Below are 71,034 nucleotides of genomic sequence, written 5' to 3' on the forward strand. Positions count from 1 at the left end.
ATTTCTTCCTTTTTCTTTTATTCCTAAGCTTTATTTCTTCCAAAATTACATAATAATTATCTAGGCTTCATAAAAATTTACTTTCTTTTTACCAATATTCCTTAAATAATATTCTTAGTATTCTGGAATTTTTCTTGTAATTTTCTAACTTTCATTCCTATTTTCCCTTATTTCATAATAGCTAAATATGTAATTATTACATAATAATTACCTAATCTTTCAATTTATTAGATTTCTCTTCACTAATATTTCTTACATAATACTTCTAATATCCTGAAATTTTCTTAGAATTTTCGGAATTAAAAATCTTATTTTTCTCTATTTCCATAATAGAAAATTCTATTTAATAATTAATAAATTTAGCATTTCCAGAAATATTTTTCACAAAATATGACATACATAAAATTTCTGATTTAATAAAACTTTTTACAACATTTTCTTTCTTCTACTTCTATTTTTTCTTTATTTCTTTCATTTTTTTTCTTTTTTTTTCTATTTTTCTAATGGGCACGTGGGCTGCACGCGCCATCTTCCTACTCACGGGCGCGTGCAGCCACACGCCAGTGCTGGGTCGTCTTCTCTGACGGCCCCTTGGCCGCCGGCGGCCCCTCCGAGCTTTCGAGCTTCAATACGAAGCTCTCTCCCCCCTATTTTTGACCTCCAGAACCCAAATACAACATCAAAATTGAAGAAAAATAACTCGAAATACCTCGATTTAAGGCTTGAACTCTCGGCTTTGGCGAAGTCGCGATTTTTCGGCGACGCTCGGATCTCCCTCTTCGCTGCTTCGTTGGCCTCCAAACTCTCCAGAAACGATGCCTGCGACTTGAAGATCAAAACCCTACTCTCAAATCTCTCAAACCCTCTCCCAATCGACCGACCTAAGCTTCGCAATTTTTGAATGGATTGGCTTGTGCGAACTGGGCTATTTATAGCCGAAAAAGCACGCTGCTCATGTCAAATCGAAGCCCACGTGGCCGGGAAGGCCATACCACCGATCAATTGCCATTAAAAACCCCCCCTAGCCTTATTAATTCCCGGTCGCAGGCGGCCATGCGCGCTGCCTGTAACTTCCGAATTTTTCGGATTTTTCTTGATTTTTTTTTTATACATACATACATACGAATTTATTACATATTTCTATTTATATAGCTATACATACTTATATACATATTTATATTTATATTTTGCATACTCAATTACATGCTTTATATAAATATACTTAAACTAAATAAACTAATCATTTAAACCGAATTAATAAACTTAATTTTATAAAATGCAACTTAGGGTATTACAACTTAATCAAAAATAAGAATACAAATTTAAACATGTTCTCAAAACATACCATAACTATTAAAGTCCAAACACCAAGCATAATCAATTTATTATTAATTATTAAAGTCCAAACACCTAACATAACTAATTAATTATTAATTATTTTTTTAATTTTCATAATATTAAATTAGCCGGGCAATTCGATTAAAAGTCAAAAATATTTTTATCAAATTACAAATAGTACGATTCATGATTTTTTTTAAAACATCTCAAACCATTTTCCTAAAAAAATAACGAGGTGTGGTGCAGTTGATTCACATTTTAGCAAATTTTTTTAACACCCCTAGTCAAAAGAACCGACATATCTCATATTTTGGCTGTGCAATGGATGGCAGATTCATCCCATGGGCAACTACGATGAATAGTAGTAGCGTACACAGAATCCCATTTGACATGCAAAGGGGCATTCATCTTCAGCAGCCACCACAATTCGCAGCCAAAATTATAATCAAAATAAAGCACAGAACAATCACAGGCAACAAACAAACGACGTGGCAAGGCAAACCAAAGGCAGCACAGGTATCCCGCTTCCCATACCATTCAAGACATCCCAAAGCACCACAATCTTCACGTAGATATTGAATCATTATTTCACATCACTTTTCTTGAACAAATACATGAAATAGCCAGATCATATGAAATTCACTCGGAGCCTTAACTTGTAACTGTTGAGAATCAAGATCCTACATAATCTGATTCTCTGTATATTTTTGACTTATTTCTTTTGATTTATTGCTTAAGTTGTTTCCCCTAAGTCAAGCTATTAGATAGGCAAGTTGCTATCATTTAGGCATATTTTTATCTTTTCTTTGTGTATAAATTTACTATTGTACATTCAAATCAATACACACAAAATTACTCATTCAGAATAAATTTTACATGGTATTAGAGCAGATCATCCTTATAATATCCTAACTCTCTACCACACACCCTTCATTGGGTCTTCTCTCCAGATGCTTATCGTTCGCCTTCATCGCGCATTCAAAACCAGAGCTCGTCCAGTCTCTCTTGTCCGGCCACTGCTACACAAATTCGTCCAGTCTCTCTTGATCGTTCTCTACCATGCTGTTGCCACTCATGGCCTCTGATCGTTGCTCAACTGTCGCGACCTCTTATATCTTGTCGACAACTCCATCACCTTGCTTCACACCGACCATATCTACGTGGCTGCAACTACCGATCACCGAATTTGACTCACCCATGACTGTCGATCATCTTCACCGAATCTTCTTCTTCTTCTTGGTCGACAGCCTCAAATCAACTTTTCATTTACATCAGCCATCGTGCTTTGAGCATCTTCATGGTCCAGCCGCCTCTACCTTCTCGATTGACGACCCTAACTCACCTAGATCTGGGGACCCCCAGCCTCAGATTTGTTACTGCCTACAATTCGTAGCCCCCTTTCTTAGATCTGCTTCCAACTTGTTGCGTCACTCAGTTGTGCCAACTAAAACAACTCCAACCAGATCCACCTTCAAATTTGTCGCATGCTTACCTAGAACCAATCGCCATCGCTCAGATCTGCACCGTTGCCTATTACTCTACCCATATACACCGTCATTAATAGCCACCACAGCTCATATCTGCACCTAGCCTGCCTAGATTCAACCGCCAGCCACTAGATCTTGCCGAATCTGCCTCGTCTGTGATCGTTAGCCACTCGATCTTATTGTGGCCGCCACCATCCTCAGATATGACTCGCTCACATCATTTTAGATCTCGTTGCTTTAGATCTGAATCATCACAACCATTTCCACTTCAGAGCTATAAAATCTTCATAACCCACTCAACTCCAAGCATCCATTCCATTTAGCTACCATGGCAAAAAAATGATTGAACTTTAAAGGCAATCACGTCCTCTTCCAACATGTACGATGATCCAAGTGACCCCTTTTATCTTCATCACTCTAACCAACCAAGTTTAGTTCTTGTGTCTCAACAATTGACAAATAACAACTATCCCTTTTGAAGCCATGCCATGCTTATGACTCTTACCACCAAGAACAATGATGGTTTTGTAGGTGGATCCATCATGGAGCCATCAGTAACATCCACCAAAGAACACAAACAAGGGACTCGCTGCAATCTCCTCATTAAATATTGGATCCTCAATACTATTTCACCCAACGTTGCTCAAAGTGTTATGTATAATGACAATGCATGCCTCTTTGGTTGGAATTGAAAGAACGTTTCTCTCATGCAAATAGTGTGCATCTTTTTCATGTTGACCAAAAGATTCATGAGTGCATTCAAGGAAACATGAGCATTAGTGACTACTACACCAAATTAAAAGGCCTATGGGATGCACAAGATGCTCTAAGCCCTTTTTCATCTACTAATAGCGACATGGCAAAACACTTGCAGGAGTACCGATAAACACAACGCATTATTCAATTTCTCATGAAACTCAATCATGTTTATGTCAGAGTTCGAGGGCAAATCTTACTTATGGATCCCTTACTGCTCGTGAATAAGATATTTTCCCTCATCATTCAAGATAAAAAAACAACGAAATGTCTCTTCACAGGACTAAAACTACCCCTTCCTCCTATAGTCTTTATTGCTAAACAATATCGTGATTTCCTTAAACTTATTACTTGAACCAAAACAATTAGTGTTGCCGATCAAGTGTCAACTGTGAGTAACCTTTCAAGTATCCCTCATAACTTTTACATATATGGTAAGGGAATTTGATGAATCTTTGACACATGAGCCACTGATCAATGGTTTGTTCCCTTTATTTTTTTTTACCAATAGTATGCCTATCACCAATTGTTATGTCTATTTACCAAACCATGCTCTTACTCAAGTCACATATATAGGGACAATTCAATTTTCTAATAAACTAATTATTTATAATGTGTTTTGTGTTCTTTCTTTTAAACTCAATTTGATATCTGTGGCTAAATTGACTCAAATCTCTTCGTGTTATGCAACCTTTATCAACAACATTTGTCTTATGCAGAACCAAGCTGGACTCTAGTATTTGGATGGAATCGAAGTATGCTGAGTGTTTTGTCTTTGTTGCCACCACCATTTCCATCAATTATTGTTTTTGGCACCAACGTCTTGGTTATTGGTCCAATAAAAGCTTGTAAGCCACTTCTTTATGTTTAGACTCTGTCAAAGTTGATTTTGTCAATAATTGTTTTATTTGTCCACTTGCCAAACAAACCAAACAACATTTTCCTTCTAGTTCCATTGACACATAATCTTATTTTGAGTTAATTTATATTGGCATTTGGGGTGGTTACCATACCCCATCTTTACAAGGGACAAAATACTTTATTACTATCGTAGATGATTTTTCTTGATGTACATGAATTTATCTCTTGCTTACCAAATCTAAAACTATAAATTGTTTACTTTTATAAACCTTGTTCAAACCTAATTTAATTCTCGCATCAAAATTATTCGTAGTGACAATGGCCTTGAATTTACCATTCCAAACACATATCATGCTAAAGGGATTATTCACCAAACTATCTGTGTCTCAACCTCTCAACAAAATGGTATTGTTGAATGAAAACATCGACATCTCCTCAATTTAACCTGTGCCTTACTTTTTCAAGTCAACATTCCCAAAAGTTTTTGAGGAGATGCTATCCTAACCGCCACTTATCTAGTCAATCATACCTCAACCCCTATTTTTCATGGCAAAACACCATTTTAGGTAGTCTCTCACAAAACACTCACTTGTAATCATTTACGTGTTTTTGGTTGTCTATGTTTTGCCTCTACCCATCATCACAAACCAAACAAATTTGATACTCGTTCTCTCTGTTGCATCTTTCTTAGCTACCCTTATGGTACCAAAGGTCATCGAGTATATGATTTAACCACCATAAAAATCTTCCTTTCCCGATATGTCTTTTTTCATGAACATGTTTTCCCTTATGCTTCTGCTACTATCTTACTTCACCAACACACTCGATCCTTCCCATCGTGGGCCTGCACATCTGATTCTTCCCACCATGGTGCCTGCCAATCCCAACCCATGTGCCATAGCACCGCCTTCACCAGCCACAATGCCTTCAGCCCAATTCGATCCTCACCCAACCTCACTTGGTGTGATGCTAGCTTTGCCCACTACCACGCCTTCAAATCTGATCCTCCTTCTCGCATCGCCAATTCAAGATGTTGCAGTTTTTTAACTTGCCACTAAGACACTACTTGATGCACCACATGACTCTCCTACACCCAACACTCGACTCTACCGACCCACATGAGCACCCAACTACTTTCAACAGTACCATGTAAAAGCTTCTTTACCTACTCTCTACCGTCATCTCACTTGGTGTTGACTGCAGTGCAACCTCAAGTATTCCTCACCCCTTGTCTCATGTTTTTATTTGTGATAGAGTTTCTCCCATCCATTGTGCTTTCATCACTTCTATTTTAGCTATCAAAGAATCTACCTCATTTACCAACCTATCAATGGCATCTTGCAATAGATGAAGAACTTCGTGCTTTCCATAATAATGACACTCGGTCTCTCCAACCTTTGCCTTCAAACAAGATACCCATAGATTGCAAATGGATCCAAGATCAGATTTAATGCTGATGACATTGTCCAACACTATAAAGCACGCTTGGTAGCAAAATGTTACAATTAGATTGAATGCTTTGATTATCGTGAAACTTTTACCCCCGTTACCAAGCTTGTTACAATTCGCTTACTCCTTGCTATTGCACCTTCCATGAATTGACACATTCAGTAACTAGACATCAACAATGCTTTCCTCCATGGTAATTTGAAAAAAGATATCTACATGTCATTACATCTTGGTTTTGGACGAAAGAGGGAGACACATGTATGCAAGCTTCACAAATCTTTGTATGGGCTTAAACAAGCTTCTCGTCAATGATTCATAAAACTATTGAAAGTCCTCATCCTTGTGGACTTCATACAATCCATATCAAATCACTTCTTAATCGTACAACACCATGGTACTTCCTTTATTGCCCCCCGTATTCATGTGGATAACATCATTTTGGCAGGTAGTAATCTATAAGAAATTGAATAAATTAAAGCTCATCTCATGCAGCAATTTAAGTTTAAGGATCTTGGTAACTTGAAATATTTTCTAGGCAGAGAGATATCTCGATTAAAACAAGGAATTGTTATTTTTACAAAAGAAATATGCCCTTAAAATATTAGAAGACATGAGAAACTTGACAACGAAGCCTACCAATTCTCCAATGGAGTAGAATTTATCTCTTAGTTGTATTGAAGATCCCTCCTATTATCGAAAACTTGTTGGGTAATTGATTTAGTTAACCATCACAAGACCATACTTGGTTTATGCTGTTCACATTCTCAGTCAGTTTATGGACAAGTCCTGAGTTCCACACTTAGAAACGACGCAATGAGTTCCACGCTACATTAAGAAAATACCTAGACAATGTATCTTTCTCTCATCCACAAGTTTAGTATAGTTGAATATCTTTTGTGACGCGGAATGAACATGATGTCGAGACACACGAAAGTCAATCACAAGCTGATGTGTTTTTATTGGGAATTCCGTCATTTTTTGAAAAACCAAGAAACAAGCTACCATCATCCGCTCAAGTGCAGAGACATAATATCGTTCCATGGCATCTATTTGTTATGAGGTCACTTGACTCCTAAACATTTTACATAATCTTGAAATAAAACATTCACAATCGGTTAAGCTCTTTTGTGATAGTCAAACCGTTCTACACATAGCTTCCAATTCGATATTTCATGAACGAACAAAACACATAGAAATTGATTGTCATCTTATTCAAGAAAATGTTCAAGCTAGGGTAATCAAGATTCCCATTTCCCACATATCAATATCAAATCAACCAACCAAAATCTTTACTAAATCATTGAGTATGTCACAATTTTCAAATCTTATTAACAAATTAGGAATGATTAACTTCTATTCAAATTTGAGAGGGGGCGTTGAGAATCAAGATCCTATCTAATTTGATTCTCTGTATATTTTTTACTTATTGCTTTTGATTTATTACTTAGGATGTTTTTCCTAAGTCAGGTTACTAGATAGGTAGGTTGCTATTATTTAGGCATATTTTTATCTTTTCTTTGTGTATAATTTTGCTATTGTACATTCAAATCAATACACACGAAATTACTCCTTCAGAGAAAATTTTGCAGTAACCAAGCGGTATTAGCGATAATTCGAAATTCATTCATGCCAAATCAGAGAATCCGCCACAAATCCAAATATCAACTGTATCAGAAACACTAAACAACGAGCGAAACCTAACAACGTAATACTAAAACCGAGAAAAGAAAAGTTGACGACACCGAAAGAAGAAGAAATTGCCGTTGCCAAGGCCCGAGATTGTTATTTGGACCGCTGCCTCATCTTTCGGCGTTTCCTCTTCAACCTCCTCATGCGCTTCTTCTTCCACTGTAATCAAAAACAGTTATTAGACCAAAACGAAGAGTTGATGTTGAAGAGACTGAAAATAGAAAAGACTATACTATCAGAGCCGTGTACTTTAGCTCTCATGGTGGCGTTTCACCGTAACAGCCGCTTTCGGGTTATCTCTAAACTCGTTCCAATGCAAAGTTTCGTAGGGCCGCGGAGACTGGGAAAGGAAAGAAGAGGATTCAGTGCTATTTATAAGCAAACCCTAGTGTGATATATGGACGAATGGGCCTGCCAGATATGGCTCATGGTTGGATTTTAGCCCATGGGATGGCAAATGGGCGGAGAGTGTTCGGTTCGGACCCGCCCCGCCCCGGCCCGTTAATCCCCACCGATTTAGAGCTTTTAAATGGGTACAGACGAATGTGGATGGGTTCGGGGGTAAAACTCCAATAATTTGCCGGTTTTAGTAGCCTCTAACTCGTTCTGCCCGATTAACACCCGCTTAGTTCTACCTTTAGGAATAACCTTGGGTTTCAAGCAAGTTACAATACTGCCACCGTAAATAATCTCATTTTGCCTTTTTCTCTCCATCCACCCCCGCAATCTCAAGTCTGTCTCTCTCCAGTAACCACACCGCAGGCCGCTGTCATCATCGTCGACGGTCGTCGTCATCATTGCGCGTTCAGGTATATACTTTCTTCTCAGATCTAAGTATGACTCATCTCGTTTTTGGGTTAGGGTTAGTACGCTGTAATCTGTATGCTAAACATCTCTCTCTCTCTCTCTCTCTTCAGCAACGCGGCAACTCCTCTGTAGCCACAAACTCCGTTCGACGGCCATCCTCATCATCGTTGACGGTGATTTTTAATTTAGATCTGGGTATAGCATATTTTGTTTTTAACTTGCTTTTATCTCTGCTATGGAAAGCTGCTTGGCTAGTTCTCTGGTTACTTGTTTAATTTTTAGTTTTGATTTTGATTTTTTTAACTTAATGAACAGTTCTCTGATTTTCCTATGTGCTGTCGTTTACTTCATCATTTATAGTTCAATAAATGGTAAAGGGAGTTTATGAATAATTTTTTTTTTTTTTTTTTTTTTTTTTTTATGAATTCTAGCAGAACGTATCCTTTTTTCTTGAACATTAGCCTACCCAAAGTATCAAAGCATCCGTTTTCAAATTGAAGCCTGGTGAAGAGTCGAGCCTGGTTATGTCATTGGAACTGGCCTATATATTTATTCCTGAATGCAAACATTCTTACTATTTGATATTTTCTTGCATTTAACATATTATTGGGAGAGAAAGAAGACTTATATTTTCTCCTCAAAAAAAGAAAAAAAAAAAAGGAAAACTCTTATGTTCAGTGGTCTAACATGTATTTTGATATCACATTCTGTTGCCTTTGAAGTTTTGAATTCCATGAAAGCTTGAGTAATCACATAATTTTCAACATCTTATTAAAAAATTATCATATTATCTACCAATTTGATATTAACTGAGTAGATTTCAGCACTATCTATAAGTTCCTTCTTATCAGGAAATTAATAACCAGCTTGCAGAACATAAGCGCAAACCATTCAGCCGCTGGGCATGATTTTTCAGCACTATATAGATCTGCGAAGCCCACAATTTTTTAAGTTATAAAATGTTTTTTTGTTTGTGGTAGGCTTTTGTTGGATCAACAACACACTAACGACATTGAGGATAAAACCCTACTTCTTCTTTTACTAACGACATTGAAGCTTTTCTATATATTTTTTTTTATATTTCATAATCTGATTTCATGTGAGATTGGTTAATGGGTATTTTATGCAGGTTACTCATTTCTTACTGCTGCAGTTTCAGTATATTGCTGATAAGCCAAAACATTGTGATGGGAAAGAAAAAATCCGATGATAGTGGAGTGGCAGCCAAAGGTAAGGCCAACAGCAAAGATTCTGCCAAAGATGGGAAGAAAGAAAAGCTCTCTGTGTCAGCCATGCTTGCGAGCATGGACCAGAAACCTGATAAAGCCAGGAAAGGATCAACTTCCTTGAGCTCTGGTTCTAGTAAGCCCAAAGCAAAAGCACCTGTTAAACCATCTTATATGGATGGCGTTGATCTCCCTCCTTCAGATGAGGATGGTGATTATGACTCCGAAGAAGAGCAACAACAGAATGATGTCCATAAATCTGGCAGGCAGCAAAGAGGTGAGGCCAAGTCTCTTGACATTTCTATAACTGATAAAGAATTGAAGAAACGGGAAAAGAAGGAAATGCTAGTTACCCAATTTGCCGAGCAGGCCAAGCAGGAAGCCCTAAAGGATGATCATGATGCCTTTACAGTTGTTATTGGTAGTCGTGCATCTATTCTGGATGGTGAAAATGAAGCTGATGCTAATGTGAAAGATATAACTGTAGATAATTTCTCTGTGTCAGCTCGTGGGAAAGAACTTCTAAAGAATGCATCAGTGAAAATATCTCATGGGAAGAGGTATGGATTGGTTGGACCCAATGGAAAGGGCAAATCTACCCTATTAAAGCTCCTAGCTTGGAGAAAGATTCCAGTTCCTAAAAATATAGATGTGCTTTTGGTTGAACAAGAGGTTGTTGGTGATGATAAAACTGCCCTTGAAGCAGTTGTTTCGGCTAATGAGGAGCTCATCAATCTCCGACGCGAGGCTGCATCTTTGCAAGATGCACCCTCTGCTGCGGAGTTTGAGGATGAAAATGATGATGGCCATGGGGATGATGCAGGAGAGAAACTTGCTGAATTGTATGAAAAATTGCAGCTGATGGGGTCTGATGCTGCCGAGTCTCGGGCATCAAAAATTCTTGCTGGTTTGGGTTTCACCAAAGAAATGCAGGGCCGCCCTACCCAGTCATTTAGTGGTGGCTGGAGGATGAGAATTTCATTAGCTAGGGCACTTTTTGTGCAGCCAACACTATTGTTGTTGGATGAACCAACCAATCATCTTGACCTGCGGGCTGTTCTCTGGTTGGAGGAGTACTTGTGCCGCTGGAAGAAAACTCTTGTTGTTGTCTCGCATGACCGTGATTTCCTTAATACAGTCTGCAACGAGATTATTCACCTCCATGACCTGAAACTTCACGTGTACCGTGGGAATTTTGATGATTTTGAAAGTGGTTATGAGCAGCGCAGAAAAGAGATGAACAAGAAATTTGAGATTTATGAAAAGCAGGTCAAAGCTGCCAAGAGGTCTGGGAATCGGGTAGAGCAAGAGAAGGTCAAGAGTCGAGCTAAATTTGCTGCTGCCAAAGAAGCATCAAAGAGTAAGGCAAAGGGCAAGGTTGATGACGATGAACCCTTGCAGGAGGCCCCCCATAAATGGAGAGATTACACTGTGGAGTTCCATTTCCCTGAACCCACTGAGCTCACCCCCCCACTTTTGCAGCTAATTGAAGTCAGCTTCAGTTATCCAAACAGGGAGGATTTCAGGCTCTCTAATGTTGATGTTGGTATTGATATGGGTACTCGTGTCGCTATAGTTGGACCAAATGGAGCTGGGAAATCTACATTGCTAAATCTTCTAGCTGGGGACTTGTTCCCAAGTGAGGGCGAAGTGAGGAGGAGCCAAAAATTGAGGATTGGGCGATATTCACAACACTTTGTTGATCTTCTAACAATGGGTGAAACACCAGTCCAGTATCTTCTTCGGCTTCATCCTGATCAAGAGGGATTGAGTAAGCAAGAGGCTGTCCGTGCAAAGCTTGGAAAATTTGGACTCCCTAGTCATAACCACCTCACGCCCATTGCAAAATTATCTGGTGGTCAGAAAGCTCGTGTTGTTTTCACTTCAATCTCGATGTCAAAGCCGCACATTTTGCTATTGGATGAGCCCACAAATCACTTGGATATGCAGAGTATTGATGCACTGGCTGATGCACTTGATGAGTTCACAGGTGGAGTTGTCTTGGTTAGCCATGATTCGAGATTAATATCACGGGTTTGTGAAGATGAAGAAAGAAGCCAGATTTGGGTGGTGGAGGATGGAACTGTGAGGACCTTCCCTGGCACTTTCGACGAATACAAGGAAGAGCTACTAAAGGAAATTAGAGCAGAGGTTGAGGATTAAAATGGCCTACATGCAATAGGTATTAATTTATTTAAGTTACAAATACATCATACATGTTCATACATGCATCAATTTTGAACCTCTTTCCCTGTGATCTCATTAGTCCTGTATTGTGGATGATAAACTGTGTCATTGACTTTATATCTTCTTGTTCATGAATTTTTCCCTTCATTTTTGTACTTGACCATGTTCATTTTTAGTGGTGTCCTGAACAACTCGTTGTGGTTTGTGCATAAACTTGATACAAGTTATTTGTGTTCCACATGCTTTTTGTAAATAACGAAGTCCTGAGGTCAATGGTAAAAATTACAATTATTCATTTTTTTACTTAATTTTTCTTTAATGTTTAACAAATTTCCCCACATAGTGGGATAAAGGTTAGATATGTTGTTGTTGTTTAACAAATTTATTTGTTTTTTTAATTCTTTTTCTGTGTATGTATTTTAATAACGTGGTTGTTTCCTCAAAGTGCAACCAGCTAATCAATCAGTAATATTAACTGTCAGTGGCAACAAGACGGGTGCAACTGGTAGATGACTAGGTGTACACAGAAAGAGGCCTCAAATGATTTCCCTTATTCTCTAATTCTGTTTCCCCTTATTCTGTCATCTCCTTGTGCTATTCTTTCTATTTCATTATAATTATTATTTGCTTCAAGTGTAGCCACTTAGGGCAATGGTTAGAATTACCCTCTCTCTTATTCTCTAATTCTGTTTCCCCTTATTATACCATCTCCTTGTGCTATTCTTTCTATTTCCTTATAATTATTCACTTCAAATGTAGGCACTGCCTTGATGATATGTTAAGCAGCATGTCTCCCCTTTCATGGTATTGTCATATACTGTTCCAATTTGATGCTGTTTTGCAGCTGATTTAATATGCCACTATCTCATCAGCAATTCTTATACATATGTTGTACCAAAATGATTAGTACTAGGTATTTGCCACTATCTCATCAGCAATTCTTATACATATGTTGTACCAAAATGATTAGTACTAGGTATTTGCCGACTACTTTCATGCAATTAGCAGCTTCATTCAGAATTTAATCTCTCTCTCTCTCTCTCTCATACGTTGTGGGCAAAATTTCTGATATTCAGTCCATTCTGTATCCAGGACTAGGTCCGACAGCTGAGCAGTAGCCATGGTCAGGAAGATAGCGGTTGAGAAAATCAAGCCATCAAGAGGAAGAAAAACCTCCCCTACCTTGTATGATTTTGGCGAATCATGCAACCTTCCATGGAGAAATTTTTGGCGTGAGTTCTTTTTCGTTATTTTTATTTGTTACTCCATATATATGCCCTGTTGTAAAAGCATACAACCCAACAAATAATTGGTTTTAGTTTTTATTCTTCCATCATCTTACTGAAGATGAAGATATGATTTATACATAAGATAAAAGCTAAATGATAAGACAAAAGTCTAATGTACTCGAGATTAAGATTTGCTACTGCCATTGTTGTTGTTATCAGATGATGTGATCTTGTAACCCTTCAAAGAAATTTGTTCTTTTTCTACGTCCACAACTCTTTATCTCTTTTCTTCTCGGTTGGGACTGGATATGAAGCATATGGTCTTTTCGGGTACGAAATTATGTTGGTCTATATTTAACCAACCAGGGCATTCCAACGCATTCATTGTCCGTGCATGATCATCATTACAAGTTCTATTAATCTTACCAAGATCGGATTGTTTACATGAATTTAGCTTTTAATTATTTCTATTTAATTGTCAGCACATGATATGATATATAACCCATGCAGGGGTCTGCCCTTTCTTAGGGTTGAGCATTCGATTATAATCGAATTAAATTGTTCAATTTTAGTTAATCGAATCAAATCGAATTTAAGGATATAATCGAATCAAATTGACTTGATACACTAACTGAATAATTGAAACTGAACTAACCAATTTAGATTTTGAACTAATTGAATTGAAAACGTAGCCCAAAAATTGAACAGAACCTAAACAAAAATTGATTTAATCGGCACATCTTCCAAATTGATTTAACCAAATTGCACCTAGAGTAATGAATATGTATTTCTACTGAAGCTAATCACACATCTTTCAAACCGATTTAACTAAATTGCACCTAGAGTAATGAGTATATACTTATGTTGAAGTTAATTACACATCTACGAAAGAGAAACAATTAATCCAAATTAAAGTATCAAAGATTAAATAAACAAGAGAATTCAACCAAATTGGACATGACAAAACCACATGACAATTAAGTTGTCGAAAGACCTGAAATTGTATTACCTTCTCAAATTGTTGATGGCGAAACCAACTAGATCGTTCATGACAAGGTAAGGGTAATAGGGGTTAGGGTTTGCTATTGCCTTCAACGGGTAAATGATGACTACTCTTGGGCTATTGGTGTAAGGAGGGTGGGTGTTGGGTAAGGAAAAAGCTAACAATGAAGGCATTTAGTTTCGATGGAGACAACGAGGTGAGGGTTAGCTGGTGACTTAGGGTTCGATGCTTCAACAAATGGGGGTAATTGTTGGGCTATCGTGTGCAGGGGGCTGGGTGGGAAAGAAGTCAACGGTGAAGGCGTTCGACTCCGACGACGAGGTGAAGGCGTTCGACCAATGACCTAGGGTTCAATGCTTCCATGACATGTGGAGGGTGAGGCGATCTTGGGTGGGCTATTCGGTGTGCAATAAGAAGAAATAACTAGACTTGGACTTGGGTTTGGGTAACAAAGGGGGTTGGGGGGGTGACATGGTCTTGGCATCTCAAGTCGATCATTTCAATTTTGTGGTTATTTTTGTCCAAATACTAGAATCGAACCGACTACCCAAAATATTTGGTAATCGAAATCGAACCGTTCATAATGGATAACCAAACTGAATTGCAGTTCAGTTAAATTAGTTAACCTGATTTTATGCACACCCTTATCCTTTTGGATGATGATAAGTTTTACTCGCATAAAATATTTTGCGTCAAGATATCTATACTAAGTTACAGTAAATTTGATTTTTCAAAATGTTTTAATATGAAATGTCATTTTGAAGTTTTGTTTATACATTTTTTTTTGTATAAATTTACGGGACAGAATATAGTAGAAGATCTATTTTTAATTTAATACAATGTAGCAAATACTCAAATTTAAAAAAATACTAGTCTCTCCCATGGTTGTTTTTAATTTCAAACTAAAATTTATATTTTATTAATTCGATCACCTACCTTTTTATTTAGTTTTAAATTTAGATTATTATTTTATTCTATTAAGATTGGACATTTGTCCGTTGTGGACCTTTACTACATTTGTTGTCTTTTCTTCCACCTTCCCCTCCTTTTTTAATCGCCATGTTCTCAAATTTTTTTTTTTCATCATTTTTGTTATTTCTTATCTTATCTATTTCCTCAACCACCAACAATTTTAATTCTAAATTCCTTCTTCTCATCTCCATCATACAATTTAATATTTAAAATTTTTATAATTTATTTATCTTTTTTTTTTAGATAGCTTATTCAATTAAGTTAGAAATTAATTTAAATAACACAGTCTCCATAAAATTAAACTTAAATCACAGTAATTTTGGATGAAATTTGTTACACTTTTCTTTAGCGTCATAATTTTACTTAACAAAATAGATTGTTTGAGAATGAAACTAAAAAGGAAAAAAAAAAAAGAGAAAAAGAGGCCTAGTGAAATTTACCTAAATACGTAAGTCAGAATTTTGTATTAAAACAAAGGTGCTATAAGTAGTTATGAGAAAAGGAAGGGGCGTAACGTCCATATTTGGAAATTAGAAACGAAGGGGGCTAGGTGAAAGTCGGTGTTTGTTCAGGCGCATAAATGTAATTTAAACTCAGCGAAGCGTGTTCTCCAAGCAGAGTGCGGTTGGCAAATGATATGAAACCCCATGGCTCAGGTGGCCCCCGCGTTATCCAAAACTCTTCCAAACTGAACATCAAAATCACCAACGGTCGTCCCTCTCCCCAATTCTTCCCATTCCATTCGATTCGATTCTATTCTTATCGGAACTGCTCTCGAACACCTCCTCTCCAGTCCTCAATCTCCATCCCTCAACAACAAATGAAAGAAGAAATCTCAAGGTTCAACAGACAGCTCTGAGAGAGTGAGAGGATGGGGAGTGGATCGTCGAGAAACGCAGGGAGCAGCGGCCATGGAGGCGAAGAGAGAGATGAACTGCACGGCGGCGGGCAGCAGCTGTACGTCTCTCTCAAAATGGAGAACAATTGCAACCTCAAAGCCGACCTCATCCCTCACGTCTACGGCTCTGTCCCTCTCGTCGGCTCTTGGGACTCTTCGAAAGCTGTATTAACAACTCTCTCTATCTGTTCACAAATCCCAGTTTTCATTTCTTTGCTGAAAACGTTGTAATTTGGTAATAATAATGTTTTCTTTAGCTTTCGATGGAACGGGAATCAGCTTCAATGTGGGAACTGAGCTTCGTCGTGCCGCCTAATCACGGTACTCAAATTCTGAGTTGCTTGACCTGCTTCATATGTTCGTTACGGATTATGAAAATTAATTGTGGGGTTAATTGCACGGAAACCTGTCCAATTATGGATCCATTACCTTTATAAGACTCGTCAACTGGAAACTGTGTGGGTTGACATAAAATTGAATCAGTTAACTGTTGGAGATTAAAGATGTTATCGAAGAGGAAGCACACACGCAATATGTGCAAGATAAACTCTCTTTCTCTTCACTCTATCTATATGTAAGGTATTAATTAAGATGTGAGAGAAGAAGTGGCTGTAGCCTGTTATAAATGGGAGGGGGTAGTTATTTTCTTTACGTCCAATTTCCATGATGAGAAGCAGCAAATAAAGGACTCTTGCAACACCAATAGAACCTTCTCCTTTTCTTTCATTTTATTCCTCTCTCTCATTTTCTTTCTTTTATGAAGATTGGATTTCAAACAGTATCTTAACTGTAAAACATACTTAATTTTCATATGTTGTATATTTCTACATGTTAAGTAGAATCCACCGAAATGAAGATGCAACTAACACAACCACATAATCACAAGAGACACCAAGATATTAATGTGGAAAACCCTACAAATATGGGGAAAACCATCAGATATGATTCCAAGAGAAAAACACTCAATATGAACAATGGTGAATTGCAAGGATCTTCTCTAGCAAGCCACTTTTTCTCATGACCTACATTTAGACATAGTTACACGGGACATGGTTGATTCGTGGTGTACATTTGGGTACAAGGTACCCTACTTAGCTATAGGGCCAACCCTGGGCATAGGCTGCCTAGGCAGCTGTCTAAGGCCCATGCCTATCTCAAGCAACTAGAGGGGCCATGCCCATTTCAATTTTTAGATTTTAAATTAATTAAAAATAATAAATTTAAAAATTGAAGAGATGTTAGGGGGGCCATGCCCATTTCAAACTATTGTAAAATTTTAATTAATCTCAATCTCTCACCTTTCTTTTATCAATAATTAATCCCATGAGCATCATTACAATTTTTAATTAATCTCAATCTCTCACATTCTTTTATTAATAATCAATCCCATTCTCATGCGACTGTCAGTGGCACCCATCCCCTCACAACTATTCCATGTATTTTTAATTAATCTCAATCTCTCCTTTGTATGATTGTATCATAACTATTTTCATGTGTTTGGCAGTGGCCACGACTCCACCGTCTTCCTCAATTCCCCTCCTTCTCAATTTTTTATTCATCCATAGTCACTGGCATCTATTATCAATCTGTGTAGGCATAGATTCTCAATTCAATCGATTTCACAACTACGCATTCTCTTCAGCGATTTCATTTTCATCCTCATCATCCTATTGTGTGACTTATCAAGTATATCTTTTGATTTTTTTAATTAGTCCTTAAATTATCAATTAATTTTGTGTATATATTTCAATATTTGTGATCCCTTTGTTATTAGTGAATCTACATTAATGGATTGGCGATGGTGTTTATTGAAAAACATATGTTGGAAGAAATTAATTATAATAGTTTAATTGTTGATTTTTCATCTAAAAAAGTTAAAAGAGTAAATTTAAAGTGAAATATTATGAATTTTATATAATAAAAAATTTATTCGTATTAATTTTATTTTTAAATATAGTTGTAGAGGGCCCATAAAAAATTTCGCTTAGGGCCCCTAAAATCCGAGGGTCGGCCCTGCTTAGCTAGGTACACATTTGTGGGTGTAGGATTAGTTGGTATGCCAGTTTGGTTCAGTGGTTGGCTTTGAATAATGTATTGGCACCCTTATTAAAATTCAAAGGAAAAAATTTGTTATATTCATAAGATATTGCAATAAAAATAAGGTTCAACTTAACAAAAAGCAAGTCTGCAATAACATATAAGCATAACAGTAGGACCAGAAACAGGAAAGGAAAAAAAAAAACTGAATGTTAACATAACAAATTTAAAGCTAACAGTCATCTCAAAAGCTTAATGATAAGGTGACTTCTTTCATCTCCCAAAGATTTTTGAGCTTTGACCTTTGAATTTGGGCTATCAAGTCATTTTAAATTTTTATATTTGGGATTGCCATTTTTGGCGATCCAAGTCATGCCCCTCCCATTCCATTCCAATACACGTTTGTACCCTGATCAAATATCCATGATCGGAAATGCAGTTCGGGTGGGGGGTGTGCGCCGTGAATTTTTTAACTATGATTTAGCCTAAGTTACTTCAAAACAAAGGTTATCTGCATAAAATAAATGGGGTGAGGGGAAAATTGCCATACCAATTTGTGATACTACTTCAACAAATTGGCGTTCCTCCTTTATATGATAGTGTGGACATGGATTATGTGATTTCCATATGAAGAAAAAATAAGAAAGGAAAAAGAAAAAAATGGTTTCATACTATTAAAAATGTTGAGATTGAACAGGACCACAAAAATAATGACCAATTAAACAAAAAAAACGACTGATTTTTGGGTAAGTGTATAAACTGTAATCTAAATTCTTATAGTTGACTAGTGGATTGTAACTCTTTTTTTTTTTTTTTTTGGGGGGGGGGGGGGGGGGGTGGGGGGGGTAAGTGACATTAAGTCATACTTAGATTTTATGTAATTAAACCTTTTAATTATGTAACAAGAACTATTTTTTTGTTTGAGTTTAGAAACATTGGATTTCAAATTCCTTTTGAAGCCAAAGGATAATAATGCACCATGCATAGTTGAGGAGGGTCCTGACCGTCTACTTACTGGCGGGACCTTGCAAGGGCATGCAATGCCTGCATTGTTTAGGCTGAATAGTGGTGAGGTTCTCGAGTATCAGGTGTTCATTAAAGCAGACAAGGTTTCTCCAGTTGACCTTGCAGCTAGTTGGAGAGCATATCAGGAGAATCTCCAGCCTTCCACTGTTCGTGGAATTCCTGATGTTAGTTTGAATCCAGTGCCAGAGTTGGGGTCTGAGGTATGAAAGTTCTTGCTGTATGTGCTACTTGTATATTTTTAAACTACTGCAGGAAGTATAAGATCTTTGTTAAATGATCTTATTAACATATCACAGAAATTTCTCCACACTAGTTGTTATTGTATAACCATGTGTCTGTTTTTTGTACATGCATATATGTGTTTTTATATTGGCTATTTAGCTAGGCAACTTGGGAGGGAACAGTATGCATAAATGCTATTTAAGTTTCTAGACAGCTTTCTAGAGAATGACTAACTACTAAAAACTTTTAAAGCTTGTGCTGTTTTCTGCATGTGAAATTAATTTGTTAGAAAATAAATAGATATAACATTTTGAAAATCTCTTTGTCATTCTTTTTTGAAACAAAGGATTTTGATGGAAGTAATCCATTGGGTTGGGTTTACAAAGAAAACATATTTCCTCTTGGTCTGTAGAAGGAAGACTAGGTATATCATATATGCTATAGAACCCAGTATTGTACCCAATCTAACTGTAAAAATAAATTTTGCGACTGAACACCCAGGCCTATAATATTCCCAACAAAAATGATGTGCATGATGGGAATGAGAGAAAAAAAAAAGTCCTTAACACAACTATTGGATGCAAACTATATCAAAAATTGATTGGACAAGGTCCTAAGAGAACTCCATAAATTCAGATGAACCTTGTCTTGTTAGTCATGTTTTTGGTGAGTAGCTGATTATAATTGAATCTTGACATAAAGAGGGATATACCAAGTGTGGGGAGGACCATTCCTTATGCACTCACCATCCATCTGATATGAGGCACCTGTAGATAATTAATATAAGTAAAGATCTTTCTGCGTCACCTTTTCTGCCAGATCGTTGATAACAAATACTGCAGGTGAAGCTAACTATTTCTAGTTCTAAACATTTGTTTCATTGGTGTAACCTAATTTCTATAATGTGATTTTGCTTCTTTTTTTTTTCATTTTAATTACTTTCCATTTCTTTTCCCCTTCAAATTAATAACAATAATAATAACTTCTTTTCCTTATTTATTCATTTATTTTATCATAGAATGGCTCATCAGTGAGTTTGGAGCTTGATCTTGAACATTATGTTGTTCCACCTCCAGCAACACTGTCAACTTCAGGTCTGGTTTATGCAGCCAACACAGCAGAAACTCCAAGGTCACTGACTCGTGTTGGAGTGCTTTCCAATTCTGAAGGCTCTGCCATTGCTTTGCAGATCTACAAGGATGGTAGTCTTTCCATTGATCAACCTGCAACCATTAAGGTTTATCTTGGTTACCATGTGACCTAACTTTTTAATCTTTTTTCTTTTCTATTATCCATGAAGAACTTTTACCTAGTGGGTTTAAGTCCTGGTATGTTGTTTATCCATTAAGGACTTTTTGTAACTTCTAATATCACTTATTCCCAATATCCTTCATGTGCCAGTAGAATTGTGTCATGCATACCGCTTCTTTTTTAATCTCCAGTTTAACTTTTAGTTTTGCCGGTGCAACACATTTTATGGTATAAAGGTGCATACTTATGCACTTAAGTTGAATGAACATTTCCAATTTAGACAAAAAAAAAGTCTTTATATAGGCTGATATAAATTCCTGCCCAGGTGAGATGGGAAACTAATCAGTAAAATAGCTGCTTAAGTGACCATTTATATGTGGGGTTGAGCATGCCCTTTGAACATATAGGTTGCATATTGTGGAGTACGGCATGCCATTTGAACATCTATGTTGCATATTGTGGTTTGATATTTTGTTTGGACTTAACTTGCTGACTGCACCTTTATTGTTACTGTTTTAGTCGTAAATATGTTACTGTTGTAAATTTGGTATCTTTTTGTCGGTACATATCTCCTATTTGTAGGATTATCTATGCTCATCTAATCATGATGCAGGAGATGGAGATCATTGTACCAGATCTGTCTAATGTGTATTCAGGTTCTGGCACAGTTGAATCAAAGTCAGTAGGAACATTGTCACCTTTGCCAAGGCAAGATGGTCAGAGGGGACTCTTTGTGGATAGGGGTGTTGGATCTCCTAGGCTAGTTAAATCATCTAGTGCATCTGCTTTCACCACTGATCCCAAAGTAGATTCAGAAACCAAGGTATATATATATATATATATATAGCAACATATTCTCATTTGTTTCTACTAGCTTGTTTTTTCTTGATCATGATTAGCGATTCCAGGCATTTTATTTATTTATTATTTTCATGTGCATTGTTAGAATGTGATGCCAGCAGCTGCTGGAGCTGTTGCAGCTGCAGCTGTAGCTGACCAAATGCTTGGACCAAAGGAGGACAGACACTTGGCCATTGTCCTGGTATTTTGGGTTTATTTTCAATGATGTAGTTCACCATTCCTCTTGTTTAACTGAAATCCTGGTAAAACCAAGGTTTATGTGTATGTTGGGTTTAGTCTCATTGCATTTTACAAGCATCTCTAAATGTGCATGGGCTTATAATGCTGGTAGTTGGGTATTAAAATTCATTTACTTGTGTTGTTAAGAGTGAAGGATTCTAACCAGGTCCTTGTACCCCAGGTTGGTTTGCCAGCTCGAGGAAAGACTTTCACTGCTGCCAAACTTACAAGATATCTTCGTTGGTTGGGTCATGACACCAAGCATTTCAATATTGGGAAGGTGATTGAAGTTCTTTTTCTGAAAAACATTCACAGTGTTGGAGCTCTTATCATGCAAATAAGAAGGATATAACTATTTTTTGGTTGTAACAGTATCGACGCCTGAAGCATGGAGTAAACCAGGTATGGTGAAGTTTTCTATGTGCTTTTTACTCACGGGGAAGCTTGATTGCTATTGTAGCATATTGGCTATCTATTTATTGCTTACCTGCATGGCATTTTTTATGCATCAGATACATGTTCTTTCACAATTTAAGCTGATTCTCTAAAAGCAGAAGGTAGCATCATAATATGTCCTGCCTCTCTTTCTTTGGCCATAAGATCTTAATTAGTGGTAAAAGGAATTGATGATTGAGGAAAGTATATGATTGGATCAAGTATGTTCTGTGATATATTATAAATTATAGAACTATGGTCTAGTTTCCCATTTATATGATAAACTTTATATGTGATGATTATTACCACCATGGCGCTTGCGCTTTGCCTCTGTGAAATGCAAAAATTTGGCTGGCTGTTAGTTATTATCTGCAACTTGGTGCTTATTGGAGCTTCCCAGTTTTCTGAGTGGCTGGAAGTTGTTGAATGCTAAGTAACATAGTGGGTTGTAGTAAATAATTCTCATCTTTGACATTGTTTAATAGTTTCTGCTCCTGTAAGCAGGACAGATACTACATTAATATTTGTGATTGGTACCCAAATGCTTTACCATCCTCCTATTATTATTTGGTTTCCCTTTTCTAGAAGTGGTTTTATCTCAAAGTAGATTCAGTTTGCTTTGTATCCTTTCCTTTTCTTAAAGTGTCCTTTCTCATCATACATCCTACACTAAATGCAGTCTGCTGATTTTTTCCGAGCTGACAATCCAGAAGGCATGGAGGCACGGGATGAGGTATAACATCCATACTTGTTTGGTATTATTAGAATAGGTTGGTTATTCTATTGAATTTACATTGAGGTTTATTTTTCAAATTCTATTTGTTGCCATCAGCTTCTATAATGCCTTTATGCTGCAGATCTATGAATGTTTCATTTTTTTATTGCTTCATTTTTATTTTACTTTGATGGATATAATCATTTATAGCATTTTAACATGTTTACTTGATCTTTTGATGAAAATCAGTAGTCACCTTTTGCAAATAAAACTGTGACTATTAAATTTGGTTTTTCTTGAAAAATTATATTTATTTTATGTACATGGTACTAACCTTTTTCTTTGTACATAATTTTAATACATCATGTGCTACTAGGTAGCAGCCCTTGCTATGGATGATATGATAGCTTGGATGCAAGAAGGTGGTCAGGTAAGTTCTTAAATGTTATGTACTGTTAAATCATTCTTATCCTTTTTTATCGGTTACTTGTGCTGAATTGCAGGTGGGAATATTTGATGCCACAAACAGTATCAAGAAAAGAAGGAATATGCTCATGAAAATGGCAGAAGGAAAATGCAAGGTACACTGATTGCATCAACAGCAGGACAGCTAAGAATTTCCAAGGGTGAACCTGATATGTCCTGTCTGGAGCTTCATATGTGCTAAATGCAAACCAACCCTTCATTTCTTATTAACCTTTTATGATGTGTTTCATTTATGAAGTGAATACCAAAAATCAAACTGTATTTCTTTGTGATCCTGAAAGAAGCCAAACAGATGTGTTTATGTAGACTGGAGTAGATCCAGCCATATGCCTCCTTCACATCTCACATCTGCTTTATCTGATTTTTTTAACAGATTATATTTTTGGAGACAATATGCAATGACAAGCTTATTATTGAAAGAAATATACGGCTTAAGATTCAACAAAGCCCTGACTATGCAGAAGAGTACGGCCTTTGCCCTAGTGCAAGATAGTCAAGTTCTTGTCTTAGTCTACAAATCTATACTTACTAAATGGTGTTCCCTACAGGCCAGATTTTGAGGCTGGATACCAAGACTTCAAAAAGCGATTAGAAAATTATGAAAAAGTATTTCTCTGAACTAAAGCTTCTGCTATTCAATCTTCCTAAAGCCCAAAGTTGACAACAGGATATATCACTCTGAATTAAGGAGAAAAAATGTGTACGTTACAGGTTTATGAGCCAGTAGAAGAAGGATCCTACATCAAGATGATTGATACAGTCAGTGGCCCTGGTGGGCAAATACAAGTATGGTTCAACTTATCTTTATTTCTGTTCTTTCTGAATTTGCTGTCTCCTCCATACATCTGACAGTTTGATTAATTTTGCCTGAATTAAGAAGGATATTAAATTAAATGCTATCTTTTGTTTCTGCATAATAACAGGTTAATTGGAAACAAATGCCATAAATTAAGGAAGTATGCTCAAACCTATGCTGGCCATGAGTAATACCAAGGAAATGTTTTATTTAAGAAATTTAATGTTTCAAAATTCAGTGTATCTGATTGCTTTTCTTTTTTGTTGTTTTTTGGTCTTTTTTCGTTCCATTATTATAAGGAGTATGCTACGACAATCTTGTGGAGATTTATTTTGAATTTTCAAATGTATGGTTTGATATATCATTCTTATCCCATTTACATATCTTGCAGCATCTGATATTTGGTTGAAAACATGAGCAAGCAAGCTAGGGTCAATAGTTGATTGATTGAAGTTTGAATTTCAGTGTTTTATTGATGTTAAAACTTAGCTAAATCTCATTCTTGTGACGTGTTGCAAACCTCATTCTTGTGACGTGTTGCCCAGAAAAATAACCCCGGGGAAGGGGGGTGGGGTGAATTGGTTTTTCAGTTTAGAATGATTTTTACCGTCTTATTAGCTTTTAAAACAAGTTTACTGTTCGATTTGTTGATAAATAAATAGCTACAATAATCTCAAAAATCAAGCACAATCAACACACAAGATTTTTATAGAGGTTTGGCTTTATGAGCCTATATCATCTCTCTTCAAGTTTAGAAACTTAAAAGTTCTACTAAAAATAGAAGAAATAACCCTAGCTTTTGTATAGGAGCTAGAACCTCGATTACAAAATAACCTTGCTAACAAGATCACATTTGTAGCAAGATAAATCCCTCATGAAGTGAGATCACCTCACATGCAAGTGAGTAAAATACAAATAATTGACTTACAACCCTTTTAATCTTGAAACAAAGAAGGACTTTGCTGCCACAGATCTTTTACACTTGAATGTCTTGATTACCTTAAGCTTTGAATGCACAAAGAGTTAAATAAGTAAGTTCAAATGCTGGTACGTGAGCTGCTTTTAAAGTCCCTTTTTTGTGGTTCTAGTCATTGGAGAACCTGGCATATTGGTTTGAAATGTGAACATCTTCCTAGGCTAAATCAAACTGTGAGAGAAGACTTCTTTTTTTCTTTATCAAAAACATAGCACAAAAAGGATTAGTCAAAACAGGCAACTATGTTGCTGCATTAAATAGGAAACATTAATTAGTAAAGAAACTGCAGATCTGTAAGAGAAAATATGTAGTGCTCAAGAGATAAACATTACTATATAGGAGCAGAGTAGGCTATAAAAGAAACAATGCTGCCTGATAAAAATTGGCTGGTCATAGGAGATATGTCATTTGGAAGACCTCAAGAAGCATTGGAAAGGAAAGGGGCAGCTCTGAAAATGGACAGCATTTTGAACAAAGAGAAAAGGGTAGACTGTCTCATGATGCTTTAGTGCAAGGCATTGATGATAAAGAGGAAAATCAATTTTTGTCTTGTGTTACAAAAGAGGAAATATATCTGACCGCAAGAAAAATCAGGTAGAAGAGCGTTAGAAAGGTTAGTCAGGTGATTAAGAACACTAATAAGTAAAGGAGAAAAATTAGCCAAAGTTTTTAGAAGAAGATCATTTAGATAGATAGCACTTGGTCAACCAAACCTCAAGTTTGGTCGATTAAACTCCTTTCTTAAAGAAAATAAAAGGCATTCTACGATGATTTGATTGACCAAAGAGTGCTTCTGGTCAACTAGACTGGCTTCATGAGAGGGTCCTAAGGTACACTGGGGTCATTTGGTCAACCATAACTAACATCTAGTCAACTAAACTAAGTGCCTAAAAAGATGAGATGTATTTGTCTCCTTTTGGTCGACTAACACCATTCATGTGGTCAACTAGACTGGCTTCATGAGAGGGTCCTAAGGTACACTGGGGTCATTTGGTTGACCATGACTAACATCTAGTCAACTAAACTAAGTGCCTAAAAAGATGAGATGTATTTTGTCTCCTTTTGGTCAACTAACACCATTCATGTGGTCAAGTTAATGCATAGAGAAAATTAGTGATTTTGATTATGGGACATTTGGTTAACTAAGCCCAATGCTTTGATTGACTAGATTGGTTCTTAAAAGGGTGCCTAAAATCTTCTAGAGGAGCTTGGTCGACCAAACTTGGACTTTGATCCACTAAATTTGAATTGTTTCCAAACAAGAATAGCTTACTGCCTACCTATGCTTGACTAACCTCTTACTGTGATTGACCAAACCAGTCATCATTTCAAGGAGTGGTATTTTGGGCATCTTTGGTCAACCAGAGACCAGAACATTGGTTGACCAAACACCAGTTAAATTTGAAGAAAAATTGTTTTAGGCCCTTTAATTTACTGAAATACCACAAGAAGGATTAAAACAATTTTGTCCCATTTTGTTATCACCAAAAATCATAGATTATACCCTTGAGGCTAACATGAAGTAGTGAGGATATTGGATCAATTTTATCTTGTAGCTCGTAGTAGTAGAAAGTTGAGTTAGATTTAACCTCCAAAATGCCCACACTTTCAACACATTAAAACATGAAATAGGTAGTGAAAGATGATTTTTTTTTTTTTTTCTATCTAGAATATGAGTTCAGTAAAAATTAAAATGTGGATGATGTCATGGTGAGACTTGAAGATGAATTTATTCTTAGAAAAGATCGACTTAGATTATTGAAATTATTCAAATAGAAGAGACAAAAGGCAAAATTAGAAACAAGATTATATATAATAAGGTAGGAGTGGATATGCAGCCATGCACTAAAAGAGAATATTAGAAATAACCTAATACATAACAAGGTTGGAATGGTGTCTATTGAATGTAAGATGTGGAAAATGCAAATGAGATGGAGGAAGACCAAAGAAAACTTGGTGGAGAACTTTTAGAGATGAGATAGGACGTGATGACCTTATAGAGAATATGACCAATGATAGAGATGGTTGGAGATCTAGAATTCATGTAGTTGATCCCACATCATGAGATGAAGGCTTACTATTCTTGTTGTTGATGTTGTTGTCAGAGTGAAAGATGAATTTTTTATGCTCCCTTGAAAATTCCTTTAGAAAGAAACCAAAACTGATATCTTTTGCAAGCTGCAACTGTTTATTAGCAACTACTTTTGGTTCTTAAAGGACATTATATAGTGGGATGATTTTTTTATTGTTGAAAAAACAGAGTAGCAGTAATTGAAACAAGGACATAAAGTGATTAAAAAAACCAGCATACTTCTTTCATTGATTGCAGTGTTTATATACAAGGAAAATAACAAACTTCCTTAAAGACTTGCCTCTAAACATAGTGGGTAAAACTGATGAGAAAATGCTGCCATTATCTGAGCCATATGCAGCCACTAACTTCAGAAAAATAGCAACTAACTTTGACAAAGTCAAAAGAGAAATGAAGGAAACAGAAACTGAAAAAACTGATAAAAAAACAATAAAGCAATATGCTGAAATTAAAATGCCAACTGTCTAACACTCCTCCTTGGCATTTTGATGACAAACTCCAATTTTTTGTCTTGAAGCTTCAAACCTTTCTTTAGGCAGTGGCTTGGTAAAAATGTCCGCAAGCTGTTCTTCAGATGAACAGTGAACAAGCACCACTTCATTTGATTGTTGGGCCTCTCTGATAAAGTGAAACTTAATCTTGATATGCTTGGTTTGTCCATGAAAGACTGGATTCTTTGAAATTGAGACTGCAGAAATGTTATCACACATAATCATGGTTGCTTCAACTTGCTCATGTTCCAAATCCTTCAACATCTTCCTCAACCAGATAGCCTGGTTGACAGCCGAGGCAGCAGCAATGTACTCAGCTTCTGCAGTTGACTGAGCTGTTGTCTCCTGCTTCTTTGAGCTCCAAGTGAAAAAACCAGAACTTAGAGAAAATAAGTACCCTAATGTGCTTCTTGAATCATCAACACAGCCTCCCCAATCACTGTCAGTGTAGCCAATCAATTTCAAAGCTTCTCCTGATGTTTTTGGAAAGAAAATACCCAGAGCAATGGTACCTTTGATGTACCTAAGTACACGTTTTGTAGCTGCGAAGTGAGTCTCCTTTGGTGAATGCATGAATCTTGAAAGAACACTCACTGCAAATAGTATATCAGGTCTGCTTGTTGTGAGATATTGAAGGCTGCCAATTAAGCTTCTATACAAGCTTTCATCCACCTTCTCAGAGTCATCATTGTCCCCACTGGTTTACAATCCTCCATCTTAAACCTCTTTAGGATATCAAAAGCGTATTTCTGTTGACATGTGAAAATGCCATGACTGGATTGCAACACTTCCATTCCAAGAAAATAATTCATAATTCCAAGGTCAGTCATCTCAAACACTTTCTGCATTTCTTTCTTGAACTCTTGGATCAGTCAAAGTTGACTTCCTGTGATAAGCATATCATCAACATAAATAGAGACAATTAAGAGATGATTACCACAGGATTTCACATACAAGGTTGCTTCATTTTGACTTCTGTTGAATCCAAGCTGCATAAGGTCCATCTTGTCGTACCAACCCCGAGGGGCTTGCTTTAAACCATATAAGGCCTTCTAAAGAAGATACACATGATCCTCTTTCCCTTGAACAACATATCCATCTGGTTGCTCTACAAAAATCTCTTTAGCAAGAAAGCCATTCAAGAAAGCTGACTTGACATCGAGTTGATGAATCTGCCAAGAGTTGGAAGCAGCAAGAGCAATAAGAAGTCTGATTGTATCATACCTTGCTACTGGAGCAAAGGTCTCTTGGTAGTCTACTCCATATTGTTGAGCATAGCCCTTCATGACTAATCTGGCCTTGTGTTTACAAATTGACCCATCTGGATTGAGTTTTGTTTTAAAAACCCATTTAACTCCAATCACCTTGCGATCCTTAGGACTTTCAACTAGCTGCTAAGTTTTATTCTTGTTGATCATTTCCATTTCTGCTTCCATTGCTCTCCTCCATGCTAGAGAATCTTGAGCTTCAGCATGGCTGGTCGCTTCAATGATTGCCGTATTGCACTTTTGGTAAATATCCTCCAAGGTCCTTGTACCCCTAACTGGAAGATCAACCACCAAATCATCAGCTTTAAGTTGACTCTGGACATCAAATGGAGAATCAGAACGCACATTTTCCTGATTTTCCCAATCCCATGTTGCCACTTCATCAAACTTCACATTTCTGCTCAGGATGACTTTTCCTATTTGTAAACGGAGAATCCTATATCCTTTGGTTGCTATCCCATAGCCCACAAGAATGCCTTTATGAGCTTTGTTGTCAAGTTTGCTTTGTTTTGGCTCATATATTTGAAAATAACAGATGCTACCAAACACTCAAAGATGATCTACAGCAGGTTTGACACCATTCCAGACTTCATACGGTGTCTTGTTCTCTAATGCCTTAGTAGGCAATTTATTCAAGAAATACACAAAGGTATTTACCGTCTCTGCCCATAGTTTGTTTGGTATCTTCTTCTCAAGTAAGAGACATCTAGCCATCTCCATTACTGTTCTGTTTTTCCTCTCACACACACCATTTTGTTGTGGTGTGTATGGTGTGGTAAACTGATGAACTATGCCTGCACTATTACAATACTCAACAAACTGATTCGAAGTATACTCAGTGCCATTGTCAGATCTCAGGCATTTAATCAACAAACTACTTTGATTTTCTACTAGAGCATTAAATCTTTGGAAAACAGTAAACACTTCACTTTTGAGTTTAATAAAATAAACCCAACACATCCTAGTATAGTCATCAATGAAAAGAATAAAGTATCTATTACCACAAAGTGAAGCTGTTTGCATAGGACCACACACATCAGTATGGATGAGCTGAAGCTTTTGACTGGCTCTCCATGCTTGTCCTTTAGGAAATGGTAGCCTTGATTGCTTGCCAAGTTGGCAAGTTTCACATATTTGAATTTCACCAACAACTACAGGCATGTTTTCAACCATTTCTTTCTGCTTCATATCTGAGAGACTCTTCTGATTAAAGTTCCCAAATCTTTTGTGCCAAAGATTTGAAACCACTTGAGTGGTGCTGGAGTAGGCGTGTTCAAAAACCTTTTCCCAACCAAAAGCAAAACTCATGTTCTTCATCTTCACACAAAATAATTGTTCTCCAAAAGGATCAAAGATAGTACATTTATGATCGTTGAAGTGAAGAGAGTAATTTTTCTCAAGCATTTGACCAACACTTAGTAGATTTTGATTGATTTCAGGTATAAGCAGAACATCATGTCACAGCCCAAGGGTTAACATGTAATTAGATGGGTAGTAGAGGGGTATGGCCGGCTATTGCAGGCTGTTATAACTATAATAACCCACTTGGCATGGCAGCCTAGTTGGCACATGGCCACTTGGAGATTCTAGAGAGTTAGTTAGAAGTAGCCTCTATTGTAACCAACTCCTATAAATAAGAAGCTGCTCATGAGGATGGGGATATGTGAAGATTATTCCACAAGTCCTTTCCCTCCAATTCAATCTCAAATTCTCTATCTCTCCCTCATTCTTTCTCTCTCTCTCTCTCACACACTTCTTTTTCCCGCCACTATCTTTTCCTAAAGTTCCAAAAACACAATCAGTCAGATCCCTAGATCTGACACATTAGGTATAGTTTTGATACCTGAACTTGTTTGAACATTGACTGGGCTTCTGCCTTTGACTTCCAGAAATTCTCCATTGCCTACTGTCACTCTGGACTTGTAAGTCTCATCAAGATTTCTGAACATCTCAGGATCATTGCACAAATGATGTGTGCACCCACTGTCAATGAGCCAAGCATCAGATGAATCATTTGTTGAGAAGCAAGAAACTGCGAATAGTTGCTCCTCTTGTGCATTAGCTGCATCTGCTAAATGAGTTTGTTGAGGTTTTGAGTCTTTAGTTTTGAATTTACAGACCTTTGTAATATGCCCTAACTGCTTGCAATTCCCTCAAGTTGCATCAGGCCTCCACCAGCAGTATTTCTCAGCATTTGTGGTCTTTTTGCAGTGTATGTAGGGAGGAAAATTTTTATGTTTTGAACCTTCATTGTTGCTGCCACCTTCATTTTTGCCTTTGTTCTTCTGGTTGAATTGCTTCTTGCCCTTACTAACTTGTTGTTTTTGCACATGGAAAGCACCTTCAGCGAATTTTTCCTGCCTAATAGTCCTTCTTTGCTCTTGTGCTTGAAGAGCACTCATTAGTTCACCTAATGAGATCTTGCTTAAGTCCTTGGATTCTTCAAGGGAGGAGATCTTTGATTCAAACCTCTCAGTAAGGGTTACAAGCACTTTCTCCACAATCCTTTTTTCTGCAAATTCCTCACTAAGTAATCTGATGTTATTAACAATGAAGGAGATTCGATCAGCATACTTACCAATTGTTTCATCCTCTTGCATATTCAGAGACTCAAATTCTCTTTTCAGGTTCAACACCTGCATTTGCTTTGTTCTATCATTGCCTTGGCATTCTTCTTTCAACCTATCCCAAGCCACTTTAGCAGAATCACACGCCATAATCATATAGAAAACACAATCTGCCACTGAGTTCTGAATGAGTGACTTGGGCTTGGATTTCTTTGCCTTTTCTTCACTGTTGAATTTGATTTGAGCCATGGTGGGATTTTCTGGTAGAGGAGCAATTGGTTTATCTTCAATCACAGTTTCCCAGAGATCATACACTTCAAGATAAGCTTGCATCTTCACTGACCAAATGTGGTAGTGTCCACCAGTGAGGATAATAGGAGGGTTTAAAGTTAGGCTGCTGGATGCCATCTGTATTTTGGGTTGAAATTGGTGTTTTGGTCCTATAAGATCAACTGTAGCTCTGATACCACTGTTGAAAAAAAAGAGTAGCAGTAATTGAAACAAGGACACAAAGTGATTAAAAAAACCAGCATACTTCTTTCATTGATTGCAGTCTTTATATACAAGGAAAAGAACAAACTTCCCTAAAGACTTGCCACTAAACATAGTGGGTAAAACTGATGAGAAAATGCTGCCATTATCTGAGCCATACGCAGCCACTAACTTCAGAAAAATAGCAACTAACTTTGACAAAGTCAAAAGAGAAAATGAAGGAAACAGAAACTGAAAAAACTGATAAAAAACAATAAAGCAATATGCTGAAATTAAAATGCCAACTGTCTAACATTTATACTCCCTTGACGATTCCTTTAGAAAGAAACCGAAGCTGAAATCTTTTCCAAGCTGCAACTATTTACTAGTAATTACTCTTGGTGCTTGAAGGACATTCTTTAGATCTAGTTGTGGTCATATGGAAATGAAATTCAAATTGATTGGATCAATGGATTTAGATGGGGGAATTTGGGATTTTGTTCACTTTTCTCCACCAATCACCATGCACTTTGTCAAATATTCCTAGGGATGTTATATTGTTTTTTTTTTTTTTCAGTGTACAATGAGTTTTGATGGTTCTCCAGTTGAGTAAATGTTATTGTCTGATACTTGATCCTTTTTTAGAATGAACTGACAATTTTTCTTTGCCATTATTTGTCAAAGATTTTTACTATACAAATTCTAAGATATATTTCATGTTCTCTCACTTTTTGTTTTTCACCAAAAAAGTTTTGGTTTAGATATTCTTAAAGTAGAACCATCTGTACTTTTGATCTTTGATCAAATTTCTTTTCCAGGTAAATAATATCAGTGGTTATCTTCCTGGAAGGATTGTCTTCTTCTTGGTATGTTGTCTTTCATTTTATTTTTATTATCTTATCTGGCTGAAACAAGAATTCTGGTTTAAATGTTGCTGGCTTTCTCTTGCTAATTCTTCAGTATACGTGGGCTTTTTGATGTATTTAATGATTCCTCCTGTTTGCTTCCTTGCTATAATTGTGATTAACCAAGTGTGCAGGTACTGATATGTTGTGACAAATTCTTTAATTGAGGTTTGATATGGCAATAAGAAAAACAACAACATACAGAGCCTTTATCCCACTATTTGGGGTCAACTACATGAATTCTCTCCAGTTGGATATGCCAATAAATTAGAAGAAAAATAAAGTGACAGAAAAGCATGATAAAACAAAGCACATGATTTACGTGATTTAGCGTAAAGCTGGAATTCACAGGTTAAAAGTTACACAAGGAGAATAAATTACCATTCAGAAGATAGATTAAATTGAGTGAAGGGAGACTCTCTCAACTGAATAGATATAGAAGGTACTCTAAAATAATACAGCACATTGATTGTGTGCCTCTACTCAAATACAACAGAAAACTCAAGTAAAGCCTTCATATATACTTCTTTTGGCCTGCAATGTTGGTCCGGAAGGTCAACAAATCAGCTACAATTTGTAGCCACAAAACTTGAACAATAAGTGAAGACATGTAGCAAATAGCTGCTGGAGGGTTCATTCTACTTCCTTGACAAAGACCAGCAGCAAAATAAGATCAACAAGTAGCTTTCAATAGAAATATCTGTGAATGAATGAGAAAGCAACTTCACTAACATGTCTTTGTGTAGGGAAACATATCACCTTGGTTGCTTCCATAATTCTTTTTCTCAAGCCCATATGATGGTGAGACGCCAAACTTGTCCTACCTTCACCACAACCCCAAAGGTAATCAAATATTATTAACACTAAAATCCAACCAATTTTAGTCATCATTTTCACAAGATTGTTTGCTATCTCAAATTTCCCAACTTGTACTTGCCCTTGGAAAACAATTTCTTGATTAAAATGATATTGGAAGTAATTTATCTGGTTCTCTTATTATACACTTGATTTTTGGTCAATTATCTGACAAGTATCAACAGGCTTATTCCGCTGCAAGCATGACTTGCTGAGAAAGCCTTTGGACCAAATTAGTCCTTAATTGCCTTGTATTCTGGTTCAGTGTGGCAATCGTAGTCTATAATACCATGTTCCAAACAACAGCATGAATTGAGAGCGTGAATCCTATCATGTCAGAGAGCTCCTCTTTTAATATCATCAGCATAATCCAAATCTATAATACTTTTAGCAGCATGGTTAAAATCATTTTTGCTACTATCAAATACTAGGCCAACATCCGTAGTGCCCCTCCAATATCAAAATATCAAAGATTATGAAATCCTATAATAACTATAATGAAAAAAGGACAAAATAAAAGATAAAACTTAACTAAAAGAAAAAAAATCTAAAATATAATTAAAATATAACTCTAAAACCTAAACAAAATATGATTCTAAACCTAAATCAAACATGATAATTTCAAATACTATCTCATTTCTCTATATTTGGCTGTAAGATCTATAAGATGTTATGTTTGCATAGTTCTCTAGATGTGAATTGAAAAGGTTTTAACATTTCTTATTGGGTGAACACCTTTGTCCCTACATCAGTGGCAGAAAGGGATATTGGTATCTTTCATTAATTTATAATTGAGCTGATGTTACTATCACATACTTGTTGTAATATAGAAAATAAATTTTCATAATTGTCTTGCAGGTGAATATGCATCTCACACCACGTCCAATTTTACTCACTAGGCATGGTGAAAGTCGAGATAATGTTAGAGGCAGAATTGGAGGCGACTCTAGTTTGAGGTTTGCCATATTTATCCTCTATTCATCTTTCAAACATTTTGGAGGTGCCTGACATGAATCCACTTTATTTATTTATTTATTTTCTCTCTCTGAAGTGTTACATGTGCTTTAAAAACCTGTACACTTATTCTTGGATAACCAAGGAAAAGAAGCATTCTTGGTTAGGATAAGGTGCAGTTGATGATGATGAACCAAGGAAAGAAGCCTTCTTGACTTAACATGGCGTGTGAGTGTGACAATGATTGACAGGATTTTAGGCAGTAAAACACACTAGATAGATGGGAATCCTGAGAAATTAGTAGATGATGGCCTTGAATTAGCTCTAATGCGCATGCAGTCTTGCTTGTGCACAAACTCACACACACGCAGAGGGAGAGGAGGGGAGAGAGATTATGATGGAAATATTCCCCCTATGGTAAACCACTGCTTTGTACAGAGAGCTAGGGGCCTCTGTTTATAGCTAAAGTGTAATGAGGAGGCAATATAGGTAAAATTCTAGGAGAGAATAAGCAATCCATGCATGATGGGAAGCCATTGGGGTCTGCAGAAGTTAGAAGCTTTAAAACTCCCTTGGATAAATCCGTGCATGTGGACCCATGCAGGGAGAGGCGCAAGAATTACAAACATTCATGCCCCTGCATTGAAGATTTTCTGCAATTCAATTGAAGCTTTGAAATATGGTTGATAAACTATCAGCAAGGTCAACATGTGCATAGAATCATATTTGAGAAATGTTGTTCATAAAAGAAAGAAGGAAAGTATTATATGAATTGTGTGTGTGTGTTGGGGTGGGGTGGGGGGGCAGATTTCATGAAAATATCTGTTCCTGTTTATTTAAGGAAATAAATTAAACAAATTCTGGATTTCACTTCTGGTGAGATAGGTAGGAGATTATAGCTTACACAACTCTTCAGTTTTCATTTGGATATAGCAACACCATTTTGCAACAGGCTCACTCACATGATTGAGTGCTGCAAGAGAACCTATCAATAATGGTAGACTTTACTAACAACTTTGTTAATTTCTCTGAAGATTTCATTATCTGATTTTCCACTTCAAAGAAAAAATGGAAGTGAAGCAACAACGTATATAGAATGTAATGGCTTGTGTAGATGAATGTTTCATAAAACTACTAGAAGGGGTAGGTCAAGGATGGGAAGGTAGGAAATTTTGATGATACAGTGTGGCTGTGAATTGAGGCCAAGTGAGTTGAATCCTTTCCCAACATCAACAATGAGAATTATTACAGGAATTTAAGTAAATTATTGGAAGTAATAGTTCATGTTAAATCAGCAGGGTTATCTGAATGTCAACAGTTCATATACTAAACCTTGTTTAACAGAAACCATTTATGCATTGTAAAAGTTTAGAGTTATCAGAATGAAATATAGATGATAGGAGACTATTGTTGAAGCAGTAGGTGGAGTTCAAGAATTTCCTAAACATTTGATATTGACCTGATGTTGCAAGTGGATGTCTTGTATTTACAAATATGTCAATTTCTTGACGTCTGCCCTGACTGATGTCTTCTTGTGCTGGTTCATTCAGTGATTTTACAGTTATTTTCTATCACATTCTCTATAAGGTGCAATAATTTTCTTCTAGTTATATGTTTAATACATCCATCAGATGCATATTTAGTTGTCCATATCCACAGTAACTCTTATGCTTATCATGTGCTCAGGACAACATCTTCTGCTCAATTTCTAGATAGGCTTGGTTATTCTAGATATGTTCTTTTTTGTTCATACAATTCAGTTTATGACTTATGACAGCTCTTGTGAACAGTTGATTGATTGTGATAACTCTTTCGAACAGTGATACCGGAGAGATTTATGCAAAGAAGCTTGCTAACTTTGTGGAAAAGCGATTGAAAACTGAACGAGCTGCTTCTGTAAGATTTGTCAAAACACATGATTTTCTTTATGATGTGGAAATTTAAGTATGTGAATTTTTCTATTTGGTGGAAAAACATGCGTGAATTATGTTTATACCTTATTTCAATCTTTACTCATAACTCAGTGTCTTCATAGCATCATCTCTTATCCTGCTAGCCTGCTTATATGCTCTTCATTTATGGTAGAGGAGAAAGCTTAGGATGTATTCTTAGTTAGCTTCTGTAAGTATTTTTCTCTAATGGAGGCTGATAAAGATGGGATTGCTGACCATAATTGGACTTAAATCACCCAAATCATGATTTGTGTAGTATGTCAAAAATCATGACTATTGGGTGGCTCTTTCACTGTGATGGCAGGTAACTGTTTATGTGATGTGTTTCAGATATAGAGATTTGAGGTTTATCTACCTTCTAGCATATTGCAGGTTGTATCAGATCAAGCTGTTGTCTAAAGCCGTGGTTAGCTAATTTTATTCTATATAAGAATAACAAGAATGCACAAACATTGAGCTATTCAAATCCAAACCAGAATCAGAAAACTTGAAACTTGTATCTTCAGAGTCCTGTCTTCAAAATGAATTGGTTACTAGCTAGAATCGGTGTGCCTGTATAATATCTTTTCTTTGAACTCCATATTTACTGCATCACAAACTTTGGATGCTGTGATGGCATTTCAGTTCAGTTCCATCATATTGTTTTTCCTTCTTAGACCTCAGATGATTTTGTCTTACCTTTTTTATACGGTTGATGAATCTGGATTTCAGTACTGAATTAAATGGTAGAAAAGCCAATTCCATAAGTTCATCAAATATAAGAGGTTAACACATTATTATATTTTGCCCTTTGGAAGCAATTGCTTAGTTGTCTTCTCTGGAGATCAAGATTCTTCTTCTTCTTTCTTTCTTTCTTTCTTTTTTTTTTTAAATTCCCATATGAGAATATGAAAAATCCTTCTCTTGATAGTCACTTGAAATGTTTCACATTTCTTTAAAAGCTTAGATTGCAAAGAGTATAGAAATTCTAATAGACGTCTTGTGGTTTTTCCTGTGGCATAGATATGGACTAGCACGTTGCAGAGAACAATTCTGACAGCCAGTCCAATTGTTGGGTTCCCAAAGGTTAGTGTAATGCATAAAAAAATGTCTTTTTTTATTGTCTAATTTCACAGAATATGTTCAATGTCTCAAGATACCTTTTTCTTTTTCTTTTTTTAAAGTAAAGGTACTTCAAGATACCTGATTTAGTTTGTCTCTAATCGTAGAGTTTTTTCAATTCATTCACCTAATTTGCAGATACAATGGCGTGCACTTGATGAGATAAACGCTGGAGTATGTGATGGAATGACAAATGAAGAAATAAAGAAGAACATGCCTGAGGAATACGAGTACGTTGCAATCGTTGTTTGCATATATGAACATTGTGCTTATTTTCTGTCTGCATATGCTTTGATCAGGTAAATACGTGAGGCAAAGTATATACTACTCCTAGTTGGAATGCGATAAGAGTTTGTGATATATCCAACAACAACAATCACAAGCTTTAATCCAAAAATAAGAGGCATTTTTATTGTTAGGCCAATTCCCTTTTGGAATTATTAGTGACAAAATAATTCTGATTTCTTTTTTTTGTGAATTCACTTTAAAATTTAGCATTGACTTGCAATATCAACAATACAAGCAATCACAAAGTTGAGTTTATCTGCCCTCTGAAAATGATGCCAAGGCATTCAAGACAATGTTAATGATTGTAGGACTGTCTCTTCGTTGACTACTTATTTAGGCCACCATTTTTTGTGACATATTTATAAAAATACTGAATATAATTATTTATGTTATTTTTCAAATTAAACATTCTGAATTGCATACTTATTGATTTACTCCGCATCATACTATATATATTTGCTCATTCACTCACAGGATAATGTTAGATAATGGCCAGACGCTTCCTTTTTGTGAAAATACTTGAACTAAGATCCTATATCCTTCATTATGCTTTCACTTGGCTTGTTCCTCGGCCTAATTTTGTGACATTTATTTCAGGTCGCGTATGAAGGACAAGTTGAGGTATCGATATCCTCGGGGAGAGTCTTATTTGGACGTCATCCAAAGGTTTTATAGTCCAATGTTTTAAACAAGTCGTTAAGTCTTCACTTATGTTAATTTGTGCCAAATTAATTAACTTAGTGCAATCAATCATCTACCTAATTGCAGGCTAGAGCCCGTCATCATAGAGCTTGAACGACAACGCGCTCCTGTTGTAGTAATATCTCACCAGGTCATGCATCCTCTCAAGTTGTTGTTCTCTTTAATTACATGCCAAGTCAAGGCCATGCAAACTAATTTGATCTCACTTATGCTTTGTTCTGTAGGGGGTCTTGAGAGCATTATATTCTTATTTTGCTGATAGGCCTCTGAAAGAGATTCCACATATTGAGGTAATCCATAGTTATGAACAACTAATTTTTACCAAGTGTCAGCGTTGCGAGAAATCTCGTGCCCTTCAATTGGCCGAAGAAGCATATTATTTAGAATAATTCTAATGAAATTAGTGGTGCAATTTGCAGATGCCACTTCACACAATTATAGAGATACAAATGGGAGTAACAGGCGTTCAGGAAAAGCGATACAAACTCATGGACTGATCTGATTTAATTAGGACTATAAATTTTTACTCTCAACTCAAATGTTTCATTTTTATCACTGTGCAAGTACAAAAATTGCATGTTTAATAATGTTATTTTAGGTTGTTTTTTTTTTTCTTCTATAGTGTCTCTTTATAATATAAAATGAATGACATCTTAATGTTAGTAGTAACACTTCCTCCATCTTTTTAATGCCTTTTGATTTGGTTTTTATATATACTGGATAAAAACAAAATTGGTCCCGGCGGGGCTCGAACCCGCGACCTTCGGCTCATAAGACCAACGCTCTAACCAACTGAGCTACGGGACCTCTTCATTTCATTCTTGTTAATTAATTTATAACTTTTTTAAGTGAACTTCCAACATGAGGATGTGTCCCTATTGATAATATAACGGATGTAAAAATTCATAAATAATTTCAGTATAAATGCGACCGTATAAAATCATGATCATTGATCAGTGTCCTCTTATGTGTCTTCTTTCCTTCAAATATTTTAATTAGATGGGAGTTATTTCAACTAAACAATTGGAAAATATATAACATTTCCTTAAACAGGAAAACCCAGAGTCAAGTATATCCAGCAAAATATATAGATGAAGAAATTCAGGTATACTCATCCATCGAGGAGTCAATCTGTCCTTTACAATGTCTTGGTTTGTTTGGCTACCTTCTGCAAACTTCTGACACACACATAATTAAGCTTCCTCAATGAAATTAATCGCCATCATCATTTTGGAACTGTTAGGTGGACTTTAATAATTTGCTGGCCTACAATAATCAGACGTTTCAACAAAAAAGAGAGTTGATATATATGTGTGTGAAATAAAAAAAAAAAAAAAAAGAAGAAGATATATATGCAGAGAGAGAGAGAGAGAGATGCTAGCTATATGGTAAGAGAGGACACAAGCATAGCCGCTGATGCTTGTCTAATTACTTAACTGATCAACCCGTGACAAGGGCCATTACATGTGTATTAATCAACTTTAAGGCCATGGAAAGTGAAATCAGACCAAGATTAAAGAAAACACATACGCACCCATGCACGCACACACACACACACAGTCCCAACCCTTAATTAAAATATGCCATAGACGCCGTTTACAGAGAGATGCAAACAGCTAGAATCGGACTGATTTCAGTAATATCAAATTGAATACCTAGCTAATTACTTTTATAGTAGTACTTAAAAACAGTTTTATATTTATTGTTACAGTGTTTGAGAGTCAGGTGATTGATCTCGACGCGACGGGACGATGGTGCAAGAGAGGCCAGCTGGTTAGGTTTCTCCAGCCCTGAGCGCGCGCACAGATGGGACAAGATCAATAAGATGTATATATGCATGGACCACTCGTCCTACAACCCCACGTCATTGATCAGTCCAATTCTCAAACCGAAAGCAAATTAAATGGTGTTGAGTACCAACAAAGTCACCACCATGGGGGGGCACCCATTTATGGAAACCATCTCTTGGAAGCTATAATTTTAATGCCTCGGCCCCATATTTGATAGATAGGAATATAAAGATCAATTTCACCATATAATTTTTACATCTATTGACAAGGGACTATTTATAATGAGATTTTTTGTCATTATAATTTAAATCTCTTTATAGCTAAGGTGAGTCTATATATACTTACATATTTTTATGTTTTGTGCTTAAATTTATTATTATGTATGATTTCTGAGTTAGTGTACTTACCCAGTACACACAGAAAAGTTAATGACTGCGAATTCATACGTCTCTGGGATCTAAAAAAAGGGCTCTTCTTGGTGGGGTTGTAGTCAATTCATGTAGGGCTGTCTTGTCTTCATTCTTCAAGGCCTTTATGCACCACAAGTCGTCCGGGTAAGAGAGTAACTTCCAATGGGGGATGTGAAGCTTCAGCCCGCGATCACCATCTCCAACTTCTGTGACTATAACCTTAATGCAGTCCTCCTGGGAATTCCTAGCCATATTGTGCACAAACTTGCAGAGGGTCCGGACCAGCTTGCCGGACAATGGACCCTGATGGTGCACCCCATAGATGAAGTAGAATCCGAAAAGGTCAAAGAAATCAGGCAGTTGAGGCATGACTTTCAAGCATGGGAAAACCCTAGTGATGAATCTTGAGGACATTTCATATGAGAAGCAAGGCAGCGTTGATTTCCCCATCCTCAGCTTGAAAATCTCTCCACTGTTCCAAACACTAAGCATTGCCCAGCTCTTTGGAACCTCTCCTCCTCCCCCAAATTGGTCACCCGGCGACTCGCCTCGCCGATAGGCCACCCATGTCCCCAAGCTCAGCTTGTTTCCAAGCACTTTGTCTATGTCAAGAGGGAAAAACTCAGTGCTTGAAGCCATGAACTTTTTGTACAGAAACTCAGCCTGCTCTATCTTGAGCTTCAAAATCTCAATCTTGGGCCGTAAATGGAAAGAAAAATTGTGAATCACTGGTTGCACCAGGATTGATGGAGTCCTGAACTTGACAAACCCTAGCTTGTTCATGAAGAGATTAACCGAGGCTCGGTTGTGTTTCTCAGTGGCCATATAAACATAATCTACTTGATTAGCAACAAACCATTCTTCCAAATGGTGAACCAAGCTTGAAGCAATCCCTTTCCGGCGATGAAAAGGGCAGACTCTTAAGCCTAACAAATAACCAACCTTGGCCAGGCCTTTGTGAAGAGTGACAATCTTTATAGAGCCTTGAATTACACCTACAAGCTCATTTTCCAATTCAGCCACCTAACAAGTTTGTCATCAAATTAATTAGATATACATCTATCTATATATATACATATATATATATAACAAAGAAGAGATTAAAATAGTGAGAAAATCAAAGAAAAGTTAAGTTTTGTACCAGCATCTTGTAAAGGGGACTGTTTCGGATTCTGCAAATGGGGTCACCAAGAGAATCTGTGAACAAGAACACATGCTTGGCTGGCCCTACTTCGCATCTTCTTTCAAGATCTTCCACTGCAGCTCTATCCCTTTGGCCGTTGTACCTTCTTATAGTGAACTCTCTAAATGCCATTTCTATATATGTATATATATATGCTGGTTACGCATACATACATATATATATATATATCAGAACCCAAAAAGGGTTTCTTGCTCTCTTAGTGATGAGAAGTTGAAACAGTAGTAGAAAAGGCTTCTTCCAAGAGAGAAAATGAAAGCGAACGCCACAGGCAAGAAAAGGAAGGTAGCCAGCTTTATATATCTATTAGGTTTATAACTGTTGGCTTAAAATGTTCACCATATCACCCGCTATATACAAGCTAATGGGGTGTGTGCGTATATTTATAGGTTTATAACTGTTGGCTTAAAATGTTCACCATACATCACCCGCCATATACAAGCTAATAGGGTGTGTGTATATATATATATATGTTACGAAATTGAATAGATAATAAATCACGATCAAACCAACAATTATATATACCAATACATAATTTTACATAAAAAATTCAAATTAAAAAAACTATGAATAGAAAGAACAAAAATATTACTAAGCAAATAATTACTAGTATAAAAGTAATATTGACACACCTAACATATTATTAAGTAAATATTATTACAACAAAAGTAATATAGTTGTAACTAATTTTAAAATATTAAACAATTATTTATAAATTTAAAATTATTTATAGACACACACAAGAAATCATATCATAATCAGAAAATAATTCACGAGAATATTCTTCCAAATAAGATAAATTAAATTTGACAACATTCTAATTACAGTTAAATTTAAAATCATAATTACAATCAAATTAAAAATACCAAACTCAATCAAATTTAAATTTTGAGTCACATTAATAACAATATATAAAAAAGAATTTGTATGAGATGGCCTAACTTAATATTAATTATATATTATTTATTGAATTAATAAATTATTAATTATTAATTCAATGTTAACAAGCAGAAAGAAAAAGAATTACGTTAAGTATATAGTTAAAAAGCAAAGATCAACCAGGCATATATAAATTTTAGACTTATATATTTATTTATAGTTATAAAAAGTATGACTATTATATTACTCAATTAATATATATATATATACCATATGTCGTTGTCGTTACAAATTAATAGATGTGGCCCACGTGGAGGAATGTTCTCAATGTTGATGATCTATCAACCAAAGGGCCAAGGCATTTCAACAATGATGGTTGACAAAAAGGTGATTGATATTAATATTATTGTGTCATTATGTTATCTTTAGTGCTTAACCAACCATTTATTAATTAATTCAATTTAAGCCTAAAGACGTTAGGATAACCTCAGCCTCACGCCAGGGTGCATGGATGTTATAAAAATAAATAAATAAATATTAAGTACCAATCTCCATTATTATAGGTTCTTAAATTTTGTTAGAATCTAATCATATATAATGATAGTTTTATAATGATAAATCAAAACTCTAATTATTTTCTCTTTTCCAATAACTATATTATTATTCTGACCATATTTTTTTTACACATAATTAGGATTCTTTTTCAATATAATATAATATGATTTATCAATTATTAGATCCATTGTTAGATTGATGCTCTTTGGGGGGTTTGTAAGTTTCTTTCGCGCTGAATGAAGAAGTTGGGGTTCTCATCATTGCACGCACTATGATTATGATAATAATTAACTCTTGATTTCGGCTAAATAAGTGGATCCATTAATTAGAAACTAGCAATCACATCATGCCATGTGCTCTCACATGAATGTTGTCTTCTTCTATAAATTATTATTATTATTATTATTATCATTTGTTCTTTTAAACCAACCCTGTTTGTTTGAATTGAATTTACGCAGAGAGAGAGAGAGAGATCAAGAGGATATGATCAAAATATTAATTACTGGGTTTCCTTCCGTATAAGAGTTCAAAGAAAATTCAGATGTTTGTTTGTTAAAAGTTTGAATTTTCTTAATAATTAACAATTTAAAGATAAACATGAAATTAATTATTACAAGAGAGACTGTACGACTGTCCCGATGACAATCATCAATTGCAGCAACCAACCATGGCATGCCATGAGCCATCGACCATCCACCATCTACCATCTACCACCCAAAACTCAAATGTAAAATCTCAATAATTGAGCCGAGGCACTACTAGTATTGTCAATCCCTTAAATTGATAATGACAGGTTATTGTTATGCCCAAACAAAAAAGTCCGAGTGCATTAAAAAGGGGCCACAGTGTACTGGGTAAGCCCATCACGAGGCGAGGCGGAATCGAGTGTTGTGGAAAAAAATGGCTAAGGGAAGGTGAAGCCATGTGGAGGATAAGCACGCAAGCCAGGCAGCAGGCCCGCGCGGGGCTGAGGGGGTGACCGAGCCACTCTCTCGATCACGCCACCCCTCCCCCCGCGCGATCAATTGAGTGAGTCTTCCCCCGTGCGCGGGTAGCCAGTGACTCCTTCCCCCCCGCACACTGGGTGACCTCGGGCGCATTGAGTGACCCCTAGGGCATTGAGAGACCCATGCCAACCTAATGAGGCGAAGGCCCATGGTTGAATCGATCAAAGATTCATCCAAGATGTCTATCACGAGTCACATGCCACTTGTTAGTCTCCTTCATCTTTTAAATAAAAAATTCTTCTTCGTAATAAAGGTATATTTGTGACGCCACTAAAACTTTAATTTCTCTTTTAATCGATATTGATTTAAGTATTGAAAAATTCATGAGTGGACTCACTCGCACTCTTAACTTACTACTTTTTTTACAAGTCTCTCAATCATGTGGGACTTCTACACCACTTTAAGGATCTCTTAGTCACTTGATACTCCGACGCTATTTTGGAGATTTCTAGACTCTTTGGGATATTTTGAGACTCTCGTAATGTTTTGGGACTCTCTAAACACTCTAAAATTCTCTAGACGCTTCGAGACAAGCAAGCATCTTGAATGCCATTCGTGCTTTGTTGAGCCACTCACATTGCACTTTCTTATATTATAAAATTATTATTGTATTAAAGCAATAACAATTATAAATATTTATAAGTGAATAGATGGAACAATAACTACGCTTGCAAGATCAATCTCATCAGCTCGATCTATTAATTCATGTCAAAACTCAAATGTTCACTGGGGCTGCTAATCTTTTGTTTAACTTCTTCTTCTCTCCCATTAATCTAATATTTGAATACTTAAAAGTAACCTAAACACTCCCTTTTTGAGAGAAGGGGAAAAGTAATTTTTTTTTTTTTTTTATGTTTTAGCTAGTGTGGTCCATCGAGTAATAACAAGAAAATATTCAAATTCAATCAATGCCTGAATTCGTCTAAGAAAGTAGTCGGACAACCATTTAAACACCATTGTGTACGTAGTGCCTCATTTGTCCATGCAAGGCCCATTTTTTCTCATAAGCAATAAGCATTAATTATGTAACTTTTTGAATCAGACATCATCTAGATGGAAGAAGCGTATTTGTATTTGTATTTGTATTTATATTTGTATTTATACTCGTGTGATCAGCTGTAAACTCATATCAATTTAAAAAATACTGACAGAAGCCATAATAATACTTATCAGATTAAATCATTTAATAAACACCTCTTGATTACGTACGTTATTAAGAACAAGCTAGCGATTTTTTTATGTTCCATAATTTGATAAACTTTTAATGACAAAAAAAAATAAGAAAATTTTGATAACTTTTGATATTATTGGTACTCATCCGATTGGAACCAATTAACAATCATTATTATATTATAATAATAATTTTAAAGCATCTTCTAATTTCCTAATTTATTCATCGCGCGTTACAAATCATGCAATTCCATTCCATTATTAGATGAGAGAGAGAGAGAGAGAGAGAGAGAGAGGGCTCAATTAATATTAAAGTCATAATTTCCAATTATCCCACCACAAACGCTGGCACCATTCGTGATTGCCATGTGTCTTAAATTCCTTGAATGCATTATGCTGTCTGTCTCGTTGCTTTCATGTACTGCAGCCATTTAGAATCTGTCCATCGCAATTAGGATATAATTAGGACCCCACAAAAAAAAAAAAAAAAAATTCTGAAAAAAGTAACGTATTCTGAAAGGTATGTATATAATATTATATATATATATATGTATATATGAATGAATGGAACAGTGCTTTAGTAGTGTCACCCTAAACTCATTTCACCCCTCCCTTAACTGATTCCAACATCCAATTTTGAGACCTAAATCCTCGTTTGTATTCATATATATATATATATAAATGTATTGTGCATTGGATAAAGTTAATTTCTTTTTACTAAAAAGTCTTTGCATTGGAGAGGGATAATTTTGCATCAACTCTAAATAATATTCACTTATAATTAATGAAACGCTTCTCTCTCTTTTTCATAAAAAAAAAAAACACATTTTTTACAAGTATAATTAACGAATCACTTAATCAATTAAGTGCTTGAATCACCCAATAAAAAATATTTTCATGCATGCACTTTTTAAAATAATAAAATTATTCAATTATGTATGTATGTATCTACTACACTACACTACTTTAAAATCAAAACAAAATAGTATGTCGCATGAAAGACATTGTATATTGCCTGCATCATATTCTTTAAATTATTAATTAAAAAATAAATCATTTTATTGAGATAGAACCCAATTCATTTCATATTTAAAATACTCTCTTTAAATGATCTTATCAAATCAATATTCTATGTGGCATCAATCGTAGCATATCTCCGTTGTAGTCTAGTCGGTTAGGATATTCGGCTCTCACCCGAAAGACCCGGGTTCGATTCCCGGCAACGGAATAGAATTAATTCCCCTGCTTTTTACGATGCGTTACTTGTTTTTTTTTTTTTTTGGAGAAATTGTATAAGCTTCACTGGCAGTTATTCTCTAATCACTTGCGGGGATGGGTTTCTTGACTCTTTGTTCTGTGGATGCCAGAACTGTAATTCAGTGAGTTTGGAGAATTCACCCAAGTTGTTATCTCTTCATTAGTTTAATAAATATTAAATACTAAAAATTAATTATTAAATATTAAAACGTAACTATAATTTATTAAACTCTTTAACTTAACTAAATTTAAAAGACTCAAATGAATTTCCAAACTATTTCCTCTCCCCAATGAATGCATCAAATCTCCTTGGAAATTTGAAATACCAATACCAGCCTTGTCCAAGGGACAAGGGCGTTGATGCACTCAAAAGAGTCAATTTTGAGTGCTCCATGAACTAACCTTATTCCTATTTTTGTAACACAATTGATTCCTTGACCATTTCAACTACCTGTTTGATGGCAGAAAAACTTAGATTTATGATATCAGGGAAATCCCTAACACGACTTTTACCCAGCCTTGTTCACAAGTGCAAGCATTATAGGGGAAACCAAATGGGCAGCCAAATACTCTGAAGTCCTCGGCTCAGTGGTGCCACTCAGATATGGGATTTTCCCTTCTAGTTTGGATTTGAAAAAAAAAAAAAAAAGAGCAAGCAGACAAACAAGAAACTCAGCTTTGGCTACAATCTTTCCCCAGAATCAAACAGGACAATGAGCTTATGCATTAAGGATTTTTATCCACTGTGGAACATCTCAGATGCTCTTCAGGCCACTCCTTGAAGACTTGATGTATGGAATTAGAGGGTTGAAAGATGGTAAACCTACTGGTAAAGAGTCTCCGTTTCAAAACCTGTTTTACTTCTACTTGTCATCAGCGCTTGTAGCCAATGTCCCTTCAGGAATGGATATTACTATCACCTAAAACACATTGTATTGCAAGGAATAAACAAAACCACTTTGAGAAGAAAAGATAGGAAGGAAAATAAATAAACAATAATAATAATAATAATAATAATAAACACCAGAGATTGTGATCACAGAGCATTCATCCTAGGCTGCTATAACATGGATTTCTTGGTGATTGATTTGAAGTGGTATCTGTCAGCCTGTCCTTTTTCAAGTTTCCCTCATGTCTCTTCCAAGGTGCCATTTGAGTAATGCTCACCTGCAACACCGGGTGTTCCATTTGGTAAACGGTTCGTGCTGGTTGAACTAGAATACGGGGAGTAGGTGGAGACAGGGCTGCCTCGTGAGTACCGGTTCTGTGCAGCTGTGCTACTTCTTGTTGTCTTCGGACGGGCCTTTCTACCCTGTAACAAATTACATAAAAGTGGAAAACATAAGGCCAAACGGATATATATATACCGAACTTTATGAAACGTATTCCTAAAGACAATATGAGAAATGGAAGAACCGAATTTTATGAAAGTGGGGCAGCAGGAAATGAATTTATTGAGATAAGTACTAAGAACCACCCCCCCCCCCCCCCCCCCCCCCAACTCAAAAAAAAAAAAAAAAGAAAGAAAAAAGAAGGGGTCCAAACTAGGTTAAAAGCATTGATAAGTACAGGGAAACAGAAGATAATTTACCTTTCCCATGCATTTCTCCAAATGAGGAGCAAATCTTCCAGCCATAATGGCTCGCCCACAGTTCATGCACTCAAATACCTCATTAGCAACAGGAGGATGGGTTTGTCCAAATATATCAACCACATATTTGGCATTTGTTTCGCCACTATTACTTGGATCAGTCGCTCTGGCTTGGGCTTCGGCTGACAGTTTCAACTCTTCCTCCTCTTCTTCCAAATAATGATCAAGACCTAACCTTGCTATCCGATGACACTCGGACGCAACATCAACAATAATCGAATCAAGAAGGTCATTGAAAACATGAGAAGAAATCTGCAAGACAACATAAAAAAACAATAAAATTACAACAATACTTGGGATGGTAGCAGGGACCTATCTAGCATTTATAATACATATGGGCAAGTCCAGTGGGTTCATTTTGATCCAGGATCCACGGAATTTGGCCTTTCCTTATTTTTTTTCTCTTTTCCTTCTCGCAATGAAACAGAGGCATGGGCGAGGATGTGAGGGAACATATAATTACTTAACAAGTCAAGGTGATACAGGTTCATTACTGAAGCTGGCATGTGCATAGAAAGTACGATCAGTGACACAGAGCATGTTTAATGAGAGATTTCCAAATTTCCACCAAAACAATCTGGACAAATATCACTTATAACTTTCACATCGAGACACCAACAGTTCTTCAAAATAAACAAAATAGGGGCTGATGCTGAAGAGCTTTTTTTCTACCTCTCTCTCCTCCAGACTGCCCTCAGCTCCAAGGAAGAAAAACAAATTATCAACCCAACGCAAGAAGAAAAAGTGCAAGCTTTGAGACTACTTAATTGGCACTTACAAATGTAACAGGTCCAATAGCTGCCAGAGATCTATTCTTAAACAAGTGCAAATTCAAAACCAATGAATGATGGCTTTGGTGAAAGATATTTGGCAGAATGAGCTGCAAAAGGGTAGTGGCAAAGAGCTGAGCCTATGAGGCCATTGACAGTATTAAAGTGCCAAAACTTCTGCGGGTTAAGCTTCCAGATTTTTTACTTCTTTCTTCTTCCTCTTTCTCCTCCTCTTTTTTTTTTTTTTTTGGTGGGGGGTGCTGATCAACTAAGCTAAATAACTGGATCTATTAGTCACAAGCTTCCTAACATGCCTAGAATTAATTATCACGCTTAGCAGTTGACAAGCACATTTGCACAAGAACTATTCTATCAAAAATTAGAATATTAGGATTTACAATTCTCTTTTTACTGCACAAAGATTGACAATTGACAAGAAGGGACATTTCATGACCATTGATATGGGTTTTACAAACCACTGTTCTTCAGCCACTTCCATGTTCTTCCCTTATATTTTTAAACTCAACTCCATTCACCATTTTTCCAATTCCTAGGGTCCTATGTTTCTCATCCTTGCTGTTCAAACAAGGCAATAAGTTCAGTTAAAACCAAAATATGTAATGTGTTCCTTTATCATATCTCCTAAAGTTAATTTTAACACCCTTCCCTCCCCCATTCCCACACCCCCCCCCCCAAAAAAAAAAAGAAATTTCTCAATATGATATTTTTCTCCATGAAGTATTCCTTCTTGCGTATAAAGATTGTCACAGCTACAAAATATATAGCTAGAGCGAAAAGTCAAACACCAATCATTCTACTATTTGCAAAAACTTACGATTAGGATTAGGAAGATGCATGTATACCTGGGCATGAGCAGATAAATTTTCATCATTTGGCGTGGACATGATACTTGACAGAGAGCTTCTGGCTCTAGTAAGATGCCAACTTGCAGAAGCTTCAGTTGGAAGGGCGTGGCTTTATAACCCTGCAAAAATTGTCAGACTATTTATGATTAAAAAGGGCCAGAACTGAGTTGGCATGGAAAATAGCAGAGGAAGGGTGCTTAGAAAACCTAAATCCATTCTTATCCACAACATGGAGGGTCATGCTTGTTAACTTGGAGAATTATAATATGGAAAGGGAGCAAGGTATTATACCAAAAAAGAATCATGTACATCTTCACACTGATATTAGGGGGACCTGTGCTTGGATGATGACTATTTCCTTCACCTAGGAACTTAACAGGTGATCCCAAATGACACTGAATTGATCATTGGACCACAAAAATTACCGGAAAAGCAAACAAAAAGCATAGAAGATAGAAAACCTCAAGAAAAGATGATCCCTGCATTAATCAGAGAACTCAACTCTCAACCCGTCATTGATAACTCAATGTAAGTCATGGAAACAAATAATTCAAAATCCCTAACAATCACCATAAAAGAGCACCACCAAGTTCACCACAATCTACCAATTAGTGATAAGAGTAGAGAGATAATAAAAATAACTGCACGATATTTATGTTCTCAAGAATCAATTCAAGCACAGAGCTCCCAGAACTAAATCTAGAGTCATTAAGTTTCAGACATTATTCCTCATAATGCACACAATCAAAGCAGAATCATGCACGTGAAAATATATCTAACGAGCATGGCTTAGCACTAGAGGTATTGCTACAGTTTGACCGTTAAGAATTTATATAATCTGAAGCTGACACAAAACCAAAGCTCCGTCCATACATTTTTCAGATCGGAGTTCATGAACCACCAACAGGCTTACTGCAAACCATCCTTATTAACAGAAAAATTAAATAATTGGACTTCAACTAAGAACTGCAATAACTTTTTATGGTTTTGAACCAATAAATTAACACAAAGTATCGTCGATCTTTGATTCTAGAAATCGAATCAAGGTATAAGCAATCGCTGTAAAACCATCAAACGAAACGGATTCGGTCTGCGATAAGGACAATTATTGACGCGAAATTGCTGGCAGCAAAGGAAGAAATGCAGAAGGCAACAATATCAAGATTCAAGAAGACAAAAGCTTTACAAAAAGATACAACAAAATTTGTGTATGAATGTGACCTAGAGAGAGAGAGAGAGAGAGAGAGCGCTCACGAAGAGATGTTTTGAAGTTCGTCGATTGCGAAACTTCTTTCTGTATATATTAAAATTGCAGAAATATATGTTTTCCCCTTTCCGTTTCTGTCGAACGAACGCACGCCTAGAGCCGGGCAGACGGATCCGCGAAGAAATCAAGATCGGCTTAATGGTAGGGTCCGCCATTTGCAATTACGAATTGGATATCGCCACGTCAGCCACTAACACTTTTTTTTCTTTTTCTTTTCTTTTCTCTAGAGGAGTCTAGGAATTGCATATTTCAAAAAAATATATATATTTATATATATTTTTATAAAATAAATTGATGTTATTCTTCCTCATGAGTAAAATATTTAATCGGTGAATTTTATTATTATGAAATGAGTAACAAGAGATTAATAATTAGGTAAAATACTCACTATTTAGTATCTGTCCTCTTGTTTGCTGCTTTTGCAGCCTTCTTCAGTTCAGCCCACAAATTCCGACTAAAAAAAACATTCTTCATTTTTTGTAAGCAAAGTTAAATTTGTTATTATGGTTCAATTAATATTTTCTTCTCCTTTTTTTTTTCATGCGATTCTATAATAATTTTACTATAACATTTTTTATTTATTTAAACCCTTCTGAGTGAAGACCCAACGTCTGTGTCACTCAGTTTACTACTCATTTAGTGAGCCGAAGCAAAAATGGACTTGGCCAAGGCCCAACTGTGAACATGGCCTCGTGAGCCGGTGGAGTACAGTGTTTCTCGTCCAAATTATTTGCAAAATACACTGGCTGAATGAATACCTATGTATTGTATTGGTACTTTTTTTCATTTAAATTAGAAACACAATTGACTCGAAATTATAAGTTTAGGGGTGTCTTTAAAATAATAAAAAAATTATACGTCTAAATAAAATATATATATATATAATTACAAGAGTTAAAATATATATATATATATATATTACCAAATACAATTAGTGTAATACCTATAAGAAAATGACTTCATACTACTGTACATCCTTATAAAAGGAAAATCTTGAAAATATAATAATAATTACAAAAATAATTAATTAATATTTTTCTTAATACGTTAAACATTAATAAATATATTATTTTATCAAATATTTATGTATATTGATGTTTAATTACTTTTCACGTGCAGACATACAAGGATAAGGCACGTGTGAAGCGGATGGAGGAGGAGTGCCAACTGAATTGTCGTAGGCCGAATGTATAGAAACTTTGGCCCCTTATTCCTCTGTCTATTCCTTTCAAAATTCAAACTACAGATTTATAGTTTTATTATTATTATTATTATACAGACAAAATAAAATCAAATTAGATATATTCTTAACTTCCAATTAATAGTGACAGCCAATAGTCAACTCAAATTTTAATAGAAGGATAAATTTAGATTTTAAAAGATAAATGTGTATATAGATGTTATTTATGAATTGAAAATAACTTCTTCTTTTTTTATTATTAAGTTTCAATGATAGAATTATTAATTCATTCATCTTTAAATTTAGATTAATTTGTAGGCGAGGCGACTAATTATGTGCTTAAATTAAATAGAAAGAGATTTTATGATTCAAAAGATAAAATCTTATATTATTAAGAGTTCCAACTCTCAAATAGTTAAAAGAAACCTAACTGACTATCGATACATAATTTTGTAATACCCCATATCGAGTGATAAGAAGGTCTGAAACAATTTACTCTGATGGACCTACGCGAACTTCTCAAAAAGTCACCTATTCTTGGGTTTCTCCAGATCAAGCACACTTAACCCTGAAATTCTTTGTCTGCATTCAGTTCAAAAGGTATCTAATTGGTATTGTTTCTTTACTTACTTATCATCGATGTATACTACCATTTTCTGAGCTCTTGAAATATTACACACATCGTGTCATCATGAGCCCATAGCCATAGGTCAGCTCATAACTCTTGTCATTTGACGGTCAAGAACCCCACCGCATTTGTGAGCCTCTCCATTACCCTGTGAATGATCAAGGTGGGATAAATCCGGTGGATCACTCCAACTAATACAAAGTGTGGAGGATGAGATATAGAAATGGAACTAAAACGTGGTGATCGGTGAGTTATCCTCGAAAGAACTTTCTTAAAATGCACAAAAGGGTAAGCGTAAGTGTAGCAACCGCTACAGGGAGAGCCTGGCGCGTAAAGATGAGGACGAGGTTTGTTGTTTTTATTTTTTATTTTTGTTTTATGTATCTGAAGATAACGCACTCAAAATCAAATGGGCGCAGTGAACCAATATCACCCTCCTATCTATTCCTCTTGTGATAAATAGAAACAAAATCATTTATGTATTATCGACCAAAAACGCGGAATTGCATTTGAATGTCATTTTTGAAAGAGAGAGAGAGAGAGAGAGAGAGAGAGTGGAAAGCCTCCTGTTTGGCTTGGGCTGGAGAGCAGACCCTTCACAAAGTTCTGATCATCGAAAGGAACTCCTATTTCCCTGGTTTCTTTCTCCGCGCCATAAAAAGATGAGAAATTCGCCAGCCATGGCGCCCTCTATTCGCCGGCCGCAGGATCAGCCTCGTCTCTTGGGCACTCGTCACTACGCTACGAACGGCAAGATCATGGCGTTTACAGTAATCCCCATTTTCTTCCTCGCTCTTGTGTTCATTGTCTCCGTGCCGTTTTTGAGACGACGAGCTCGCAAGGGCAGGTCGGAATCTTCGGACGCCGCCGTCAAGTGGTGGATCTATCCGCTGTTGCTGGTCAAGAGACGGCGGAACAATCCGCCGGCGCCGGAGGGATTGATGAAGGATGAGGCGGAGAGAAGTTGTCGATGATTGGCGATTGGCGATGGAAGAAGAAAAAGAAGATCTCTGAAACAAAGTCTTCTCGCTAACCATGTCAACTGAAGCGAAACTAAAAGTGCTTCTGCTTTGTGTACGATTCATGAAGCATTATTGTGTATATAAATATAGATATATGTATTTATCTCCTCGAGAAGATTTGTGTGTGATCAGCTGTTGATATTTTGCATCCATGGATGGTAATTTACAAATAGATTTTTTTTACAAAAAAAAAAAAAAAAATCATACAAAACCATCAATTAATTAATAAGCATAAATTAAAAAGAAAATAACTACATCATTTTGATGATATTTTGTGTGTAAAACTGGCAAAGAAGCAAAGGGATCAGTAATCAAACATGGGGCAGCAAATCCAAACAAAAACGCTAGATCTACAGGAATTGCTATTCTCATAAAATTATGATCAGCCTCACATAATTACAAAGAGTGGAATGAGATAAAATAAATTATATAGTACCCAAAATATATATGCATTATTCCTAAAGCAAAATATATATGTATTATTATTCCTAAAGCAATAAATTAATGACTTTTAACGGTCAAGTTATGGAAACTATATATAATACCACCAAGCAGCACCGACCGGATGGACCTTAAATTACTTTGGTAGGCAGTCGACTCTCTAATAATTGAGCTCTTTTTCTACTTTATTGGCATGCAACAAGTCAAGAAAAAGAGACCGCGGGGGCTTTGATTATGCCCCTCCATTAAATTCCCAGAACCCCTTGCTTTGCCTTTTCCTTCTTACATATTAATGCTGACACATTAGCTACAGGCACAAGAAATATCACCCTTTATAACATGCCCCCAACAAATATATTTATTTACTCAAGGCTGTGTTTGGTGGGTAGATATGACTAGATAGGACATTAGTTAATTCGGGTCTCCAATTGTGCAAAGCATAAAAGTCATTATCTGAATAGGAATTTTTTATTCTGTGATAATAAAAAAAGAGTCATTTTTGAATGTAATTTTATCTCTGGAAAGAGATTGATTTTCCAATTGAAAGTTACCATTATTTTCAATTTTATCCTTCTCATAGTGGAAAGATAAAGTTAAAAAATTACAAAGGTTATGTCAACATAGTGGCAAGAACAGTAAAAAGGTAAAGAGGGAAAAATGGGAGAAAGATCCCCTTGTTGGGCATTCATACATTTATACAATTGATAAGCTTATATTTTTTTTTATTATACCTTTAATTAAGTGGTTTCTATGTGTTATATTTCATGATTGACTTGATAATTGTACTTAATGTTTTTATTTCATGTGTTAGGATCAATTTGGTTAATTTTATGTTATTTAGAGCCCAAGGCAAGGTCAAGGCAAGTTGGAGTGAATTCCTAATTAAATTTCACAATAGTCCCTATAGAAGGTGTGAAACTACCTTGTTGAGCAAGTTTTAGTACTTTAGGCATAACTCTCAGCACAGATGTCTGATTGACTTGATTCTTGACGTATTGGAAAGTTAAGATACAAGGATACAAATCATATGAAGACACCACAGCCCAGTTCTAAGTAAAACTAGGTCAAAAGTCAGTCACAAGTCACACATACAGTAGCTGACATGCAGCAAGCAGTCTCCCAGTTTAACAAGGATTTCAACTCCAATAGGGTTTGGAGTACTTGGGTCAGTTTGGGGCCTATATATATAAACATATTTTCCGAGGGCAGCAATGGAGGCGGGCAAAACAATTAGAAGCAATAAAAAATAGAGAGACAACGAGTGAGAGAAAAATCCTAAAAGGGCAATTTGGTTCTTTGTTTTTCTTTGGTGCAGCAAAGTTCCTCTTGGGCAAAAAAAAGATCTGAACTTGTTAAAGGAAGATCAAGGAAGGAAGGAAGGAAGTTCAAGGTCTGCAAGTGTTTTTTTTTCCAGCAAAGGCGGCACAACATACTTAAAGAATTACAAGTTTCAATTCAGCTAAGGTTTTTTTGCTTCTATTCGGTTCCTTCTCTCCAATCTATCTTTGTTTCTTTATTTTTCTTTAGTTTTTCAATGCAGCAGCTCATGTATATGTTTATGGACAATAGTAATATAAACATGAGCTAAATTAATCTATCTAGGGTGTTAATGGATCTTATGCAATAATACTTGGTTGAATTGTTCAATTCTTGATTTTGTTTATCATATATGCCCTGTTTACTTTATTCTATGCTTAGTACTTGTAATTGTTTGGCCATCAATTATTTGATTTGAGATTCTTTAATGATTCTTGAAAAAGATAATTAAAAGTTTGACTCTTGGATAAAGTAACATATGTTCTCATAGGATAGGAATATACCATATGTGCATGTGCAATCAGTGAATATATACAAGTGATACAAGCTTGTATGTTCATTAATTTGAATGCTTAATCTTAATGAGTTCTTTTTATATTGATTCACACAGAAATGTAAAAGATTAAATTAATTAAATATGCTTTTCAATTCTTGGAAGATATTGGTAAATATCTTAGTGCATAATCGAAATTGAACCAATTTATCAAGTGGATTTGTTATGTGAAATTAATTGCCTTAGACCTTTAAACCATTTAATTTACTTAACCTCTAATTCGGTTAGGTTAGATGATTAGGTTTTTTTCTTTTATTTTGTTAGTTTTAATTCATTCCTTAGCTAATAATTAGGTTTTAGTTTATTTTTAATTGGTTGTCCAAATAAAGTTAATCCTAAATAATTTTAGTACCTAATAAAATTAGCACAAATTCTTGTGAGAATGATAATCTTATTCATTCACTATACGACTTGTTGACCATGTATACTTGAACGTTTTTGTGTGTTGCATATTCTAAACGAACAATCTTCTTTTCAAGTAAATATATAATCTTTCTTTATTTTAAATATTTCATGTCTCAAATTAATGCACATTAATTAACACTTTTAAATTTAACAATCAATTCATGTTCAAGTTTCAAACAGTAAAACAAAGGAGGATTATACATTTTCCGTCCAAATTGCAAGAAGTAAAAAATGATTATCCTTTCATTTCCATCTGCCATACATTCTTTTTTTAACACAATATTGCTTGTCTTATCTCACATGACAAGTGATTATATCATTCTTTAATTTTATATAATCTTTTAGTTATTTTCATTCAAAATTAATCTTGAAAATAATATCTTTTTCAAAAATTAAAATATTCTGAAACAAATTTTTGAAAATCATTTGATGAGTCAATTAAAAAAACAAATACTCTTAAATTTATTCTAAGAACCAGAAATTTAAAAAAATAAATACCTATTGACTTTTTCTTCCAGCAGTTTAATTAGCTGAGGGACTTTCCCTTGAAGTCGGCAATTTCTCCACCATTTATTGCCGGGGAGAAGCTCTGTTTCTGCAATGCGCAATTATTGGTTAGACAAGCAGAACAAACACAAAAGACAAAACAAACAAACACGCACTCTTGCAAAGCACTAGCACTTGCATGATAGAGAATCTCTTGAAATTTTAGAGACATTGGTAGTTACAAAGTTAATGAACAAAAATTGTAAAATGAAAAATATGAATGTGAAAGTTGTAATTTTATTATTTTATTCACGTCATCATGTTTTTAAATAGACAATATATGTCAACTGAATAATAAGAAAATAAAATTTATTGCTGGACTTAAATTTAAAAACAACAAAATTATCTCAACCCACTAAATTAGTAAACAGAATCAAAGAGCCAATCATAACTGACAATTTTGACTCAACAACTTTGAATCAATATTCAGCATTCCTCCTTGATTCAAAGTTGCAAAACTTCAACTTTTCATGGAGCACTTCTTTCCAAATTTCTTCCGAATTATGAAGCACTTCTCTTCACTTCTTGATGCACTCCTTATCACAATCAATACTTCCTTCAAATATTGAAAAAAAAAAAAAACTCAATTCAGTTTCATGGAGCACTTCTCTCTAAAAAATTCTTCTTGGTGCACTTTTCACCAACTAGAAAAGCGTTTCCTCTTCAATTGCCCATTCAATCGTCTTCACTGTATTTACTTGTTCTTTCATGTTAAATCTGCAATCCTTTTTCAAATGCCCAAATCTTTTACACTCGAAGCATTGAGGCTTCCCTTTGTGCTAACAATCTTTCTCTTCATGACCAGGCTTTTTGCAATGGTCATATTCTGAAATTTTTCCTTTCTTCTTTGACGATGAACTCTTGGCAAGATAAGCTCCCTCCATCGTCTTTTCACTTTCTTCATTTCTCATAATCTTTCTTTGCTCCTGAGCTTGCAAGGCACTGATTAATTTTGCCAATGTAATTTGGCTAATGTCCCTTGAATCTTCAAGATAGGAGATTTTTGCCTCGAACCTCTCGGGTAGGCTTATCAAGACTTTCTCTATGATCCTGCTATCAGGTAACTCTTCTCCCATAAGTCTAATTTTATTTACCACCGTCATTAGTTTTTCAGATAACTCTTTGATTGTATCATTTTCATTCATTCTAAGAATCTCAAAATTTCTTTTGAGATTCAACACTTGTATTCTCTTTGTTCTAGCATTGCTTTGATATAACTCTTTTAATATATCCTATGCTTCCTTAGTCGTTTCACAAGCTATGATTCTTAAGAAAATCGATTCGAAGACAACAACGTGTAATTGAGATAAAGCCCTCGGAGCTTTAGCTTCTGCTTTTTCATGAGCTCTAATTTGATTGAGCGTAGAATTGTTGTCAAGCGGAGGCATCTCCCTTTCACTTTCGACCTACTGTCATAAACTGAAACCTCTCAAATGAGCTTTCATTTTGATAGCCTATACTTGATAATTTTCTCCATAAAAAACTGGTGGTAAAAGTGATGATGTGTTGGTAGAAGCCATAGAAATAAAGAAGGCATTGATGGATTCTCTTTCACAGGCCCCTTAAGATCATTGAATGCTTTGATACCACTATTGAAATTTTAAAAATATTGGTAGCTATAAAGTTAACGAACAAAAATTGTAAAAAGAAAAACATGAATGTAAAAGCTATAACCTCATTATTTTTATTCACATCATCATACCTTTAAATAGGCAATACATGTCAACTGAATAACAAGAAAATAAGATTTACTGTTGGACTTAAATTTAAAAATAACGAAATTACCTCAATCTACTAAATCAGTAAACAGAATCAAAGACCCAATAATAACCAATAATTTTGACTCAACAACTTTGAATCAATATTCAACGGAATCCACTGCAGTAAATATCAAAGGTGCGATGGGAGCCATCTTGGAAGAGCACCGAGTGACCTTTTCTAAAGGCCACAACTTCAGAAAAAAAATTCTAAAACTAGAAGAAAGATCATAAAGTTTGGATTAAGAAAAGATGCAACAGTAGTGGCTGAAATTATCATAATCAAGAAATCTGATTGGCAGCAGCCCAGTTAAACAATTCAGTGTTCTGACAACTTCAACTACAGTTTGGTCCTTCAAATATTACAATTTCTACAGAGAAAAGTACATGAAAAACAGATGCATTGCCCAACTATATGTTGGCTGAAAGAGAAGTGTAGATTACTTGAAATTAGAATACAAGACTGCCCACCAACACAGAAGTGAGGGGAACCGTCAAATTGTCATCAAGCTCAGTGCTAATAGGGAGGGATTCAACCAGTGCTGTGACAACAGACACAACCAAGAAACCCCAAGCCATTTCCCAGCTTTCTTTAACAAATCCAAACAAGAAAAAGTAGTGCATGAACCTGTACCGACACAGTTCTGTTAGTGAAGAAGATACTGTATTTCTGGAGATGATTGAAAGAGACCACGCAAAAGTTACCCAATCGATGATATAAAACCAGCAGTTGCCATTGCAACGCTACCAGCAATGGATTTGTTTCTATTGTAAGGAAGTTTCTCATTACCAAATCTCCTTCCAACAATGTCCGCTAAACCTGAAACAAGTTTTAGAGAAGAAGAATGATAGTAACAGTTTCAGATCATATTAGAATTAATTTAAACAAAATTCACACACTAAGAGACTTGAGAACTAGTACCATCTCCAGCACAAAGATTACAAATTGCTGCAATTGCAATAGGAGAAGTTCTCCAATAAATAACACAAGCCAATGTGATTGTGGAAGCGTAATATAATGGTCCCTTTAGAAGCTCCCTGATGCATGGAACAAGGACAAATTGAGAAGCCATGCAAAACAACAAACTTAAACTGTCCCATACACTCGATGTGTGTGCCTTCCAAACTCGAGTTATTGCAGATAGAATACTATATTTTCATATTTTCAAATTGAATTAGCAACCTTAATTAATATGAATTAGTAATAAAATGTTGACAATATATCAGAAGCTAAAGGACAACAGGTAAACAGAAAATTTGTTCATCTTCTTGCCAGAACTCAATGGTGTTTGTTATCATCACGTCTACAACTCTTTCATCTTTTTTCTGGAGTTTCACTGTGGATTACTTATTAGAACTACATGATAACAAAGCCCGCTATTGATGCCTAATCAACCAAGCTTAGTTTTAGTCACACCACTGGCTTATTAAGCAAAAAAAAAAAAAAGCAACTTGCTTGTTCAATAGCTGCAAAAGCTTGAATGGATCTTTTGAGTAGAAATAGAAAGATTCAGAAACAAAAGCTTGAATGAACTTCATAATGAGCAAAGACCAAATGTTTACAACAAATTTGGTATGTTGCAGTTCAAAATAAATATAAGCTGTAAACTAAACAGCAATCCAGCTGGTGATTCGGAAATCAAACTTTTTCCTTCTTCTGGATTGCCATGAAAAAAAAACAAAAAAACAAAAAACAAGAACCAACTGAATTGAATGGTGAACTAACTGGATCAGTATATAAATCAGGGTTTTCTTAGTGAGATCTGAATTGAGGGACAACCATTTGTAGATGCAGGTGATTTAAGACAAAGTTAGTGCCAGCCTACTGAATCAATCTTTCTTCCAAGTATGTAACCTGTAGTCTCCATATCTGCTCATTGACTTGACTGTAGCTTCATCCGTCCATATACCAAGTCCAAGAAGAAGCACCTTTATTATATTGATGCCAGGTATAAGAGATGCAATAACTGCTGCGTGATTATCAGAACTGCAGTAATAATTTAACCATTGAATGAGAAAGCAGATAAAACTAAAATTTTACATATTCAACTGTACATTACCTGAACAACGGCCAGCAAAGCATGAAAGCTAGCCCAACACTAACGTGCACAAGCTTCCTATTTAATTTCTGCCATTAAAAGTATGAGTTAAGAAGTAATCATATGAGTAAGATATGAAGCAGGCTTAAAATCCATGAATTTTTGGGGAAAAAAATTAGTATTATAAATATATTGCAGTTATCCCATTTCTTTTTCATTGAATATGAGCAATGGCTTTTCATCATGCATGACAAGATAGAAACCATGCTTAACTAAATTGCTTCTGTTCTGAATCACACATGGCATACCATCAAGAAGACCAAAAATAAAAATATGATGCAACAGAAAATTTACTTTCCACAACAGATATAGCACCACAGAGAGAAATAAAGGAAAAACATAAAGAACTTACATGAACCCGACTCATCACTGCTTATATCCTCCTTTCTCCAAATAGCAGATCAACTTCAAAATAACATGGTCTTTTTCTCTCTTTTATTTCTTCTTTCCCTTCCTTTTCTTATTCTTTTTTGGAGGGGCGGAGGAGAAGCAATCCCCCAAATTGCAATGTACAATTGCCCAAGGTATACTGACGAAGCTATGAGCATAGCTCATAGAAACTACTTAAAGTTTACTGTACTGTATTTCTACCTACACGGTACAATATGGTACTCATTTGACACAGAAGAAAAATAATGAGTTTGAGGGTCGTGCCTGCTGAGACACAAGAGGCAGAGCAAGGTTCAGGAGGTTTCAAGAAGAAAAGGTGGCAGAGAACAGAATACCTAGAAGATACTTGGATTAGAGAATTAACAATGAAAAAGAACTGAAGCAAAGATAAGTCTCAAGATGAAAGAAGACAAGGGACGGCATGCAGCTGAGAGGATACCTCAAGTCTGCTGGAAGGAAGCATCTGACGTTAGGAGGTAGTGTGATTGGAGAATGAAAAGGTTGATGAAGAAACAAAGCTCAAGGAAGAGAAATAAGTTCCAAGGGAAATTGGAATACTCAAGTGCATGAGAGAAGTGTAAGAAGCGGTGATTGTACTTTGGCTTAAGGTGCTTGTACATTAGAGGTTGAGAATTAGCTAGACATTGGTTGACAACTGGAAGGTTAGATTTGAATTGTAATTGGCTAGGCATGGTTGTTAAGGGGCCTAGTATGGAATAATCAATGAGAAATTACAATTCCTTTATTCTCCTCTGCTCTTTTCTTAATCTATCTTCTTCCTAATTCTTCCACAAGCTGGCAGTTCTAAGTTCTGATCTAGCACCCAGGAGCTGATCACTAACTCTGAACAATCAATGAGAATTCAGCTAATACATACCTGCCTACTATTTTCTTACAGAAATGCCATCACAGTGAACTTGTCTTTACAGCACTTGTTTGCATGACTATAAAAGTCTCAGCATACAAACATATATACCTATACTCCGCCAGATTGAGCAATTTCATCAACATTTCTAGTATTGAAAGAGAGTTACAATAGAAAACTGGCAATAGCATCAAAATCATTGGATCTTTATCTTGTATCATGAATTATAGACAAGGCCATCCCAACCTAGTAGAACTAAAGCTTCTGACTCTGATTTGATACAAACAAATATATATAGCAATATACTTCTTTTTTCAGAACTTATACTCATAGCACAATGTTGTAATTCCAAAACACATGAAAACATCAATTCTCTTCGTAACCTCAATAACAACCTTCAAACATAGACAGATTTCCATGTACAGAGTGGTCAATATCTATGTCCTCGAGTTGTCTTTCTATTGGTATTTCAGTTTCCTGATGCCACTGTTATCTATGACAATTGAGGTGTTCTCTTGTATTGCAGCTGGTGACAAGCCGTTCAAAGTGTCATTGCATCAGAAATGACTGAATATTTACTGGAAATGCCTGTTTCACTTTTGGAGTTAGATTCAAGAACTTTGGAAAGATACCAGCAAGGAAGCAGAGATATAGTTTCTATGATTCTCTGGCAACAAAAACCCTTATTGCAGATTTCACATGATTTCTTTCACTGCGTTGTTTCAAATCCATCAAATCAGGCAAAACACTCGAATCATCCATTCATAATGTGATTTCAAGCTACCAACTCCAACTTTAAGCCCTATTCTTTGACAAGATTCAAATTGATTCATCTCATATCCATAAGTACATAAGTAGAACATATATGTAACAAACACCACGATTGCTTAAATGGAAATTTCTTTCTTTTTTTCAGTAAGTGGAAATTTCTTTCTTAGGCAATAAACAAGAACATAGTAAAAGTTTGATAGGGAGATAAAATCACATGTGCTTGACAAAGGAAACTATGTACAAGATCATCTGCCGCCTTAAACACCGCCATTCTTTCATAGATAAAAGGCACAGAAAGCATAAGACAATAATCTCCTACACACAAATCACCATTGTACTAAAAATGACCACTCTTAACAATCATTCAGAAGCTCTAGTTTTCAGAGTCACAAGAGGGATCAAGAAGTAAAATTGTGACCAATTGATAACACTCTTCTCAAGAATCAGAATTGACCACTGGTAGGAAAGATTGAAGACATATAGATCATGGTTCTTACATGAAAACCCTTTCAATCTGACATTAGAACCTACAGTTTGACAAGTTCAAATTTATTGCTATAATAAGTAGTCACCTTAATAGATTACTGAAACATCAAGGTTGGGTGGGATGGGAGTGCTTAATCAGCATGTTTGATCAGATTTCTTATTTTCGTATAGTGCCATTACTACAAACTTAACCCATGCAACTATTCACAAAAATCAAGGTTACAATAGATTGTTTCAGTTTTTTATTCCATTTTATTTTTACCACATTCACATAAGCTTCCACTTTGCCCCAAAATTGTGATCAATAAGAAAAACTGTGCTTAAACTAGGATCCTTGGCACCAAAGAAGATCAATCATAAGAAATGGAACAGAGCATCAAACATCTCAGCTGGCTGGTGTTGTTACCTCGTACTTGTAACAGGAGATAGTGTCGGTACAATTCAGCCATGTCTTTGGACCATGGAACACCAGCAAAACAAGATATATCTCAATGATCGTGCATCTCTGTGTCCAACTATGACTTTTTATTTCTGCAACCTCGTTTGTGTTGAATTGTGCCTAACATTGATTTGTTGAATTGTGCCTAATTTTGCCTAAGTTAGGTAGCCTAACTTGTTCTTTTGGGGGGTATGCTTCACGTTTAAATACCCCCCTTCTCCATTGATTTAGGCATCCCATCTTGCATTTCATTTCCATTCTCAATCATCCCATTTTTCATTAAAAGAGTTGTTTACTCTTATTGTTAGAGAGAAAGTGATAATTGTTCTCTCCTTACAATTTGATAATAGTTGTAATTTCCTTATTCTTTCTAGTGAAATCCTTCTTTTGCTTGTTCGCGAACGTAACCTATATTGGGTAAACCACGTAAATTTTTGTGTTCATTTTATCTTCAATTTATCTCATTTCAACTATTAGTTGCAATCCATCTAAGACCCATTATTTCCAACAAGTGGTATCAGAGCTTGACTTGAGTGTTAATATCTACTTATCGTATGCTCTGTGGTTGCCACTAAAAAAAGTGGATCCTCCATATCAGAAAATAAGTTAGATTATTATTCACTCTTTTCAAGGTACTGGGCACTATTCACATATACGCACTGTTCACGTATACAGTACTGTTCACAATTCATAGTGAAACAGTTGAAATCAAAGTGAGCAAAATGGCAACAAAGTTCGAGATAGAGAAATTTAACGAGAATAATTTCTCGTTATGGAAAATGAAGATAAAGGCAATCTTAACAAAAGAAGATTGCATAGAGGCGATTGGAGAAAGACCGATGGAGATCACCAACGATAACAAGTGGAAGAAAATGAACGACACTGTTGTCGCCAATCTATACTTGAGTCTAACCGATGAAGTCTTGTCAAGTGTGAAAAAAAAGAAGACTGCAAAGGAGATTTGGGATACTCTCACAAAGTTGTACGAGGGAAAGTCATTACACAACAAAATCTTCTTAAAAAGAAGACTCTACACTCTTCGGATGTCGAAATCTGTTTCAATAACAGATCATATCAGCGCCATCAATACACTATTTTCTAAACTCTCAAAGTTGGGTTACAAAATAAATGTAAATGAGTGTGCAGAACTTCTATTTCAAAGCATGTCAAATTCATATGACCAACTCATCATTAACCTAACCAATAATATTATCACCTACTATTTAGTCTTTGAGGACGTTGCAGCTGCAGTTTTGGAAGAGGAACAAAGGCGCAAAAATTAGGAGGACATGTTGGCAAATTCACATCAAGCGGAGGCATTATCAATGACGAGAGGGAGGTCAACGAAACGTGGTCCCAAGGGGAGCCATAATCATGGTAGATCAAAGTCAAAAAGTAAGAAAAATATAAAATATCACCATTGTGGCAAGAAAGGGCACATTAAGAAGGAGTGTTGGCATCTTCAGAAGAGTGGAAAAGGTCCCGAGTCATCAAATGCTCAAGGAAATGTTGAAAGTACTTCAGATGATGGTGAAATTATATACAGCAAGGCAACAACAATTGCTGAAGGCAGAAAGAAACCCACTAATGTTTGGATAATGGATACAGGAGCATGATGGCATATGACCCCTCGGAAAGAATGGTTTCATAAATATAAACCTATCTCAGGAGGATCTGTGTTCGTGGAAAATGATCATGCCTTGGAGATCGCTGAACTTGTTGGAAATAATGGGTCCTAGATGGCTTGTAACTAATAGTTAAAATGAGATAAATTGAAGATAAAATGAACACAAAGATTTACGTGGTTCACCCAATATAGGTTACGTCCACGGGCAAGTGAAAGAAGGATCTCACTAGAAAGAATAAGGAAATTACAACTACTCTCAAATTGTAAGGAGAGAACAATTATCACTCTCTCTAATAATAGGAGTAAACACCTCTCTCAATGAGGAATGGGATGATTGAGAATGGAAATGAAATGCAATATGGGATGCCAAAACCAATGGGGAAGGGGGGTAATTATACATGGAGCATACCCCCTAAAGGACAAAGTTAGGCTACCTAACTTAGGCAAAATTAGGCTGCCTAATTTTGTCAAAGTTAGGCACAATTCAACAAGCCAAGGTTAGGTACAATTCAACAATTCTCCCACTTGAAGATTTAATTGAGGATCAATCAATCTTCACACCATTCTTTCTTATCCATTTTGCACTTGTCATCTCCCATTGCTTATGTATCTGCTATGCCACTAGAGGATCGACACCAAACAAACTTGTAAGTATTGACCGCCTTTGTCAAAAAATCTGTTAGGTTGTCTTTAGTATGAATTTTCTACATATCCATTGTTCCTTCTTCCACTTTCTCACGAACGAAATGGTATTGAACTCGAATGTGCTTTGTTTTTTAATGAAATGTTGGATTCCTTGCAAGATGCAAGGCACTCTAACTGTCACAGAACAGAAAAATCTTCTCCTGATCGTGCTCAAGTTCCTCCAATACCATCTTCAACTATACTGCTTCTTTACTAACTTGTGAAGCTGCTACATATTCTGCTTCTATTGTTGACGTAGCCACAACTGACTGCAGTTTTGAAACCCAACTTACAACTCCACATATCCTGTGATGAATTTACTTTTGTCAAGATCACCTGCATAATCTGAGTCAACGTATCCTTTGACAAAAAGTTTGATCATCCATAACACAATGCAACATCTGTGGTCCCCTAAATGTATCTCAGGACCCTTTTCACAATATTCCAATGCTCTCTACCAAGATTCGCCATACATTGACTAGTCTCTTCCACTGCATGTGCAATGTCTGGTTTTGTACAAATCATAGCGAACATTAAACTTCTCACTACTAATACATACAGTACTCGAGACATCTTCATCCTCTCTACTTCATTGCTAGGACACATACTTGAGGATAACTTGAAATTAACAGGAAGTGGGATAGAAATTGGCTTACAATCTTGCATGTTGAAGCATCGCAAGATCTTCCTTAGGTAATTCTTTTGAGAAAGCCAAATCTTCTTGTTATTTCTACCTCGGTGAATTTGCATCCCTAAAATCTTGTTTATTGGTCTCAAGTCTTTCATTTCAAATTCCCTAGCAAATTGTGCCTTCAATTCTTTAATACAATCTTTGTTGGGGCCTGCCACCAATTTGTCGTCTACATACAATAACAAAATAGTGTAATCACTTTTACCAAACCTCTTGAAATATGCACAAGGGTCTACATTAAGTCTATTGTATCCAAGACTCATAATAAGGGAATCAAATCTCTTATACCAACATCTCGGCACCTGTTTGAGACCGTATAGAGATTTGTTCAACCTGCAAACCAAGTTCTCTTTCTCTTTTCTTCAAAACCCTCTGATTGGAGCATATATATTTCTTCTTCAAGATCTCTATGAAGAAATGCAGTTTTCACTTCTAATTGTTCTAGATGTAGGTCAAATGTAGCACACATCGACAAGACTACTCTGATTGTTGTGAGTCATACCACTAGAGAAAATATTTCGTTGAAGTCAATACCTTCTTTCTGAGCATATCATTTTACCACCAGTCTTGCACGATACCTCTCCACTTGATCATTGCCATCACGCTTGATCTTGTAAACCCATTTGTTTCCGATGGCTTTTCTTCCTTGTGGTAGTGAAGTAAGATCCCATGTCTTGTTCTTATGCAGGGCTTCTATCTCGTCTTGCATTGCTGTCATCCGTAGGGATGCATCTGGGCTCTTAGTAGCCTCATGAAAAGTTGATAGCTCTCCATCCTCTATTAAAAGATAGTATGCAATGTTGATTTCAATAACATACTCTGAGTGCCAAGTTGGGGGCCTTCTGTCACGAGTTCACTTCCGAACCTCAGAAGCCTCAAGTTGAACTGCTTCTTGTACATCATGTTCTAGTACTGCTTCAAAAGAATCTGCTTTTTCTCCCTCTTGTTTATTTTCTATTTGAACTGTAGTAGTCTCTGGTTTCTCCTTTGTAGTGCCATCATTTTCTTTTTCTTGCAATTTACCTTCTGCAAATATCACATCTTTGCTGATGACAACTTTGTGGGCAATGGGATCCCACGAGCGATACCCCTTGACTCAATCAGCATATCCCAAGAAGATACACTTTCTGGATTTTGAATCCAACTTCGTTGTTTCTTGGGCATTGTACATCACGTACACAGGATTTCCAAACGTATGGAGGTGAGAATAGTCAACTGGCTTACCAGTCCACATTTCTGTCAGCGTTTTCAAATCAATCGCAGTTGATGGAGATCGATTGATCACATAACAGGCGATTTTGACTGCTCCTGCCCAAAATGACTAAGCTAGTTTTGCAATCTTTAACATTGCTCTTGTTCTTTCCAACAAGGTTTTGTTCATCCACTCTACCACTCCATTTTGTTGTGGAGTGTATGTTGTAGTGAATTGTCTCTTGATACCTTCCTCTTGATAGAAATCATTAAACTCATCGCTAGTAAATTCTCCTCCATTGTCAATCCTCAAACACTTGATCTTCTTTTCCAATTCAAGTTCTACCCGCGCTTTGAAAACTTTGAAAACTGGAAATACATCGGCCTTCCTTTTGATTGGGTACACCCAACATCTCCTAGAGTGATCATCAATAAAATATACAAAGTATCTTGCACCTCCTTGGGACAAAACCTGTGCTTACCAAACATTGGAATGAACTAGTTCCAAGATAACTTTACTTCTAACAATGGAACTGCTAAATTTCAATCTATGTTGCTTACTCGTGACACAATGCTCACAAAAGGGGGATGATACCTTGTTGAGCCCTAGGAGAAGCTTTTGTTCTAACATGTGGCTAAGTTTATGGTGCCACATCATCGTTGATTCTTCCGCAGAGCTTACCGAAGCAACATTTATTTATCCCTCTTGTAGCGTCTCTCATTTAAGCATGTATAGATTTGCAGCTATCTTTTCTGCTTTCATCACCAAAAGCGCGCCTTTGACTATCTTCATGATCCCATTCTCAATGCGGGTTTTACACCCAACATCATCTAGTTGTCCTAAAGATAATAGATTTTTCTTCAGGCCTTTGACATGTCGTACTTCTTGGATAGTGCGAATCGTATCATCATGCATCTTTATTTTTATAGTACCAATACCAACAATCTCCAAGACATGATCGTTTCCCATAAACACAGATCCTCCTGAGATAGGTTCATATTTATGAAATCATTATTTCCGATAGGTCATATGCCATAATGCTCCTGAATTCATTATTCAAACATCAGTGGGTTTCTTTCTGCCTTCAGCAATTGTTGTTGTCTTGCTGTATATAATTTCACCATCATCTGAAGTACTTGTAACATTTCCCTGAGCATTTGATGACTCGGGACCTTTTCCACTCTTCTGAAGATGCCAACACTCCTTTTTAATGTGCCATTTCTTGCCACAATGGTGGCATTTTATATTTTTCTTACTTCAATCTACCATGATTATGGCTCACACTAGGACCACATTCCGTTAACCTCCCTCTCATCATTGATAATGCCTTCGCTTGTTGTGAATTTTCCAACCTGTCCTCCTTATTTCTGCGCCTTTATTCCTTTTCCAAAACTGCGGCTGCAACATCCTCAAAGACTAAATAGTAGGAGATAATATTATTGGTCAAGTTGATGATGAGTTGGTCATACAAATTTGGCATACTTTGAAGTAAAAGTTCTACACACTCATTTACATCATCTATTTTGTAACCCGACTTTGAGAGTCTAGAAAATAGTGTATTGATGGCGTTGAAATGATCCGTTACTGAACAAATCCCAACATCCGAAAAGTGTAGTCTTCTTTTTAAGAAGATTTTGTTGTGTAATGACTTGGCCTCATACAATTTTGTGAGAGTATCCCAAATCTCCTTTGCAGTTTTCATTTCTTCCACACTTGACAAGACTTCATCGGCTAGACTCAAGTGTAGATTGACGACAGCAGTGTCATTCATTTTCTTCCACTTGCTATCGTCGGTGATCTCCACCGGTTTTTCTCCAATCGCCTCTATGCAATCTTCTTTTGTTAAGATTGCCTTTATCTTCATTTTTCGTAATGAGAAATTATTCCCGTTAAATTTCTCTATCTTGAACTTTGTTGCCATTTTGCACATCTTGATTTCAATCGTTTCACTATGAACTGTGAACAATACCGTATACGTGAACAGTGCGTATATGTGAATAGTGTCCAGTACCCTGAAAAGAGTGAATAATAATCTAACTTATTTTCTAATGTGGAGGATCCACTTTTTCAGTGGCAACCACAGAGTAGATAAGTAGTATTAACACTCAAGTCAAGCTTTGATACCACTTGTTGGAAATAATAGGTCCTTGATGGCTAGCAACTAAAAGTTGAAATGAGATAAATCGAATATAAAATGAACACAAATATTTATGTGGTTCACCCAATATAGGCTACGTCCATGGGCAAGTGAAAGAATGATCTCACTAGAAAGAATAATAAAATTACAACTACTCTCAAATTGTAAAGAGATAACAATTATCACTCTCTCTCTAACAATAGGAGTAAACACCTCTCTCAATGAGGAATGGGATGATTGAGAATGGAAATGAAATGCAAAATGGGATACCAAAACCAATGAGGAAGGGGGGTAATTATACATGGAGCATACCCCCTAAAGGACAAAGTTAGGCTACCTAATTTAGGCAAAATTAGGCTGCCTAATTTTTTGAAAGTTAGGCACAATTCAACAAGCCAAGGTTAGGCAC

At 36.0% G+C, this 71,034-nt stretch overlaps 5 protein-coding genes, 1 long non-coding RNA gene and 2 other non-coding genes across 22 annotated transcripts in view; 3 read left to right on the plus strand and 5 right to left on the minus strand.

Moving 5' to 3' along the window:
- Positions 1-7,493: 7,493 nt before the first annotated feature.
- Positions 7,494-7,986, minus strand: LOC127796381 (uncharacterized). The gene is made up of 2 exons (XR_008021998.1): positions 7,830-7,986; positions 7,494-7,739 (listed from the first exon to the last, which is right to left on the minus strand). It is a non-coding gene; the product is annotated as an uncharacterized LOC127796381 (long non-coding RNA).
- Positions 7,987-8,222: 236 nt separating this feature from the next.
- LOC127798067 (ABC transporter F family member 4-like) lies at positions 8,223-13,244 on the plus strand. 6 transcript variants are annotated; one of them, XR_008022324.1, is made up of 5 exons: positions 8,223-8,389; positions 8,498-8,582; positions 9,517-11,795; positions 12,560-12,713; positions 12,777-13,244. XR_008022324.1 is itself a non-coding variant. In XM_052331364.1 (4 exons), exon 3 carries the CDS (start codon positions 9,575-9,577, stop codon positions 11,774-11,776), a length of 2,202 nt encoding a protein of 733 aa, XP_052187324.1. In that variant the 5' UTR covers positions 8,223-8,389; positions 8,498-8,582; positions 9,541-9,574; the 3' UTR covers positions 11,777-11,795; positions 12,893-13,244. The 6 variants fall into 6 exon arrangements, 4 of the variants coding, with proteins under 4 accessions (XP_052187324.1, XP_052187325.1, XP_052187327.1 ...); XR_008022323.1 differs by having other exon boundaries at positions 12,893-13,244; XM_052331364.1 differs by lacking the exon at positions 12,560-12,713 and having other exon boundaries at positions 9,541-11,795; positions 12,893-13,244.
- A 2,437-nt stretch (positions 13,245-15,681) lies between these two features.
- Positions 15,682-39,266, plus strand: LOC127796768 (6-phosphofructo-2-kinase/fructose-2,6-bisphosphatase-like). 3 transcript variants are annotated; one of them, XM_052329140.1, is made up of 23 exons: positions 15,684-16,067; positions 16,160-16,223; positions 18,870-19,165; positions 20,206-20,424; positions 21,052-21,261; positions 21,385-21,480; positions 21,700-21,798; positions 21,891-21,920; positions 22,633-22,686; positions 23,045-23,098; positions 23,172-23,249; positions 23,528-23,619; positions 23,703-23,760; positions 23,866-23,940; positions 32,634-32,681; positions 34,434-34,531; positions 36,350-36,425; positions 37,484-37,546; positions 37,721-37,812; positions 38,468-38,536; positions 38,639-38,702; positions 38,797-38,862; positions 38,992-39,266. In XM_052329140.1, exons 1-23 carry the CDS (start codon positions 15,876-15,878, stop codon positions 39,067-39,069), a joined length of 2,271 nt encoding a protein of 756 aa, XP_052185100.1. In that variant the 5' UTR covers positions 15,684-15,875; the 3' UTR covers positions 39,070-39,266. The 3 variants fall into 3 exon arrangements, with proteins under 3 accessions (XP_052185101.1, XP_052185100.1, XP_052185102.1); XM_052329142.1 differs by lacking the exon at positions 18,870-19,165 and having other exon boundaries at positions 20,264-20,424; XM_052329141.1 differs by lacking the exons at positions 38,468-38,536; positions 38,639-38,702; positions 38,797-38,862; positions 38,992-39,266 and adding an exon at positions 37,882-38,459 and having other exon boundaries at positions 15,682-16,067.
- Positions 39,267-39,305: 39 nt separating this feature from the next.
- TRNAI-UAU (transfer RNA isoleucine (anticodon UAU)) lies at positions 39,306-39,379 on the minus strand. The gene has a single exon. It is a non-coding gene; the product is annotated as a tRNA-Ile (tRNA).
- Positions 39,380-39,564: 185 nt separating this feature from the next.
- On the minus strand, positions 39,565-42,322 carry LOC127796769 (probable N-acetyltransferase HLS1). Of its 3 annotated transcripts, none has more exons than XM_052329145.1 (3): positions 41,914-42,322; positions 40,770-41,795; positions 39,565-39,838 (listed from the first exon to the last, which is right to left on the minus strand). In XM_052329145.1, the coding sequence occupies exons 1-2, from the start codon at positions 42,085-42,087 to the stop codon at positions 40,803-40,805; spliced, it is 1,167 nt and encodes a 388-aa protein (XP_052185105.1). In that variant the 5' UTR covers positions 42,088-42,322; the 3' UTR covers positions 39,565-39,838; positions 40,770-40,802. The 3 variants fall into 3 exon arrangements, with proteins under 3 accessions (XP_052185105.1, XP_052185103.1, XP_052185106.1); XM_052329146.1 differs by lacking the exon at positions 39,565-39,838 and adding an exon at positions 39,922-40,423; XM_052329143.1 differs by lacking the exon at positions 39,565-39,838 and having other exon boundaries at positions 39,921-41,795.
- A 4,417-nt stretch (positions 42,323-46,739) lies between these two features.
- TRNAE-CUC (transfer RNA glutamic acid (anticodon CUC)) lies at positions 46,740-46,812 on the plus strand. The gene has a single exon. It is a non-coding gene; the product is annotated as a tRNA-Glu (tRNA).
- A 488-nt stretch (positions 46,813-47,300) lies between these two features.
- Positions 47,301-51,524, minus strand: LOC127796234 (SAGA-associated factor 11). 5 transcript variants are annotated; one of them, XM_052328278.1, is made up of 4 exons: positions 50,126-50,401; positions 48,433-48,744; positions 48,009-48,153; positions 47,301-47,761 (listed from the first exon to the last, which is right to left on the minus strand). In XM_052328278.1, the coding sequence occupies exons 1-4, from the start codon at positions 50,165-50,167 to the stop codon at positions 47,739-47,741; spliced, it is 522 nt and encodes a 173-aa protein (XP_052184238.1). In that variant the 5' UTR covers positions 50,168-50,401; the 3' UTR covers positions 47,301-47,738. The 5 variants fall into 5 exon arrangements, with proteins under 5 accessions (XP_052184238.1, XP_052184233.1, XP_052184234.1 ...); XM_052328273.1 differs by lacking the exon at positions 47,301-47,761 and adding an exon at positions 51,383-51,524 and having other exon boundaries at positions 47,817-48,153; positions 50,126-50,247; XM_052328274.1 differs by lacking the exon at positions 47,301-47,761 and adding an exon at positions 51,383-51,493 and having other exon boundaries at positions 47,817-48,153; positions 50,126-50,264.
- A 7,993-nt stretch (positions 51,525-59,517) lies between these two features.
- Positions 59,518-71,034, minus strand: part of LOC127797404 (probable phytol kinase 3, chloroplastic) — a 15,181-nt gene continuing 3,664 nt past the window's right edge. The window contains exons 1-6 of one of the 2 annotated variants that reach the window (XM_052330270.1): positions 61,696-61,862; positions 61,305-61,372; positions 61,100-61,231; positions 60,167-60,282; positions 59,950-60,064; positions 59,518-59,872 (exon numbers count right to left, since the gene is read on the minus strand). In XM_052330270.1, coding sequence (XP_052186230.1) covers positions 59,695-59,872; positions 59,950-60,064; positions 60,167-60,282; positions 61,100-61,231; positions 61,305-61,372; positions 61,696-61,710 — 624 coding nt within the window. In that variant the 5' untranslated portion in view covers positions 61,711-61,862 and the 3' untranslated portion in view covers positions 59,518-59,694. Of the gene's footprint in view, positions 59,873-59,949; positions 60,065-60,166; positions 60,283-61,099; positions 61,232-61,304; positions 61,373-61,695; positions 61,863-71,034 lie in introns of those variants that run through there. The other variant, XM_052330269.1, reaches the window with a different exon arrangement.

The sequence above is a fragment of the Diospyros lotus genome, chromosome 3 (assembly GCF_014633365.1).
Source record: "Diospyros lotus cultivar Yz01 chromosome 3, ASM1463336v1, whole genome shotgun sequence".
NCBI lineage: Eukaryota > Viridiplantae > Streptophyta > Magnoliopsida > Ericales > Ebenaceae > Diospyros > Diospyros lotus.

Coding starts and splice junctions, on each gene's coding strand:
- LOC127796234 (XM_052328273.1), bottom strand. CDS start 50,167: ATGTCCACGCCAAATGATGAAAATTTATCTGCTCATGCCCAG. Junction 48,745..50,125: donor ATTTATCTGCTCATGCCCAG/GTATACATGCAT, acceptor GTTGTCTTGCAG/ATTTCTTCTCATGTTTTCAA. Junction 48,154..48,432: donor TGGAGAAATGCATGGGAAAG/GTAAATTATCTT, acceptor AATTTGTTACAG/GGTAGAAAGGCCCGTCCGAA.
- LOC127796769 (XM_052329145.1), bottom strand. CDS start 42,087: ATGGCATTTAGAGAGTTCACTATAAGAAGGTACAACGGCCAAAGGGAT. Junction 41,796..41,913: donor GTCCCCTTTACAAGATGCTG/GTACAAAACTTA, acceptor CAAACTTGTTAG/GTGGCTGAATTGGAAAATGA.
- LOC127796768 (XM_052329140.1), top strand. CDS start 15,876: ATGGGGAGTGGATCGTCGAGAAACGCAGGGAGCAGCGGCCATGGAGGC. Junction 20,425..21,051: donor ATCAACCTGCAACCATTAAG/GTTTATCTTGGT, acceptor ATCATGATGCAG/GAGATGGAGATCATTGTACC. Junction 21,481..21,699: donor GACACTTGGCCATTGTCCTG/GTATTTTGGGTT, acceptor CTTGTACCCCAG/GTTGGTTTGCCAGCTCGAGG.
- LOC127798067 (XM_052331364.1), top strand. CDS start 9,575: ATGGGAAAGAAAAAATCCGATGATAGTGGAGTGGCAGCCAAAGGTAAG.